General features: G+C 39.4%; 2 protein-coding genes across 2 annotated transcripts; one reads left to right on the forward strand and one right to left on the reverse strand.

Moving 5' to 3' along the window:
* Nucleotides 1-512: 512 nt before the first annotated feature.
* LOC134500532 (uncharacterized) lies at nt 513-6,850 on the forward strand. Its single transcript, XM_063307869.1, has 2 exons — nt 513-1,829; nt 6,364-6,850. The coding sequence occupies exon 1, from the start codon at nt 661-663 to the stop codon at nt 1,792-1,794; it is 1,134 nt and encodes a 377-aa protein (XP_063163939.1). The 5' UTR covers nt 513-660; the 3' UTR covers nt 1,795-1,829; nt 6,364-6,850.
* Nucleotides 6,851-12,691: 5,841 nt separating this feature from the next.
* PIK3CA (phosphatidylinositol-4,5-bisphosphate 3-kinase catalytic subunit alpha) lies at nt 12,692-43,578 on the reverse strand. Its single transcript, XM_063306417.1, has 21 exons — nt 43,308-43,578; nt 37,388-37,802; nt 35,241-35,447; nt 33,960-34,210; nt 32,930-33,175; nt 31,873-31,958; nt 28,566-28,671; nt 28,209-28,361; nt 27,415-27,549; nt 26,492-26,616; nt 24,672-24,753; nt 24,081-24,245; nt 22,368-22,471; nt 21,832-22,003; nt 21,504-21,610; nt 20,253-20,374; nt 19,554-19,632; nt 18,726-18,896; nt 17,742-17,859; nt 17,092-17,243; nt 12,692-15,245 (listed from the first exon to the last, which is right to left on the reverse strand). The coding sequence occupies exons 2-21, from the start codon at nt 37,737-37,739 to the stop codon at nt 14,975-14,977; spliced, it is 3,204 nt and encodes a 1,067-aa protein (XP_063162487.1). The 5' UTR covers nt 37,740-37,802; nt 43,308-43,578; the 3' UTR covers nt 12,692-14,974.
* Nucleotides 43,579-50,525: the final 6,947 nt, after the last annotated feature.

The raw sequence follows: 50,525 nt of genomic DNA on the forward strand, positions 1-50,525 counted from the left end.
GCTAAGTGAATTGGAGCCCCCAGAAGATGATGCCACTATGTTCCCAAGGGGTATCAATGTGCCCCATGGACATCTCATCAGGCACTTGCTGGGGTTTCTGCTTTACTTGGCTTATTTCTAAGAATGCTTCTGAAGCTCCCATAGAGATATAGAAGTTATTTGGAAATACACAGGGCAAGTGGCTGTAGCCCAGTGTTTTTTGGGAAATGTGCATACTTGCCCAGAGCCTACAAAAGTAAGCTGAGGGAGGAGACAGAATCTTGCAGAATGGTGGGATGGCAGGGAACAATCTCATCAATATTATTTGATGGCTGCATTCACATGACATACAAAACCATAAACTAGTCAATCACATTAGTGTAATATTTGTACTTTGTTCTAGTTGTCTTTCCTTTAGAATAATACATTTTAGTAAATGTAGTTTGAAAAGCTCTGTGTACCTATTCCCATCTTGTTATGTAAAAAATAATAATTAGCTTGCTATTTGAAAAGGGTAATACAAGTTTCACAAGATGAACTTGGTCAAAGTCAGTATCCAATGAATGAGTGGGTCAGTGCTTATTGTGACACACGGCAGCCAGTGGGTCTAGGCAACAAGAAGTCAGTCAGACTGGGGAGGACCTGGAGAAATGATCAGGGGGAGGAAGGAGGCTAAGGGTTATGGAGCAGGAGGGAGGAATCCAAGAGGTTATAGACCAAGAGACAAATGCTGAGGTGAAGAGTAGGGAGCTGAATGAGACAGTTCAGGAGCAGATCGCAGAGCTGGAGATAGGCAATCAGGAGAATGCTTTAGAGCAAGAAGAAAGAATACAGGAAGATAGCACAGAGCTAAATGGAGATATCCCAGAGGAGAATGGAAGGGATTGTGAGTTTGTGGCTGGAGCTCGGCCAAAGATCAAAGAGCAAGTTCAAGGAGGACAGGAAGAATTTACAGAACAATCTGCAGAAGCCCTAACGAGGAATGCAGAATCGGTTGGAACAGGCCAAGATTTGTTCAGAGGGTTTTCAGTAGGAACTCACAAGAAGATCCTGAGGCAGGTTGGGAGATCCTGGGAAGAAGTCACAGAGAAAGTGGGAACAGGGCAGGGCCAGATGGCAGAACAAGACAGCCAAGACCAAGAGGCAGGCCTAAAGCTAGTCAGGGACCTGTTGACAGTTGTCACCAGATCTGACCTTCCACATGAAGAAAAGTTGGAGTTGGAATTTGTGACCCTTCAGTTTATGATGGGAGGCAATGTGCATTTGCTTGGGGAGTTGCAAAGCCAAGCGGTGGTGGAGAACTTCCGACAGGAAGTGTTTGCAAAATTCCCTATACCAGCTTTCCATGTGACCAGCTCAGTGATCTGCTGTGATCAAGCTGCCAGCCAGTGGCCTGAGAGGTCTCAGCTTCTGAAAGAAAATGGCTGTTCCAGGCAACAAGAAAGAATCTACTCCCAGCTCATCTTCTTCCTGTGCAGAGCCCCTTTCCTTAAGTCTTGGGATCAACTGGATCGATTGGCCGAAATGCTACACAAGCTGAAGAACTGCATCTATTATAACCCAGTGGCCTTGGTTGGAGTCATCGTGCAGGTGGATCCAGACCCAGGACTGGATGCAGAACAGGAGGCCCGGGCACGGCGCTGGCTGAGGTGCTTGCTAGATGGGTTCTTTTGCTGCGATTTGTTGTTAGACCATGATGGGACAGAGCCAGAAGTTCAAGTCCAGGTAGCTGTCTATCAGTCAGGCCAACCCGAAAGAGCTTTAGAAGTCAAGAGAGCAGCTTGTCAGGCAATTCGAGCAGCCCTGAAGTTCTGAATGGGCACTACTGATGACCACTCTGATCACATGAGGTAAGCTTAGGGACCTGGAATAAAAATGTGACCTTGGGTCTCACACCTTGCTGAGCTAAAGTTTGCTTTAACCATGGTTTGTTGAGTAAGCTGCAGTAATTGGGCATATAGGTGCTGGTTGTCACCTTTAAAACCTCCATGGCTGGGGACTGGGTTACCTAAGGGACTGTCTTCTCCCAGTTGTTTCTACCTGCCCAATTCGGTCTGGTAGGTTGGGCATGCTACGGGTCCTGTCAGCCAAGGAATGTCAGTTGGGGACTAGGAGCACGCCTTCTCTGCCATAGCGCCTGCCCTCTGGCATATTCTTCCTTCAGAGATCAGGATGCCCCCGACCCTGTTGGCTTTTCGTAAGGCTGTGAAGACCTGGTTATGTGCCTGGGCCTGGGGCCCCCAGTATATTAAGGGCCCCATTTCTTGGCTATACTAACATCTATGCATTGCTTACTTGGTAACCATATATATTTATTTCATACTGTTTAATTGTTTTTAATTATTTTAACTGTTTTATGGTTTTTATGATTATAAGCCGCCCAGAATCACTTGCTGAGATGGGCAACTATAGAAATTAAATAAACAAACAAACAACATGCTAAGACAATATCAAACAAACTTGGGACTGATTAGAAGAAGGAATGAATATATAAATCCTATTCATACTAAAACGCCAGAGATGGGGATAGGGATTATCCAGAACATGTATATAGTGAGTGTTCAGTTTTAATAAGAGCTGAACGGGTATCTAGATGAGAAAGAGAAACTGAGAAACAATCCTGTGTGATAGGAGAAACAGAATTAACCTTCAGCACACATGAGCCATGCCTACTTTGAAAGATTCAAGGCAGAAGAGGAAGGCAGCTGGGTTCAGACATCATACTAAGACAGAGCCAGTTAACAAAGTATTCGTTAGATTTATATCCAGAAGTTCAAGGTGGTATACGTAAGATTTGTTTCTCCATTCTCTCCCCCCAAAAACAGCCCTGTGAGATGGTTGGGTTGAGAGGGAGCTGCCTAAAATCCAGTGAGTTTTCACGGCTGAGGGTGAATTGGAATCTAGGTCTTCACGGTCCTAGACTAACACTTTACGGACTACAGTAGATTGATTCTTCTTGCAAATCAGAGTTGTGTGCATGGGCACTTGTGGTGGGGAGAGAATGATAACTTGTGCATGCTGTGACTTGGGTACTTGTATTCAGAAGTAATGGTACAGTATTTGTAGGAAAATGAGCATGTTGTCACCATTGCAATTTGCTATGGGCACTGCTGGTACATAGAATTCAAACATTACACTAAGCTATAAATCATCATTTATATACCACAGTGGCTGAGTTCACAGAATGTTTAAGCCAAAACTAAATCAACCATAATTGTAGCTTAGCCTATAATTCTAATGGTCAATTGACTAATCAATAAAGATACTGTATAATAACTTGGTCCACAGTTCACATCTTTGGAAGACTGTATAAAACATAATTTTCTATGGATTCTAGTTAGGACCTCCACTAGACTCTTGAGACTGAGGATTTCAGTGTCTAGAAGGAAGGAAAGCAGATTATCTGAACTCCTTTCATTCAGATTTCAGGTGTAGATATAGGATGGGGACAGCATTCAATTTTGTGGATGACTTCTGTCAGGACTTGGATGGAGGTAGCACAGCTTCCTTATCCTTTTAAGACTCTTGGCAGCTTTTGATATCTATCTATCTATCTATCTATCTATCTATCTATCTATCTATCTATCTATCTATCTATCTATCTATCATCACATTTTTATCACCACCCATCTCCCCCCTAAGGATGAATGATCGTGGTATCATCCCAGACCACCTGTGAAGGTTGGGAATTGGAGGCACTGGTTTGCTCTGCTTCCACTCCTTCTTAGTGGACAGTTCAAGTGGGTGGCGCTAGAGAGATCAACCAGGAGGTGACTCCCTTGTGGGACACATGACTTGGGGCTATTCCCCTTCCTTTTTAGCATTTATGTGAAGCCACTGGAAGAGGTCATCCATCAATCTGAAGATGTGGTTTCGTCACTGTGCTGATGATTCCCAATTGTACATCACTACCCTGGGTCCCACAGGAGATGCTATCAATGCCTTGTCCCAGTATCTGGAGACTGCCAGGGTCTGTATGAGCCATAACAGTCTGCCTGAATCCCAGCACAATGAAGTTGCCAGTGATTTCTCAAGATGCTCTGGCTGCAAAAATGATCCGTTTTTTGGTAGCTGGCGGTGCATCCCCTCTTTTTCTGCAGTCAGGACTCATAAGGGGTTTGGTGATTATATCATACAAGCAGGTGGGAGCAACTTTTTAAAATTTAGGGATAGTGCAAGATCCCTGCCCAGTGCCCCAGGTTTATTTGCACTAAGCCTATCCAAAGGCTTAATGCACCTTTATTTCTTGTAGGTAATCATGCTGCCAAAGTTCATCAATCTGTTGCCCACTTTCAGTGATGTGATTGGGAGCATTTGCAGCAGGCAGAGGCAAAGCAGAGAAATATGGTTTTTTAAACTACATGCTTCCAGTAGCATCTCAGTCATGAAAGGAAAGGCCCTTTAAGTGTGAATTTTCCTTCTGCACCCCTTGTAAAAGGCTGACAGCCCACTCTGGTAACTGTAAGAAGAGAATCCAGATTTTAAGCAAGATATCACCAAAGCTAGCTTAGCAATTACACTAACCACCATGTCATAGCCTTGAGACAAACATCTTGGTGATCACTACTATCTGTGAGATGAAAGCTGCTTTTTTCAGCAAGTTAAAAAACAGAACAAAATCAAGATATTTCCATAGGATAAACACAAGCAAGGACAAACACTGGCATTTTTTATTTGATGTTATCCTTCCATAAGGCTGAACCAGCACAGAATCTAGAGAACCAGAGAAATGACATTGAACTAGAGAACATAATAATATGTTACATTATTGGACACAGAGAAGAAAGTGTCCTGTTTCCTAAGCAGTGCTGGTTGTTGCTGTTAGAGCTTTGGGGTCCAGGATACTGAAGAACGGCTGACGTTACATTTTAGCCTCTTGTGATTGGAGGAATTGGCTGTTCCCCAAATCAGGGCTTTATTGGGGAGGGTATCTAGACTGCAAAATACTGCTCCCACCCTGAAGCCATAATTGACTCCCTTCCTTTCCTATTTCCCATGGGTAGTGAAAGCCAGCCTTTTCTCATGGGCGTATTCAAATAACAAATGAATGGGACTGGGGTGGTCCTAGATGCTGCCTTTTATTCCCTTTGATGGCTAGTAATAGTTCAAACAATTGCCCTCTTCTGCTTTGCTTACAGGTAGTCCTCGCTTAACAACCCTAATTGGGACCGGAATTTCCATCGCCAAGTGAAGTGGTCATTAGGTGAAACATCATGTGACAGCACCACTTAGTGATGGCAGTTCCCAGTCCCAGTTGTGGTCATTAGGCCAAGACCTCACGCTTCTCCTGCCCTGCTGTGCTCGCCTCCGCTTCAACTCCCCCCACCCACTTCTTTGTCCCCCATCTCTTCCCTTTTGGCCGCCCTGCGCTCCACTGCTACCACCTACCCCTGCCGCCCCCAGCTGACCATCATCATCTTCCTCCCGCTGCTGATGAGGCACACCTGGCTGAGGCAGCTGCTAGCTCCTCGCAAGGCTTCAGGGAGGTGGCGTGAGGGCTGCATGAAGGGCCAACAGCTGCGGAAGAAGACGCGAAGGTCATCTGGGGGTGGCAGGGGTATGTGGTGGCAGAATGAAGGGGGGCCAAAAGGGCACAGATGGGGAGAGATAGGCAGGTGGGGGGAGTTGAAGTGCATGCTGCGATCATAAATGTGGGCGACATGCCAAGAGCCCAAATTTTAATCATATGACCACAGGGGCACTGCAACAGCTGTAACTTTGAAGACTGTAACTACCACTTGTTTGGCGTCATCGTAACTTTGAATGGTCGCTAAACAAATGGTCGTTAAGTGAGCCCTGCCTGTATAATTTTTGACTAGTTTTTATCCGGTATTTATTCTTTCCTGGGACAGTGCTTTGGGGACTGGGTTAAATATAGGATAAAAAATTAAGATGAATCTTTTATACTATTTATTTGCCCTCCATTCTTTTAATTTTTTTTCAGTTAAAAGCATTCTTCCGTTCCTTCTGCTGGTCATTCTATCATGCTGCTCCATGTGCTCTGGGCTGCCTCACCTGTCTCAAGACTCACTGCAACATCCCTGTTGTTTCTGTAACTGTGGTTCTTTTTCACTCCTGATTCATTAACCAACTGCAGACCACAAAGCCTGTTGACCAGGGCCTTGATTCAGCTACATTAAAAAAAACAACTTAGCTTTATGCAGTTCCTTGTGCTCCTTAATGATCTTTATAACAAGGTAATTTATAATTATTATTTTATAGTATTTCTAGATACCAAGGGGCAGTCAGGATTGACATCTCCAGAAGTCTGGAACCTTCAGTTTGCACAGCTGTATTACATACAGAATACTTTTTTCTTTCCTAAACTTTATCAGCATCCAACTACTTTAAAGATTCATGTATTTCTGTTGCTTTTCTTTACAGATCTCCAGTACTGTGCAAGATCTCACCATCCCTGGAACATCATTTAAAATTCAGATTATTCCCTCCAAATTTTCTCTCTGTGTGCTTTAATTTTGGAATAGTTTATGCAAGCATGAACATGTCTTCACAGGTGGCAGCCCGGGGCTGTTCTTGTCTGGACTTGCTAAACAGGGTCAGGCCTGTTTAAAGGTTAATGGGAAGCCCTCAGGGATGCCAAGGCTGGAGTCTAGTTTGGGAAGTGTCTGTCTGTCCGTCAATCCATCCATCCATATAGGAAGAAAACTATTTCTGTATTGCTGCCAAAAAAACTTCATGGAACCTCACTTGGCATCAAGTTTGACTTGAAAAAGCCTTTTCTTTTAGTATGAAAAAGCCTAGCTCTTATCACCCCAATCATAGAAGAAATTTAAGGTCTAGGCAGTAGACCCATTTGATAAATTACTGTCAGTTAAGATTTAAATACAAAACTGAGACAGAAGAAGAAATATGACAAAATACATTTTCATTTTCATTTTATTTCCAAAGTTAAGGTGCAGTGGATGGAGATCAGATCAGGCCAGGCAGAAAGAATGTCCAAGCGTACAGTTTGGAAAAAGCAGCTCTGCACCCATTCTCAACTCAGATTAAGACTGTAGAGTTAGGAAGAAGGCCCCGGTTCTAGCTTCCTGGGGAGAATGGCTTCCCTTGCCTCTTTCCAGAAGCTATTTGCATGTAGTCAAAATGTTTTATATTGATGTTGGATGGCTCAGTACATCCTATGGCATGGAACAAGGAACTCAAACAGGTAAGGTGCTCTCTCTTCCCCGAGTTGGGATAGATAAATAACCAGGTTTCAACTTGAGTAAACAGTTCCCGAGTTGGGATGCATAACCCTTTTGGAGTTGAGGGTTGGGCCTGGCCATTGAACGACATGCTATAGTTACACTCCAGCAAGTGGATTGGAATCACAAATTTAACTCAACTTGTTTAGCATTAAAATTATTCCTTTTCATTGACTATCCTCTTCTGTATATAGCATGTTAAAGAATGACTGTTGGAGGAGCCTCGGGAGGTCAGCCCAAGATACTGAGCAGGCCCGCAACTAGGGTCTGGGTTATCCAGGGCAAACATGGATTCTGTGTCCATTTTGGCGGCACCCGGGGCACATGCCCTGCTTTCCCCCCCACCAGTTGGGGCCCTGGATACTGAGTGGTATATGTGGCTATGGAGCTGCAGAACCTATACCTCTATCAAAAGGCATGGCTATCAGAGTCAGTCTTCACTAGCTGGTTCCTCTTAGAATCAAGAGGCAGAAGCACAGGCAAGAGATGGTTGTGCCACCAATACGTCTCCATGAGAGCAACTGAAGGATTTAGAGAATGGGAAAAATGCCTAGGAAGGGAGAAGCAAAGTGTTTGTACAGGTTTCTCCGTAGTTTCCAAATTTTCAAATAGTTTCTAGCAAACTCGCGTTTTCACAAGCATACATCTTGAATATAAAATGCCATAAAAGATGGCAATACTTTTGCTTGTTTCTATGTTTTACCACCTTACTATAACATGCAACCTGCTGTGGGCATGAGGCATGTGGAGAGGGGTTGGCAGTGCACAGATAACACCATGTATGCCCGTAAAACATTCTGGGTTCAATTCTCCATCTTTCCACCTAAGAGGATTGAGAAAAACTCTACCTAAGTCCTTCAAAAATTGATGCTAGAGCAGTGTTTCTCAACCTTGGCAACCTTAAGATGTCTAGACTTCAACCCCCAGAATTCAGCATGCTGGCTGGGGAATTCTGGGAGTTGAAGTCCAGACATCTTAAAGTTGCCAAGGTTGACAACTTCAGTGCTTTGCTAGAGGCAACAGTACTGAGCAAAAGAAATCAATAACCTGATTTCATTTATGAAATGACCACCCCATTAAAAAAGAAATGAGTTAAGCACTTAAACAATTAAATAGATCTATCACTGAGCCACAGTCCACCACCTGCCCCCATCTTGATTAAGCCTTATGCCTGGAGTATAAGGACAGGATGGAGATGCATATATTCCAAAAATTACTAAAAATAATAAACTTTACTTCTTCACTACATACATCCATTTCCCAAATTGTTCAGAACATGAAATATCACAATACATGAAAATCTAATAAAGACATTTTTTTACAGATTTGATTTAACTCCAGAGCATTATCTTTCCTTAGGACTTTAGCAAAAAAAAAAAAAAAAAAAGGAAAAGATAACTCATTTTAAAGCATCAACCCATAGATAATGGTAATTTTTAACACACGCCTCTTGCCATGTGAGATGTTTTCAACTTGTCAGTACATTTTTTTTTTAAAGAAAGTTGTATAATACAAACATAACTGTTTGCCAGTATCTAGTTTTGTGGATAACAATGATCATTGTTTCCAAATGACAGAGTTAGGTTTAGGTTTAAAAAATGTATACCAATCCAGCTTTTAGATGTACATAAATATAGCAAAGTTGTCTAAAACAAAATGGCCTTGATACGTTGATCTGGAATTCAATCATTTTGGTTACCTTTATTGCAGTATATAAATCTAATTTAGGATTATACTCTGCCATCTCAAACTGCTATAGTGTCACTGTTTCTATGGCTTTGTCTATAGCAAGCAAATCATTGTTCTCTTATTCCTACAAATGGAATTGCTTTCCACATTATTGGGATTACTGCAAATTTTGTGCACATCTTGCTGTATCAGTGAGTGTAATGGCCAACCTACAATGGCCCTCTATTTCTAATTTTTCCCCTAGAAAATACACATTTTAATTAACGGCTAAAACATTTTGAGGTGTAAATGTAGTTTTTAAATGAAAAGGTACAGCATCGTTAAGTATGTCAGCGTTTATTTTCTTCCCAAACTTTACTGCCAAAAACTGCTTTGTCTTTCTACTCTCAAAATACTGGTGTCTGCACTTTTGCATCATTTTTAGAATTAATAGTATTGTAATACTGGCTTATAGCATTAATACGTAGCATATAAACTAGCAGTGTGCTTTTATAGTTCTAGGTCTCCATTTCTAGTTAGAAAATCCTTTTTAGAGATAATTTAAAGATCAATGTACAAAAGAGGGATGAGGACATAGTGTGGCATACACAATATAGATAAAAAGAGTATCTGCTGTGTTCTGATTAGGTTTCATTTATGATGCATCACTGCCCAAGTTGAAACCCCACCTTCAAATGAACATGGAAGAATAGTGCTGAAAGCATCTGTACCCACAGATATTGTGCTCCCCTTCTGCAGGAAGAGTTGTATTTTCTATGCTCTGAGAAAAGACATCTAAAAAAATCCAAGAAGGGCTCTAAGTGTCATACCTTATAAAAATCAGGTAAAGGGATTTCGCACTAAATTCTTAGCAGACCAAGGTCACAAAACTACCTTATCAGTTGATATCCAAATGCAATTTGAGGTATTGATTTTGAACTTTTTTAGGATGAGGGGAGCCCTAAAGGAGGTTTCTTTCCTCATCCATCAGTTTCAAGGTAATTCACAGAACCTTTTCTAGGAATGATGCTACTACCATTACAACTGTGCATGATATAGCTGCAATACCTATGGCTTTGAAAGCTGTGAAATGTAAATCCCATTATGGAATTATTTTTCTAGAAAATCTTAAAAGATCAAATGAACATTCAAAGACACAGTAATACTCCTCTAAAACTCATTTCCCATGTGAGAATAGCGGCTGTTTTAAAATTAAAGTGCAGCCAGGAGAATATTTACTATTGTTTATTATGCCTACAAACATCTATATACTGCCTTTTGGTTCTACAAAGGGCTTCCACGACAGCACTAAACAACTGAAGTATCATTACAATCTAAAAAACCAAAACCAAAGGAGGGCAAAGCAAATCCAAATCTACCATGGGTAAGGTTACAATGAGAGCCAGCTTGGTGTAGTGGTTAAGGCATCAGGCTGGAAACCAGGAGACTGAGTTCTAGTCCTGCCTTAGGGACAAAGCCAGCTGGGTGACCTTGGGCCAGTCCCCCCCTCTTAGCTCTAGGAAGGAGGCAATGACAAACCACTTCTGAAAAAAATGTTGCCAAAAAAACTACAGGGACTAGTCCAGCCAGTTGCCAGGAATCAAGACTGACTTGGAAGGTACTCACTCAGAAAGGTTACAGTGCACTAAATGCTTGATGACTGGGACTTCTACCTTCAGGATGTGGCCACCAAAAAGCTGCCTCACATCCCCTACAGTTCTCTCTCTCAGCATTAGTGTGCACACCTGAACCATTGAAGGCAGCTAGTTGTAAGTACCTTATATTGGGTTATAAGCACCTTAGAGGATGGAGGTTGATGATCTAGCAAGAACAACTCCAGGAAACTTGTCTGAGAGAACAAAAGAGAAGCAAAGACCATAAACAGGAGCAAAGTTTCTTACTTTTCCAAGTATCCAGGCAGAAAAGGTAGTTGCTGGCAAGTAGTTTAAAGACTAAAACTTGTTTGACTTTGTGCTTATCAAACACTGAATTGAATTTTTGAACCAGTATTATAATATTGCAATACCTGAGACACAATAATATGAACATGTCGTCAACATTTAAGCTGCACTTAAAATATAGGGCCCATAAATACTTCTATTCACTGGTACAACAGATAGAACAACTGGAGGTCTGACCAGGCTTACAATGATTTTCAGTAGATATATTTTATCCAATGCAATCTTTTACCAGAAAGGAAGTTGCAGGTTATAATTGCTCTTGAAGTATTGGAGAACTATATTTTCAAAGTACGTATGAAGTATTATTTCTTAAGTAAAGATGCTGGCAATCTCTGTAAAAAAAATAGAACACAACTGCTCCGTTAGGTAAAAATACATGATGATCAGAAGGAGCTCTAGTTCAGCATAATTGGCACATGATCTGCACATAGTTTGTAGGGTTTGTAGGATCCTGCTGTTTCCAGATAGAGGCTGGGAAGAATCCTGGAGAGATCCAGTTTGTCAATACAGAAAATACCTAATTAAGCCTACCACATATCTCATTTGGTATAAGGCGGTTTCCATTATCACTACAAAATATGTAAATAAGTGCCACATTAGATTTATGAGGATTACGTGCCATCAACTCTTTGTTGACTCTTAGCAACAACGTAGAGTTTCTCCACAATATGTCCCTAACCTGGCCCTTCAGCTCTTCCAACAGTGCACACATTGCTACTGCAACTGAGTCTGCTGCTGGTTGTCGTCTTCTTCCTTCCATCTTGCCCAGCGAGTTAGGTCTTCAAGTAACGTTACTTGAAGTAGGATAACTTGAGCCTGATCGTTTGTGCCTCTAGAACTCTGGGTTGATTTGTTCAATGTTCCATTGGTTTGTTTTCTTGGCTGTCCACAGTATTCCCAGCAGTCCTCTCCAACAGCAAAGTTCAAAGGCGTCAATACCCTTCCTATCCTGCTTCTTCCAATTTTAGTTCCTATAGAGCGTCACAGGAATACCATGGCTTGCATGATTCTGATCTTTCTAGGTATAGACACATCATGACATTCGAATTACCAATTCCTAAAGACACTTTGCAAATATCTGTTCCTTATGAACAGTATTAAAGAAACAAACTTAATCACAACTAGGCTGTAATGCAAAACAGGGATCTTTTCAAAGGCAGCCATTGGAGACATTGGCTAAAATCCAAAGTTGTGACTTTAGGTATCTAAAAACAGATTGTTTGATCAATAACCCTCCTATTCCAGAACACCATATTAAAATTTGTTTTTGAAAGTCCATGTGTTTTCACAGTTTACCATGTGGCATGAAAGAATTCTTTTGGAAAAATACAAATCAAAGGCACAGAATTAGTGGTACCTTTTGGGGGGGGGATTCTGATTGAGTATTAATAGATTACACCTCAGACAAAGATCAGAATACTGAAAAACTAATCGAGATAACCCAAGAACTATTTTTACTCCACTTCCAGGTTTCCACAATCCCATATGCAGGTGTGGGGATCCGATGGCCTGTGCAGGTATTGTAGAATTATGATTCCTAAGCAACCCTACCCTAAATGGTCAATGATAAGGGATGTTTTAAGCAAACATGTAAATTGTATGTATGTATGTATAAATAAATAAATAAATGTTGGTACTGTAGTTCATCAACATTAGGAAGGCTGCAGGTTCCCCATTCCTGCCCTACGGTATCATCTGTATGAACATTAGCTTTCAAGATGAGTGGATTTATGATTTTTACAAAGAGCTGTGCAGAATTGTCATGGCTTTAGTTTTTACACAATGGCATTTTCTGTACCCATAAAAATAAATTCAAGATGCAATTACTAACAGCACAATGAATGTTTAGCTTGCTCAAGAAATATAGCCTCTTAACAATTTACATTCTATACAAATTTATTTATAATGTTATATTCTACTAGCTACTGTCAGCACACCATAATCAAATTATATTGCACTCAGAGTAATACCTATTTGAGAAAGTCAAGTGCGCTCAAATATCCAGATTTCCTGAACATTTTCAAATCCTATGAACTCAGTGAGATAACATTAGTGTAAAAGAAATGGCACCTTGTGTTTTTGGGCTCAAGATATATATTATAAAAAATATTTCTGGAACAATTTGTACCAGCCGCTATGCCAGTTGATGCCAATTTTTATCAGTTTCATATTGCAATAAAGACATACAGCACATACAGGCACAAACATCTATAAAATATTGGTTGGTTAGCTCTGCATGCTGGGAATTGTGTGCAGTCTGAAGACTACTTAGTGATCAAATTAATAATATTACTTCTGGTTTGTTGGTTATTCTAATTAAGCAGTTCCTTTCTAGCAGTCTAGGAAAGAAAGCCAAGAGAGAGGTGGAAGACAAGTTAAAAATTATCTAGATACCCCAAATATCCTTTAAACAGCATTGCCTGAGATTATTTTTAGGAAGACCTGAAAGATCTCATTTCATTCTAATGCACCAAACTAGCATAAACAAGAATTAACTTTTACCTCCATAGACAGATCATCTTATGGGAAGTTCAAATAGTTACCAGTGGAAACCTAAGCTTTTCTGAGAACCTTTGCCAATACTACTTTGATCAGGAAGCTGAAGACAGGCTCTCCCTTTTTCATCCAATTGTTTCCCAGTCTAGTCAAGACTCTTTTCTGACTGTGTTAACCAGCAGTACTAAGATGTATTCAAAGAATGCTATAAATATCTGATGTTCCACTTTGGGAAAGCTTAAAATAACTCAGAAAGCCTTTAGGTTTCTAAGTTACACTTAGCTTAATTTTACCATCTGAACTCAGCAAATGTGCTTGATGTTTGATTCAACTTCAACATTTAAAAATGTTTATTACTGGCCATCCTGGCACCCTCCAGATATGTTAGAGTATAACTCCCACCACACAGCAATTAGTTATACTGGACAGGGATGATGGAAGTTGTAGCCCAATAGATTTGGCAGAGGGGAAGGTGGAAAAGGCAGCAATAGACAATGGAAATTGAGCATTCTGATCACAAGTCATATTTATTTGGAAGCAAGTGTTACCAGTTTCAGGAGAATTCCCCGCTCCCCTTTGTGATGACACAGATGAGGACTTGCAGGCCCTAGCCTGATCCTATAGTCCCATGCAAGTAACTCTGTGCAGCCGCTGTACCTAAGCAGCCTTCTGAACATGTGAACTGCAGGCATACATATCCAGCTCTGTTCAACTTACCATGGAAAGCTCCCTAAATCCATCTCAGCAAGTGCTGAACAAACCCCTGGATGTAGTAAAAGTATGCCATGCAGTGCCTATGGAATGGCTGCATCAGAGCTGGCTCTAGAGTCAGGACTCAGTACATTTGAAGAAGCCATGCCTGGACCAGCACAGGGATCTTTAGACCTGACCCTACAAGTCACTGCATCAGTCTAGTGGTTTAGATAAATCTGGCTGTTAGACAACGAAGTGGTCTCTGGAATTAAAATGACAGAAAATCAACACAAAGACATATATATTAAGAAGTTTCTGTTATATAAATAACCTTTATAAAAATAATCTTTAATTCTAATAACTCACCTCTTTTTTAGGCTCTGGAAAGCATGCATGAAAATTGTTTTGAAGTTTAGGTTAGAAAAAGAAATAAAATCCAAACTCCAAAACCTAAGAAAAACCACTACTCTTAAATCCACGAATTGTATCTGACATTATAAAGGCACCATCCCTTCTAATTTTTACTGAGTACAGTTCATTGGAGAAGAAAACTCTTTTAGAAACGAAACTGCTAAACTTTCCTTCTTTTCATTATTCTGTAACCCACCTGAATCCTTTTTTCACCATGTGAAAGACTGGACATGTGAAAGATTGGGCTATTATGCTGGCACAAATTCCCAGTTAAATAACCAAGATGAACAAATCTCTAAGTTTACCTTCTTACATTTAAGGCATAACACGACTACACATATAGGAAAGTTACATATTGAAATGCATGATTTATAGTGTTCAAAACACTACAAATGTTTTATTTATTTAAATAGCTTTGCATTTTTAACCTTGCTGGAAGTTCAAATGCTGTTCTTGGTTTGTGCAACTGTGATGCAACAAGTTTTGTTTTTTTACTGCCAGCAGACAACAGTGCAGTGGAACAGCCAAAAATAGGGCCATCCGTTTTTCATTATCTTTACTTTAGTTCAAGGCATGCTGCTTGATTGTGTGGAAGATCCAGTCCATTTTTGTTGTCCAGCCACCATGATGAGCATCATTCATCTGCTTCATGAAATACTCAAGTGCTTCCTGCTCAGTTTTGTCTAATGCAAGAGTTTTGCGTATATATGCAATGTCATCAAAAGACTGTAGTTCTGGCATCCCTGAACCAAGCATCATGGAAAAGAGGTTTATGAAGAGGTTGGCATGCTGTCGAATTGCTAGGTAAGCCTTGTAACACATTTCTTGGAACCTTGAAAAGAAAAATAAAAAGCACCCCAACAAAATCCTATTAGGTTAACAACACTTGAGATCAATGCAATAAAAACATTAGTATCTTTCTCTCTAAAAAGACTGTGTGGCTGCAAATTTTTGTTTTGAGTATTAAGGAAAACAATTCTACAGAATAGACTCACTCAATCTGGGGCCTTTCAGATGTTTTAGGCCACAACTCCCCAAATTCTCATGTGACTGGACCATGTGAGCTGAAAATTGTAGGAGACATGGCGGCTGCCAAATTGGGAAAAATTATTGAATACTGCTGACCTTCATTGCCAGTCATATATACTGTATATGTTTCTCTTCCAAGACATATCTTTTGACAAATGGAGTTACTTTAAACATAAGAGTCTCTGGAGATGTAACACAAAGGTGCTTTATATTATTCAACTCTGTACACTTCGACAATGCCCACAATCAACAACCTCCTCGTTCAGCATTAGCAAGTATGGTTATCATGAGACTGTGAGTTCTAGTCCTGCCTAGGCATGAAAGCCGGCTGGGTGACCTTGGGCCAGTCACTTTCTCTCAGCTCAACTCACCTCACAAGGTTGTTGTTGTGGGGAAAATAGGAGGAGGAAGGAGTATTAGGTATCTTCACAGCCTTGAGTAATTTACAAAACAGTAATAAAGGTGGGATAGAAAATAAATAAAAGAAAAAAAGAAAATGCATTTGTATGAAGCTTCTGGGAGGGGCCAAATTAATTTGCAATTTGCAGTGGTAGAGACAGTCTAATAATAAGGCCAAGATGTATCTTCTCAAGTTTTTCACCTGGAAATTGTTCTAAGCTTTACAGAGGAAGGCTTACATTACTAGAGGACTCCAAATTGTACATGCAGCGAAATATTCAAATTAAGATCCAAAGAGACCTGAGGGTACACAAGATGGTAGATGACAACCAGCATCCAACTATGATTCACAAAATGCTGATGCTGGATTAGTCCATCTCCACCATCATCATATCTGTAATTTGTATGCTGTCTAGGTGGTTTACAATATTAAAACAACATGTAACAGATATAAAATGAAAATCTCAGTTGCCGTGCCAAAATTAAAAATCTGTGTCTTCAAAAGCAATGTAGGACACAACTGTTTTTACTATTTTCTAAAGGATAGGAAGATAATGGCTAATCTGATTTCACGGGGCAAGCTGTTCTATGTTGAGGGGGTTGCCACTGAGGAAGTCACATTCTGAGCTCCAATCCCCTTGAGGGGTGGGTACCTGCATTGCCAGCACTCCTCTCCCAGCTAGACTATCTAGAGTGGGCAGGTTCTACTTGGAGAAGATGGTCCTAAAAGTATGAAGGACCTAAACCATGAAGGGCTTTATAGGCAATCAACAGCATCTTCAAGTATGTGCATCTCCCACAAAATAGGTGCTATTCTGCCAAATATTCTTGTGCCAGCTACAGCTTTTGAGTCCCCTTCAAGGGCACCCATGTGTAAGGCAAAATACAGTAGTCTAACTGAAAGATAAGAAGGGTGTGAGTAATCATATTCAGTCCTTGGTAACAGATTTTTGTGGAACCTTCCATGTGTTCAAATAGCAGACTCTTGCCCTTTGGATTCTAACACTGTTTTTTTCTATTACAGCAACAACAGTGCCTCACAGGCATATGTAATTATTTGTTTTCTAGAAAGTATAATTGAAAATTGTGGCCCACATTGTTGCTACTATCTAATGCACAAGGTTTTATTCAAGAAAGCTTAAGGCAACCCAAATACCATTTTCTCTAAAATATAAAATTTCATGTTCTTGCACTGCTCCGCAGTTGAAATTTGGTCAGACAAAATAGCATTTCTATTACAGATTGCTCACCTTTCAAATTCTCTTGTTTTGGTACATTCTTGTGCTCCTTTACTAATCACTATCAAGAAATCTTGTGTTAAGACAAATGGCACACGCTCCCGTTTGTAGCCAAACTTCTTCTTTTTGTGATCCAAAAAGTGTCCAAAATCAATGTGAAACAGCTTTGGAGAATATATTTCAGATTATTATTAGTATGAAGAAATGACAAAAGTTAATTTACATATTTGCTCTGGTATTTTAATCCATATGTCAGGGGACAAAACAATTCTATACACATTAGTGATCTTCAAAATGTCCTAGAGGACTCTGGCATTTATTAGAAGCTTGTTAGGAGAACCTTAATGAACAGATGACTGGGGGTGGAGGGGGGAGATTTCCACAGAACAATAAAGTTTCCAATGAAATGGAAAGTATTGGGTGAATTCTAAAGAACATTCTCAGGTCATATTTGTAGTGCTAAGGTCCAAGTTTCTTTGCTTGTGTCCCATGCGAATATTATTCTAGATAATTGCTTCTACAATGAACAGATAACATAGGACAGATGTTCACAGGATCCTCAGTGGATGCAGAAAATATATCTTCAAGATGGAAAACATATGAAAATAACTGCATTCCACAAATAAAGATATAGAAAGAGAACACGTTTTAAATATTTTTACCTGCCCATCATCTTTTACCATGATATTGCTATTGTGACGATCTCCAATTCCCAATATAAAAGTAGCTACACAATAGCCAGCACATGAGCGAGTAAACAAATCAATTGCTGGATCATACCTAGGAAAAAGAAAAAAATTAGTTTGGGTAAAGAATACTTCATTATTTTGGACATGTCAAAAGGTTAATGTGAAGCTATTAATTGTTGTAACCATCTTGTAATAATCTTACAACATTTTCTGGACAGAGGACAAAGTTCTTTATTTTAAATATTTTCAAGATTCACTTTCGATTGAAGTATTATTAGTAAGTGTGATTTTTAAGTTAACAAAATATTGACAATCCAAAATTGTGTGTAGACCTATGAATCCACTTTCAAATGAGGAAGAGAAGACTTGCTTTGCTTATGAAAAACCAGCCAAGAAGATATCACACAAATCCCTTACGAGACTGAGAGAAAATAACATTTTGCAGTTATACTTGTCCAGCAACCACCCAACACTTACAAACTTCAGAGGAGGCCTTGCTGTCCAATAGCTTGCAGGTTATTGACTGGTGATGATATAACAAACCTTATTATATCTATGCTGATCATTCCAATCTATGGTACATTCCAGTGCTAGCTATTTTTAGGTGTTCTTCAAAACTGCAACTTTTATGTTGGCATTTCCCAGCTGCCAACACCCACCATTAATATATTGTCCATCATGTAAATGCAACAAAGCTTCAGTAATGTTTACTGGAGGATTTTGCACAAGTTACGAGGTTCTGCATGCTGTGACATCACCCTAATCACACATCTCAGCCATAATCAAGGAAGTCAGGTGACAAAAGCCAATCACCCACTGGGCTCTATACTTACTCAATGAGCTTAAGGGCCTTGGGGCTGGGACCACAATGTTCCTTAGCAGAGGAAAAGCCAAGATCATTAGCTTCCATCAAAAAGAGATAAAAATTTTAAAAAGGGAAAATGAAATTCAACTCACATTTCCCCTTTGTTCTTGTCTTTGAGCCACTGATGTAATGTGTGGCTGTTGAATTGCAGCGCACCTTTAAGGCCACCTTTGCATTGGATCTGCATGATTGTATGTGAATTTCTCACAACCTCAATAAGCCCCACACAGTCACCAATGGATAAGCAACCATAAGGCAGCATCCTAGAAAAGGAACATGACAGTTTTTGCTTTTGTTTTCTAATACAACTGTCAAAACATTAATATATGAATAAGTCCATTGAACAAAATGCACAGGTATACAACCTTGGACTGCAATAGCTAGGTTTGGCTTTTCTAATGGAAACCTAATTAACCCCCACCCCACCCCCATCATTGCACTATATTTCCATCAAGAAGAGGTTTTAAAGAATTAACAAACTAGTTCCAAGTGCCCACTGGCACACTGGATATATTTCTCCAGTCCTCTGAGCCACCTAAATCATGTTTCAAATAGAGAAGTTTCAAACACGCTTTGGGGTATGGGATGAGATCTGTTTTTTCATGTGAAATATTCCACCATGCATGCCTGAAGGGGCTTTCTGAACCTTGGCAAATATATACAATGAATATACACACAAACATTAAGAGTATAATGCTACTTTCCTGAGTTGCTTGAATGAAAACAATGCAAAGTTACCTTGCACATAGAAAGAGGCTGCAAAAGAATCTAAAACATTTGCAGAATTGATAAAGCCACAATGATGGTGATGATGTAATGTAAAGTTTGCTGCAAATGCTTATCAAAGCATGTTCTTTATTAGGCAGAAGCAGAAAGGGAAAGCACAAATAGAATTACTGGCAGAGTTTAGGAATACTTGCCTGAGATCAAGGCCTTGATTTTGCCAGATGTTCTCCATAATTCGAATTATTTGAAGTGTGAGCATATCCTGGCGTAGATCTGGATAAAAAATACACTATGTAAGGGGGGAATTTTGGAAAACTGAATATGGTTTTTAAAACTTTGCTCGGCTAGAAGTTCCTCTCTCCACCTATTTCTCATCCTGTATTTTATGCTTCTGTAAACAAATTGCCCAAGAGGAGTGGGCTAACTCTGTCCATCTGAATGGTAAATATGTGAGTTCTTATCTGAAGATCTCATAAAGATACAAAGTACCAAATTCCTTCTTTTTTAAAAAAAGATCTTATCCAGGAAAAATCAGATGAACTCTGCTAAGATACTACTTTTCAAAATGAAAAAAGCTCTCTCACACAGGATGCAATACATATGGCTGTTTGATGGAAAAGAATATCCTCCTGCTCTGTGTGAAATCTTTACCTGATACCATTATGCTCAACAAGTATACATCAATTTAAATTTAGGAGGTCATGAAATATCTTCAGAAGATAGTCATTGATACATGTTGGGATGCATAGGGACTACAACTGTGTGGGTGTGCACAGGACAAAAATTCATATTAAATATTTATGCTGGGGTATATACTCTGAATTGGAATGTTTAAGACAGGAGGGATAATGAAAACAACACTGCAGAAATTACAACAAAATATTTTTCTTTACCATCCCCATTTTTAAAGATGATTTCATTGTTCTGAAATAGCAGCTCAGACATAATATCTGGGTTTTCCCAATTAAGCCATAATGGTCTTTTGGCAGAAGACATAATCCTGCATTCTTCAAGCCTACAAAGGAACAGATAACTGTTTAAGCAAGTATGTGTTCCAATGGACATAAATTATTACAGTTCTATAGATCCCTTAGATGTAGACTAACTTTTCACTTCTAATGAACATTCTCTAATTATAATATAAACATGAAGAACATGCCATGAACAGTGATATTATTGCTTTAGACCTGTGGTTATGTTTTGTGGTTAAAACTAGTTCACAGTGATACAGTTTAACTACAGCTGAAATTTGGGTATGATGTCAGAAACACAGTCACCAACCAGATCATGAGATGTCTTTCCTATGTCACTAAGATATCTATGCTGACCCAAAAAGGGGAAACTACTTCCTGAGTGCTAAGGAGCACGCTGATTACTTTTTTCTAACTGTATGCGAAGTTTTATTTTTACCATCTCCCAAGGTATCATTCTATTATTTGAATTTCCCTAGCTGACAGGAAAAAAGTTTGGAGAAAATTTTCTTACTTTCCTATGTCCTCTTGGCACCTTCACCTGAATTTGAAAACCCTCTAAGAATTGTAAGCTTTCTATTGGAGTCATAGACACAATACAGGGTTGTCCCAAAAGTCTTAAAGCAGCATTAAGCTATTAAACTTAAAACTGCACTAAGACTTTTGGGACACCCTGTATTTTTCTTTTCATTTAAAATATAGAATGCTGAATTATGCTTATACTAGAAATGGGGTGAGCTAGGGTTGGAATTTAACATACTATTCCCAATTTGAACTAAGTATGATTTTTCGATTGAATCTGCCTTGGGTAATTTTTTTATGATTTTAGTTCAAGATATTTCAATTGCTTTATTTAACTGACTGTTTTATTACACAATTATTTATTCATCTATTATGCTCTGATTATTACAAAACATAATAATTACTTTGCATCATGTTATCATTATTTTTCTATGGTTTCTCATTGGTTTCTTCATGCCAATAAATTTAAATTCCTTTTGGGCCATCTTAGTTCAACAGTCTCTCTCCAGCAACTCACAGGATCAAATCAGGATGAAGGGGACAAAGTGAATCCATACTTTAAGAGGCTTACTCTGATGCCATTTTCAACATCCATTGTTCATGTTCTAGATATATTCATGGCTCTAATAAATCCTGGGAAAGAAATGATACCTCAGGGTTCCAAGCTGATGAGCAGGATTGAGAGGAGATACGAAGCCTTGCAGAGCATCCATGAAGTCCGGCCGCCTCATTTGCTCCACAAGGAACTTCATCTGTACCTGTTTAATGACAGCTTTCAGTACTTACTGGTAAGTCAAATATACACCAAAAAATCTTTTCTGATTTGTTTCATTTTTAGTATGAATAGCAGCATGGTATTTGGAGCATTTCAATGGGAGGAGCAGAAAAATACAGCAAATTCTACAAATGCTGCTTTCTAAATTCACATATTAAAACATACCAGAATTTTAAACCTTGTTTTGCTCGTGCATAATTTTACCTTTTGTGTTTCATCCTTTTTTTCCTGTTTAAGGATATCTGTGAGGTTAATCAATTTTTCCATAGCTTCCACTTGCCGGCTCAGATGTTTTAGGTACATCCCACAAGCTCGACAGTAGGACTCCAAGAGCAGACCAAACCTCTGGCTCACATTTTTATTGAGCATTTCAGACCTAATATAAAAATATCTTAGCTTGAGTAATGATATAGATTGCTAATGATTTTTGCAAACATATTCAATTTTCAATTATCATAATGCTTTAATACCATGTTTTAAAGAGAAACCAATATTCTGTATCAAGTTCTTTGCATTTATTTTAGAGGCAAAAGAATTATCGAAAGGTCTTGTTTATCAAGTATTTTTCTGGTTAAAAGAAAAAAAAGTGTATTTTCAACCATATAAAACAATTTAAAAATTTTAATTTTAATTAAAAAAAAAATCAAAAGTATTTAAAAGCTTCTTAGACATAAGATAGTTAAGCTTAGATTCCTTTTCTGTATAATACAGTGCAGTTTGAAGTAGAAATCCAAACTTACTTTAGATGCCAAAAGAAGAAGTGTCCTATTCTCTGATTAGTCAGTGCTTTCTTGAGTAAAAATCTCACCAAGAGATTATCCAAGTACTGCTCATACTTCAGAACCTAGGATAAGGGTGGAACAGTGTTCGTGACACCAATAATCAAACAGCATAGCTATTTGCGTACAGGTAGTCTTTGCTTAATGATCGTAATTGGGACCAGCTGCAACACTGAGGAGACAGCTGAAGACCTGGTTTTGTCACCATGCCTAGCGTGGGGAGAGGAAGAGCCTCTCTTGGGGTTGGTAAGTTCCCTAGTCCTGCTGGAACCAGTCTTGTCCCCTTTGGGTGGAATTAGATCTGCCATCACCTGGATTTTATTATACTTTATATGTATATTTATTGATATTATTCTGACTTTATTGAATTTTATACTGTTTTATTGTGAACTGCCCAGGGTCCCCCGAGTGGGGGAGATGGGCGGTAATAAAAATATGACAAATAAATAAATAAAAACCTGCTGCTGCGATAAAGAGAACAAATATGCTTTACCTCTTTTATTCCCATGGAATAAGCCTGAATATAATATCCATGGCAATAAAAGAGGTAAAACACTATTTGTATATAAAATATATATAAAGTCCATGCTTGGTCAGATTCAGTTCTTGCCTTCTCCACCAGGCTCTAGGTGTTGCTTCTACTCTTTCATTTCTCAAAGGCTCTCAATAAACCAAGGAGCTGTTTGGGATCAGTTGACAAAGAACCTCAAAGGCAAGTTCATGAAGAGGCCAGATAACTTCACACTGCCAACAGGAAACCACGTCCTCAACACCTTTACCCACTAGATTGTCAGGAAATTCCCCAAGTGCCAGCTGGAAACCATCTGAATCCATGAGATGCCTGGGGCAGACAATTTGAACAGGCCTAACTCAATGGAGATCTTGGATGGCAGTCAATCACATCTGGACCAGAAAGTGATCTGACCATGCCAAATGATTGATAATATCCTTCATATCCAGATCACACAGCAATAGTGGGCTGCCTTTTAAGATGATCCAGAAACCATACTTGGCACAAAATGTGGTGGCTGGACTAGGAGTGAGTGACATCTACTATGGTAATATAACACTGGGACCTTGCAGTTGCTGCATTAGTTGCCAATAGGTTTCCAGCTTCAAAGTGCTGGTCTTAACCTGCAAAGCTTAACTCCAGGTTATTTGAGGGAGGAAAGACTATGGGTAGGCTCTCTCTCGTGGAATGAAATGCTCCAGATGCTTACTTGGCAGTCTTTCTTTGAGGTTCTGCAAGATTATTTTATATAGCTAGGCATTTGAGTTAATTTTGGATGTTATATTCTTTTTAATGGTGATGCTGACCTGCCACCTTATTTTTGAAGTTTACTGATGTTTTGGTTTGAGAGTTTGGTTTGGTTATTGGGTGGACTGATGATTTAGGATTTTATATGATGTTTTTCATGATGCTTAATTATGAACTGTAGATGCCTGTATCTTGCGCAGTGGTAATTTTTCATAGAGCTGTCAATAGAAGTTCTTCTCAGTTATACCTTTTCCTTGCTCTTCTCTCAGTTGTAGTTTTGAGTCAATTTTGAAATTTCATGCATGATTTGAGAAAAGCTCTATCATACTGCCCTTGGCAAATTTCATTTAAGGATGTACTTTTTGAATGCCTGTACCTATGACAGAGGCACAGTTAATTAAAACAGAAGACAGTACCTGCACCAGCTGAATCAAATACTGAGAGAGTTTGTCATCTGTCAAGTTTTCTTCCCAACACCGAATTGCAAAGGCTCGCACCATTGGATCTGGATAATTGCAGTCCAAAAGCTCCATTGCTTGCTCAGGCTTGATATAAGGCCAGTCTTTAATCAAGCAGTACATCTGTGTGAGATACAATAACAGAGTAATATCATGATTACAGTCATGAAAACAACCTTCTGAGTCAGACCAAATTCTTCCCAGGTCAGTATCCTACTTCCAACAGTGGACAAGCAGAGACCTTGAGAAGGGCAGAAACAGATAATGACTGCCTTTTAGCCGCCAGTGTTTAGTATCTGGTGGTATTCCATCTCTGAACATGGATGCTTCATCTATTAAGTATGCCCAGTAGCCCCAGATAAGCTTATCATATTATCTCATATTACATCAAGTATATTATAATAGTAATAATAGTATTATTATAATAGTAATAGTATTATAATATTATAATATTATTAATATTATAGCATCCTATTATAATGAAACATTAAAGGTCCTGCTTAATAAATAAGATTTTTTTAGATATTTATTCAGCAACAGAGTTGTTACCTGGGCTACTTCATCCCTAGAATTCCATTTAACAGACAAAAGAAGTTTAGGTAAGATTTCTGGCATAGTTACACAGTAGTGCCTGAAAAAAAGACAAAAAGAAGTATATTGTACAAATAATTCTATGTATTACTTCTGAATGAAATGCATATGAAGTACATAATAATATATTAAGCTAAAGGTGAGCTCATCCGTCACCATGGAGTGGGGTATCATCAGTACCCTGATGATACCCAACTATACATCTCTGCCCCTGACGAATGAAGTGACACTGAGGATGTCTTATCCCAGTGCCTGGAGGCTGAGGGTCTGGATAGGGAACAACAGGCTTCAACTGAACCCTGGAGAGACTGAGTGGCTTTGGGTTTTGGGGCCTGCTAGTTCTAGGACTATACCATCTTTGGTGCTGGATGGGGCGGCACTGGCCCAGACAGACCCGGTGTGCAATCTGGGGGTCCTCCTAGACTCACGACTCTTGCTGGGAGGGCCTTTGCACAGCTTGGTGTTGTGAACCAGATTTGCCCCTTCCTGGATCGGGAGGCTCTGCTCACAGTCACTCATGCCCTAGTCACCTCCGGATTGGACTACTGTAATGCTCTCTACATGGGGCTGCCCTTAAAGAGTATCTGGAAGCTTCAGCTGGTACAGAGTGCAGTGGCGTGGGCAGTTATCTGTGCTCCTAGAAGATCAGATATTACACCTCTGTTCGAGTTACACTGGCTGCCAGCCTGCTTCTGGGTCCAATTCAAGGTGCTGGTTTTGACCTTTAAAGCCCTTCACAGCATGGGGCTGGGTTATCTGAGGGACCACCTCTCCCCTATTACATCAGTCCGTCCCATTAGATTTGGCAAAGAAGGCATGCTGTGGGTACCATCCGCCAGGGACTTGCACTTGGTGTGTCCCAGGAGGCGGGCCTTCTCTGCCATGGCTCCTGCCCTGTGGAACATTCTCCTCCCCTGAAGTGAGGTGAGCTCCATCCCTGCTATTGTTTCGGGAGTCCCTCAAGACCTGGTTATGTCACCAGGCCTGGGGCTCCCAGGGGACCAGAGACCTCCTTTGATGGCTCCACTGTGGTTGATCTTTTTACTCTCTCTGTGTGGTTTGTATATTTTAATATTTGAGAGTATTTTTCTTAATAATGATTTTTCCTATTTTTATAATGACTGCTTTTATGTATTTGTATTTGCATGTCTATATTGTTTTTTTGATTGTTGTACACTGCCCAGAGTCGCTTTTTGCGAGATGGGTGGTCATGTAAATTAGATAGATAGATAGATAGATAGATAGATAGATAGATAGATAGATAGATAGATAGATAGATAGATGCAGTATTAAAAAAAAGCTAGGGGTCAAATAATTACAACAAAATTTACAGTTTGTTTGAAGAGAACACTTAAATGTCAGCAGAATGCCAATGAAAAGAATACCCTGTAAGTCTTGAGACAGGAGATGGGCCCATACCCCAGAAAAGATACAATCAGTGTCACCAATGTATCTCAAAAGACCTTGGTGGCCTTAAGTAAGACAGGCTTAGATCACCCAACACATTTAGTGCTTTTAAAATAATCACCAGTGCCTTGAACTGGACCTGGAACTGAACTTTATACTACTATCTAATATATCACAGATAGACTTCACAACTATCTAACATTTTGTAGCTTAAACAAATGCACAGATGGCATAAGCTACTCCCTGGTACATTTTCTATTCCCACCTAAAGTACAGACTGGGGAGTTTGGGGCAGGCTGCATCACGTCTGAGGTTCACAGGCACACCGATGCTCTGCAACGTCACTTATACTGAAACCCCCGTTGTCATACCTGTGGCTCCAAAGGAAGTCCTTTTCTTGTTCAGTTATTTCAGATAAGGGGTCTCTAGTACAGATTGCCCGGAGCTGCTCCTTGTCGTTCTCTCTCAACTCATTATCTCTAGCTATTCTGTTACTCTGTGGAAGAAAGGAATGAGCACCTTGTTCAAACTTTTACTAGTTGCTACAAAAACTGCTGGGAAAGACTTATTTTATCTTCTGAGCCAGCTGATGGAAAAAACTGCATGGGAATATTTCTGTTAGGTATCTTAAAGTTTGGTAATGGAAAAAGTGCTTCTTTGTTCAGCAGTAAAGAGTGCACATGAAGTTCAGGAGATCTTCAAACAGGTTTTGATGCCTCCTCAAATGGTTTAAAAATACAGCATTATAAATCATAGATGATCCAACGATTTTTTTTTTCTACTACTATATCAGTTTACGAACTACACTCTGCTTCTTTTTTTCCCCCATGAATCAATGGTCTTTCATGTACTTATTTTTTAAAAAAATTAATGTTAATTTTTTAAATGAAAGCTATTCAATGACTTAATATGGAATATGTCCAAAGGAAAGCAATTATATTAATGAGCCTGAAGATAGTCTTATGAGGAAAACAGAGTATTTGGAGTTTTCAGTCAGGAGAGGACATAGGTAAACAGTAGTTTACTTGGTTTCTTTAAATATGCAACAGGTGGATACCAGTGGTAGACATTTTTATTGTTAGGTCAGGTCACAGCCCTGAACTCATACTATTACCACTGTATAACACTTTTTGAAGATGTAAAGCAATTGCTTTTTTATTTCAGTACCTGAACAGCAGGTTGACAACTATCCCTCTATACGAAGAAGGCCTGCCAATATTAAAGTTTGATCTGGCTCATAGTTCATGTTCTTAGCCACAAGAAGACCAGGGAAGGAAAAAAAAGCAATTCTCACCAGCCCTGCATGGCTGTAGTTAAATCCTTGTTCTCGAGAAATAGTCCAATTGGCATGTTCTTCTATTACTGACATGTCAGGGAACTTGACAGGACTGCTAAACCAATCAAATTCCAGTTCCAAACATGGAGTTTCCTAAAGAGAATAAATCTGCTTTCACTTATAGGCAGAAATAGCACAAACATGCAAAAACCTAAAAGAACTAAAATATTTAACTGTCCTAGATCACAAGTGTGGGTTCTTGCACATATTGCTGCACAGAGAAAATGAACATATCTGTTGAGAGTTCAAGCATGAATTTCTCCCCAGTACTTTTCATGCCAGTTAGTTGCTTTTTGCATGTGTGTTACATGGGGGAGCATACAGTCATCTGAACCCTAACTACAGCCTGAAATAATATTTTACAACCTATTATTGTAAAAACAGAGTCTTTTCTGGCTCAGAGCCTCATTTGGCCTTTGAGTGATGGACAAGGAGAACTGGTAAAAAAGTGAATGAAGCACAGACAAAAATGAAATTAAACGAATTTTAAAATTAATTAAAATTAAATGCAATTAATATTATTCCTCATCTGGTTAACAATTTCTCCCTTCTGCAACACTACAAACTATGGTTCACTGAACTTTTGAAGAAGAAATGAGGCCAAGACTTTCAAGGGCCTTGCATACTGTATATGATGGGATATTTTACAGACAAGCATTAAGATTTACAATTAAAGCCCCTGATTTAAGACAATGAACATTGTAAATAAGCTAGAAATTGGCTTGAAATACATTATTATTATTATTGTTTACCTTATTTGGGTTGGAACCAGTGACTCCAATGGGATTAAGAAGGTCTTCTAACCCATGAGGTACAGGCCACAGATTCAGAGCCATTTTGCCAGAAACAAGAGTGTCTGTGTAATCAAACATGTTAATATTTCCCCACGCCAATGGACAGTGCTCCTTCAAAAGAGCAAATAATCAATGTTTAGTCTCCCCTATTAGTATAATATTGCAAGCTCAGATTTAAAGGAAATAACTGAGGAAACATAGTTAACTAAGAAAGTTACAGTGTAACTCTTATCAAGACAGTATAAACCTTGAGAATATTTTTAAAACATCAGCTCTCCCTCCTTCATTTGTAATAGTTAATTACAAGAAATTTACCTCCTTTGCACCCTTTCTGCCTTTAACAGAGCAGATAGAAAGGCAAAGCCGAGCAGCACGTGGAAGATCAAGAATGAGCATCTCATACTGCAGCCATTCATTCCATCTGAAAGATACATGTTTACCGCCAAATATTTTTGAATAACATGGTAAATCAAAAATTAGTAACAAAGATTTTCAGTGGTTACCAATTACTTTCTGGAAACAGTTTAAGCAGCTTATTTATTTATTCTGATGGACTTGGGGCAGGTACAGCATAATCAGTGTTCATCTAAAAAGCCCTAAGGAGCTTACAGGCTGACTTCAGGAAGGGCTAACCTTGTTATTAAAGCCCTATGCAAATTTTAAGATTTGCAGGAAGACAATTTTGAACTTTCCATTTTGAATGCAGCTCTGCTAACGCTAGCCAGAATGTTCTGTGTCATTATAAAAACTGAGCATGGTATGCATTGAACAGTTTTTCCTTACTTATGTCTACTAGAGAAAGTACAGGAGACAGATTTCAGTTTTAGAGTATATAAAACTTTGTGCATGTGCACAAAGCACAACATAGTGATTAGATGGTTCCAGGAAGGGACAATCTAACACTTGTCCAAAGAAATTAACTACATTAAAAAAAAACAACTATCTGGGTAATGGCCGTGAGAAGTACTGTAGTATCTAATTTTGAATACTACAGACTTTTGTGATTGCTTAAGGTTTAGTTATGAATGAAAGGCTTAAAATGTATGTCAGAAAGGATGAATTGATTGTTGAGGTTTTCCTACTAACGATTAAGACTGCTATTGTACCTAATCATTTTGGCTGAGTGAAGAGGTTGTATTTGATTGTCTCCTTTCACGTGCTTCATGCAAATCGCCTGGGGGAAGGATCCTGCCCGGACTTGTTTCTCACTTCCTCTTTTTTCTCTCTGCCGGCAATGTAGCCAAGCAAGGCTTGCTCCAAAGGGGAGCTAAGTCCTTTAAATATGTTTTGCTTTTGTTTTGCTTTCTGTAAATAAATTATTTTTATAGAAATGTTTGGTGACTTTTTTGACCTCTCCTGGGCTAAAGGCTTTCCCAGCATCTGCCAACATTGATGTCATCTAGATTGTTGATAGTACATATGAAAATTGGAATCCACAGTTTGGTGATAGGTTCATGTTATGTTCCAGAGAATGGGGATAATGAAAGAACCAGAGATGAGTTTGGGGAGAAACTGCAATATTCTGAATAAATGCAGCTTTGGGTGCATATGTGGATTTTTCTGTTAAGTGACTTGAATGGATAGGTGGGAACAAGATGAGAAAGTAACGGGCCACTCATTGATGCAAGAATCAATGAGAAAGGAGATTATTTGGTGACCATTTGCTTAGAGAAAGGTCTGTTTCAAATATACACAGCAGTTAAGCATAAATCTATGCGTACATATGTATTGAAAAAGACTAAATAAAAAAACCACTGACTTTATTGTTTATGATGAAATACTGAGAGAATTTGTAAAGAGTATGTGGATAATGAGAGGTTCTGAATGTGGGAGAGACTGTTATTTGTGTCCAGAACTGGTCATGAGAAAAATGTACATGGGAAAAAGGAAAGTGAAAAAAAAAAACTGGAATGAAGAGAAAATACAAGTCTTTTTATGAACAAGTATTAGAAGACAGATTAATCTTCCCAAATAATTAATAGACAGTGAATGTAAAGCAAGAAGAAAGTGTGAAAACCGCTTGGAACTAACTGAAAATTATGTTATAGACTACATAGAAATGTGTGGAGTTACACTAATGGGAAATGTGAAACAGGATAAATGGTAGACTGATGAACAGAAAAAGGCCATGGATGAGAAAAATGCACATCAGCGAATGAGGATCAGAGAAAAGTGTTGTGCAATATGTATATATAGAAAAACATAGTTGCAAAAAAATGTAGTCAAGAGGACACAAAATGATTAAGAAGAAAAAATGCAGGTTTTTAAAATGGAAATTAAAAAAAATGTTTTGCAAAGGGTGAACAGGGTTAAACAAAGAGCCACCAGCAGAGCCTAAATGGAGTTAAAACAACAGTGATTAAATTATTTGGGATGAAACTAAACTGAGGGAATGCTAGGAGGAGTATTTTAAAGATATATATTGGAATGACAGTGAAACGTTAAGAGTGGCATTTAAATGAATGATGGAATTGATCAGGAAAAAAATATGATTAAAAAGGAAGAATTCAGTGCAACTTAGTGACAGCCGGGGTGTGCTTAAATCATATTTCATCTCCTTAGCAGGTTTCTGAGAAATGTATGAATGTGAGAAAGAAAAGATGCATTTAATTTAGAGAAAGCAGATAAAAAAGTGAATTTCTGACTATAGAATGAAGTTCAAATTTTGAAACAAACACATGTAGGAAGAGCAAATAGGTTAAGTCGAAGAGAAAGAGCAAAGCAGTTGTCATTGGCTAGACTAAATAAAATTTTCAAAAAGAGTGGTGAAAAACAGAAAGTGAAATGCAACACATGAAGCAGCATGTGCTTGGATGTGGTGCAAGAAAGGATGTTTTCAAGGACTGAGAGAGATGGACAGGTATAGTGGGGTTAGTGTAAGCTAATTTTTAGCTAGGATTCTTTTTCTTATCTCATGCCTTAATTTCTTTGGCTCACTATTCTTTTACTCCAGTTTTGTGCTTTGCATGCACTGCTTAATCTGAAAGAGAACAGCATTCCATGTAGGTAATGAGTATGCTATACAGCCTGATTTTTCCCACTTTCTATTTTGAATACAAAGACAGTTTCACTGGCTACAATAAAATCTATTATCAACAAAATGCTCTATTGTAGAACACGAAGCTTCTCACTATTCTAAATAATCAAGCCAATTCTGGAAGTTGGCAGGTGGCGAGAGTAGCAGAAATAATTCTGCAGTAGGGATGAAGGATCTGTGGCTCACCTGAAGAGCCGTATGGTCTTCATCTTTGACATAAAAACTGCTGGAAAAATAGGGGGATGCTTTTCATCTTTTAAAGTGCAAAATACCCTTGGTGAATAACTATACACCTTGTACAAAGTAATTCTTTCTTATGAACAAGAGAACTAATTACCTAAGCAAACTCTAAAAGAGAAAATTTGAATCTAATCATTTTAATTTGCTCATATAAAAATATCAAACTAGCACAAACGTTAATTGAGGCACCATCTTCATTGAAACGAACAGTAGCACACCGTGGAACGCCATCCGTCCTTCTATAATGGGATACAAGTGAACACACCCTACAATTTCATCTACCTGATTTCCTCTGTTAACACAAAGTGCTAGTTTGCTTTTATTTATTTCAACTGTATCATTTACCTGGGATTGGAGCAAGGTACTCTTTGAGTATTAACATTATCACATAAAGGCTCTCCTCCATGGTAGATACCAGTTCGGACATAAATCTGAAAAAAAGTATAAACATAACCATATAAATACTAAAAATCCAGAGATAGAGGACATAATACACATATTATTTGAATGTCAATTGTATAAGAAAGAGATAGATCAGTATATAGGACCGCACATTAGATGAACAACCTATTGGGATCCTTATATTAAAACAACATATTTCATGTGCAGACAGAATCCAAAAATCACATATAATACATCCCTTTATTTGAATAAAACAGCTCAGTTGAGATCTGCATATGTGAGCCTGACTATGGTAAACTGTAGGGGTGATTCAGAAATATGATTTGCATTTTTATTCCTTTTCTTATCTAATTTGTTTCCTTTATTCTATTTTTATATACCGTCTTATTGATGTTCTATGTTTTATATTGTGTATTTTGATATGACCTAATGGCTAATCAATAATAAACTATACTACTACTAAAAATTGGAATTAGAAGATAAGCATCAATTCAAGAAAAGCAAAATATATATGGAAAATTAATAATTTGGCTGATTAAGGACAGCTATCAAATGAAATAGAATTAGCAAGCACAGGCCAAATGAAGTTATTTTCTATATAACACAAGAACTTACCAAAATTACTTTACATTTATATTGGAAATCCACTTGAGAATAAAAGCAAGTATTAAAACAGTGCAGAGTATAATCAAAGCTCCTGTATAAAGGTTTTACGGAATATCTGATATAGTTCAAACTGCGATGAGTATCCAAAGGGAGAAAAATGTGGAACCAAGGTATAATATTTTAAGATGATCTAAGTGGTGAACTACAACACATAAGTAAACCTCCATAAGAGGTATCCATGCCACCCTGACCAGAACATTTACTGACTGACTTCCATTTCTGATTGGATTCTTTTTGTTAGATTGCCCATACACAGTTCAGAATCAGACATATTTTGATATTGCTAATCAGGAACACAACTATCACACTCACACATTCAGACTTCCTCTCCTACCTTGTCAATGTCCCGTATATTTACATTTACATAAGTAGCACAGAGAATCTTAATTCTCAGATTACTGTTAATAGCCCAGAGAGATTTGGCAGAAGCTTCCCCATTCATGTACGGAGTAGCTGTAGAAATACGCCTAGAATAAGATGGCATTGCAAATGTATCCAATGGCAGTTGGGCATAAAGACTCTCTTTAGTCATCAGCATCAAATTGGGCATTCGGCCAAGCATGATACAGCTCCGGATGTACTGAAATAGGTAAGCAAAACAAAAGAAAACAAAACAAAAGCTCAGTGATTGTCCTGGGCAGAGCTCTCCTGAAGCATCATTAATTAGCCAGAAAGATTACAATGTCAGCACTGTTAAGATTCTGCTATTCAGGGCCAAGGAGGCAACACGGCATCAGCATCTAATGCAAGATGTGGAGTAAGAGGAAAGTTATTCTAGTAACTGATAGCTGTAACCAATTCCTTGCAAAGATGCCGCTCGTATTGGAGTGTAAGCTTATGAAAAACCAGATCTTCAGACCGTTTTCTAAAAGCAACACGTTCACATTTTTTTTGTTTTTCTAATAATAAAAAGGGAAGTATCAAGGAGGGAAGAGATGAATGAACTTTTGGAGTGAAAGCTATTCAGTGAAAAGTGTTTCTTCATAATTAACAGCATCTAAGAGTACAAAAGTCTTTCTGGTAGTTCTGTCTCTTTTTTATTCAGGCAAGACTCAAGTTAAGTTTGAATAAAGTGTTACCATTTTATTTCAAATGGTTGATCTGTCAGGCTGCTGACATCAGTAAGACTGACTTCCACTATATAACAGTAATTATATGGAGTAAGTGGAATATTCAGAATTGAAACATTTCCCAGTAAAACATGCCAAATCATACACACATAAAAAGGGCATCAGAACTTAGGTTTCGCACACCGCTACCAGCTGCGGTGGTATTTTTATATTTACGTATGTCTGTTTCTCCTGTACTTCCCCAACATCCAACTTGGACATTAAATTCTGAAAATATAGATGGTATTCACTCACCTTATACTTACTCAGGGGGTGCTTTTCTAACAAATACTCATCACAGCCACAGACTTTTAAAATATACTTCCCCTGGTACTCTAACACACAGAGTTTCAGCTGTTCCGACGACAGCAACATGCTGCGTGTTTTCTTCCTGATTGCTTCAGCAATTACTTGCTCTGGCACATAATCGTGATTGATCTTTAAGGTGTACTTCTGTTTGTCATTGTTGGGTGAGACTATAACCCAAATCACCACTATTATTTGTCCTGAAATAGAAGGAGGTTTGCTCAGGTTGCACCAGGGATCATGCCGTGCAAGGGAAGACAGAAAGAGACAGCCTTGCCCCCTTTGTTTATGCTACCCTACTTCAACGTATCTTGGTATCAGACCAGAACAAAATAAAAAATGAACAGACCCCAATACTAGTTAAATACTATCCATCTTTATAACTACCAAAAAAGGTAACCAGTAGGAACATGAGCCAGAAGGCTAGAATGGAACAGGGTGATAAAGTGACACACTGCTATAGCAGGGTGAAAGGCAGAAATCAGTGAAGAGGCTCGGGCAGATTCAGGCTGCAGTGGAAGTATCGTATCAGCAGGGGGCAGGTGAGATGGAGGGTCCTAGGACCCAGAGATGCTGCACCTTTTCTGATTCTGGAATGAACTGAAGGCAGCACAGGAAGGAGGGGAGAGAGAAAGAGAGACAATTGCTGCTGCAGGACAGAAACAGAGGCTGTTTGGGACTGGCAACAGTTGGTGGGAAGGGGAACTGATTATGTCATGTCAAGTTTCTCCTTTTGTTTAAAATTAATGGCAAGATGCAAAGAAAACTAAAAGGCAAAACTGGAGGGGCGGGGAGAGGAGCAAAAGGACAAATTACAGCAGAAAGATGGCTTCAAGGGCCACACCCAACACCCCCCCACTTTTTACAATCCAGCTACAACATATGAATTCCACTCAGGAGACAAAAGCTGCACTCATTGGTGGTATCCTATGCAATAAATAATAAAAACTTTCTAAAACTTGATAATTATTATTTTTATAGAAAAGAAATGGTTACACCAAGCAATTTAAGGTATATCTTTAAAATAAACAATTTGTACTAAATAGATTACTCTGATCTGAGAAATGTGCAAATCAAATCAAATCAATTTTTATTATGGTCACAGACCAGCAGTGTACACATCGAAGTTTATTTTAAAATTTACAGTATAACTTGACTGATTTCATTGTTCAAGTATCATCCCATTTCTCCGAATGCTGAAACACTGAATTATTAATGCATTTTTTTTACCTTTATCAAGTTTATTGTATATATGCTTTGGCAGTTCAGATGATTCTATATTTGGGGGACAGACGTACAATGCTCTGCTATGGGGCGCATTTGCGTCTCGCAGTTCTACTGCTTCTTTACAAACATTAAGAATGTTTCTTCTGAAATCCTGAACTTCTGGATCCTTCACCAAGTCAAATTCACAAACAGGCATGCCAATAGCAAAACCTAAAAAAGAAAGACACCCCCTTTTCATACCATGTCAGAGTGCAGGGCTCCACCGCCCCATCTCAAAATCTGCTGGAGATCTGCCAAAGCTCAGCTCTTGGCTTGATAGCAAGCCTGTTGTGACTATCCCCAGAGGGTGACTCCAGGGGCTGTTATAAGGAAGTGGTCTCGTGGAACTGAACTTAACAATATCCTCATTTAGTGACCACAATTGGGACTGGCACCTTGGTCATTATGTGAAGTGGTCATTAAATGAAACATCACAATTTTACCATTGTACTTCAGCTTTCCTTTGCTTTATAGACCTGTAAGGGTCATAAATGCTGGCACTGGTTGCAAAGTTATTTTTTTGAAGGTGGTAGCTAAACAAGGACTACCTGTAATCAGTGGTTCTGCAGTTCAAGCTATATGTGAAATGTGTTCCCTCATCATGCTAAAACCACAGAAGCCTGGCTGAAAGAAAATATTAACCCATAAACATGGTTTAGAATACAACAACAGCTGAATTCACATATCTTATTAAAAACCAAAAGCAAACCACATCACCCTTCAATATGGGAAGCTCCAGGACTGCAGTGACAACAGGTTCATTTAGTTAGAAGTGATATAATTTCTTCTATTTTGGGGATAAAGTAGTAGTATAAAACCTTGATGCCACCACTCCAAAATGATACATTTGAAGTTCTTACAGTGATCTTATCTTCACTCTTATCAGCTCTTTTTTCCTAACATAGGAGCTTAGGACGGGCGGAGAGGGAACTGGCATCTTCTGTCTCCCATTTACTCAGAGAATCTAGTAGTATATGAACCCTGATGTTACGTGGACAGAAAACATGGATGTCAATTGTTTCTGTTTGGAGATACAGGACATTGTGCTTGTTTACAGAATTATAGCCTTCTTTGTCAGAAGAGACACCAATGTTTTTTCTCCTGTTTGTCGTTTTTCCTTTCCAGTTAACCCTTTATTTATCTTAGTAGAATGGAAGAAATTACCATTTCATTGAGTTGTTTTAAAAGTTGGCTTATTCGAGTCATGACGTAGAAAAGGAAGGGTAAAAGCCAGGAGTGGTACATGATGTCTTCAGGCTGTCCGTTACACTATTGCTTCATTACCTCAAGAGTAAAACAATCTTTTTGAGCTACTGTGCATATCATTTCTGGAAGTGTGGGCACTGCCATAAAATTACAGCACCGGAGGGTGGGGGGATTGCATATTCATAAAATGACTATCAGGGCTGGATGGTCACAAAACAACCATTAGTTCCCCAACCTCTACGGTATTTTTTTTATTATTCAAACATGGTTTTTTTCCTTTGCTGGCTAGTGGGCACACTTCTAAACGAACACTGGATTTAAATCACCCATCTTTTTAAATTTTCTTAAATGGTTATTAATTTATTATATTTTTAAACTACTCCAATAACTAGAGTTTCTGGGCAGATTACTAAATTATTTAAAATTTAAAGACAACAGCAAAAACAAACAATAAAAGTGCCCATCTTGTTGGATTGCAAACACTTCAAGTAAATGCCCAGACAGCTCCATATGAAAGGAAATCTTTCTTGATATATTCTTGCCCCAAGCAATTTAAAGATTAGCATCACTACCTTTGACTGTGCTGGAAGACTGGCAGTCAACGCAGTTGATAAAGCATTGGAACACGTTGTACTAAATTATTATTTTGTGTACATGATAATGCAGACAATGTATTGGTCTTCTCGCACAACCAAAAGCAGGTCATTGGAAGGTCATTCAATCACATTTTCATAAATCTAACAGTGCCTATCTTGTGATAGTTGCATGAATCATCTCTCCCTGCGGTTGGAGGGAAGTGAGACACCTTTCTTTACAAGTATTTTAAATTATATGCTACTTTGAGTATCTTCAGATTAGGCAGTAATTCATATATAGTTGTAATAAATTAAAAGAGCAAGCCTCACCAATTTCTCGATTCAGAATTTTTTCTTCTCTGTTGCCCACTGGTTCTATAACTTTTAAAAAAGGCTGGAAGAGCCGCAGGTCACATAATCGCCGTGTTTCATCAAAGAATTCTTCTCTTTCTGCTTCTTGTGTAACACTTACAAAAATGTAAGATGACTCATCCTGAAGGAGCTGATAGAGAGGGTATTTTCTAGCTTCTTTAAAGAGTTCATGTTTAATATTTAACAAGGTGGCCTCACGGAGGCATTCTAAAGTCACTATCATACCATTAGGTAGAAGACATTCTACTAGGATTCTTGGTGGCATCAAGTGCATGCCCCATAATTCACCGGATGAGGGTCGTGGAGGCATTTTGTCAGCCCTCTTCGTTTAAGGTTATCAAAACACTATGATTGTAGATTCCTGTAGGAAAGACTAAGTAAAGATAAAAGTGTATTTAAATAGCTTTTATGTGTTTCACAATCACATTTTATCTGATATCATACTTTCAGAACTATGCATTAAAACAATGAATGCAAGATTTCTTAACAAGTTTCCTTCCAACTTTCATAATTAAGTTAATTGTACCACCTACAGCTCCATTCATGGAATTCTTTAATTCTCTTAAGTTAAAACCTTGATCATGCTAATGCATTTTGGGGAGCAGATCTCAGGGCAACTCTTCCCAGTGATTCTTCTATTGTTCTTTCACTATCACTATAGCAAGAAGTCTATGGCATCTCTCTATTCTGCAGCATTTTCAGAACCTCAAGCAATCGCAACGGATGTTTAGAAAAATGGCCAACTGTTTTACACACGAAGCATTCTTTCTGTACTGCCCTTATTGGCTCTTTGAAATGGTAACTTTTTCAAAAAATGCCTAGTTTGGCACACATTTCCCTAACATAAAAGAATGGCAGCCTAATCATCAAGGTAAATGTAGTGCATCATTGATGCCTGGCAGAACCACATAAATAGTTCTGAATATTTTTTTTTTTACTCTTTCTTTTAAATAAAAACATGGGCAGAAACTGGATTTTCCCAGCTAAGTCTACCACATCTGAGCCAAAAAATGGGAACCATTGCTAGAGAAAGAAAACTCTCCTTGCTTGCAAGTGTGGCTTCCAGGTAGGGGGCTAAATGGCAGACTGCTGTGCCTCCACGAACAGTGTAGACGACACAGTGAAGATCGGTGGCTGACCGTTAAGCCCGGGGTCAATGGCGCCTCTCCAGATAAGTAGAGACCAGAAGATTGCCCACTTGTGCTCCGAAAGGCTGCTCCTCGTGATCTGAAGAGGTTCTGCAGGCTTCTCATGAGTCTAAGCACCAGGGGCCAAAAGGAAGTGGTCTCACAGCCACAGCAGAGGCTGCAAAAGGACATTGGGTTTGCAAAAGCCCCCACTTTCCTAAACGCATTTGGAAGACAGTTATTGCACCGTTAAAGAGAGATCTTCAATGCAGCAGAGCAATCAAGCCACCCAGTGAGTGACCCTTCATCCCAGATTTAAAGATAACAGCAAAGGAACAATTTAAAGGATTTAAAAACAATTAAAGGTAGAAAGCTTGCCAAGAGCTTAAAGTAAAGAAGTTTAAAATAGACTAGGGAACAGTTGAATTTGGATTTACTGATTTTAAAGTATTTTTAAAACAAGTGAACAATTAATATATATATCTGAGGGAAAGAGTTTTACTTGGACTAATTGGGGACATCAGTAACTGCCTATGTGAATGCATCATTTAAAAGAGATCTAAAAGAAGAGATAAAAGAAGAGATGAAAAATAATTTTGAAGAATCTGCAGGACAACTGAATGCTGAAAATGGACAGAAATGAGTTAATGATTTTTGGATTTACCAGTTGAAAACGGTTGGATATGGGAAGAAGTGATCTATGTAATATAATTTCAAAGGGGGAAGAGTGATATTAAGTCAGTTTGTGACTGCTGTAAAGAAAAAGGGAAGTGACTTCCTTTTTCTTCCTTTTCTCTGCACTTCCTGTTTTTTCTATTTTTTTCTTCTATTTTTTTTCTTTTAATCTTATTTTATATTACCTTTTACTATTAACATTTTTAATAAACATATATATTTTAAAAAAACTCTTAATTCCCTGCTTGCTATTTACTGGTCAATGAAATTTTTGCAGCCCAGTTCCAATAGCCCTAAGGTAATTGTCAGGTATGACAATCAAAATCAACCGTTCCACCAGCTGCTTTAATACTTGTGGAAAAAAATCAGAGGAATCCCCCTGCCCTGTTGGAAAGCAAATACATGGTGGAAGTTGACTTCAGAAAAGAGTCTGTATGGTATAAGTGGTTAACGTTGGAGCACAATATCTCATCAAGTTGAGAGCCTGTTTGGTGTAGTGGTTAAGGCATCACGCTAGAAACCAGGAGATGGTGAGTTCTAGTCTTGCCTAGGCACAAAACCATCTGGGTAACCTTTGGCCAGTCACTTTCTCTCAGTCCTAGGAAGGAAGCAATGGCAAACCACTTCTGAAGAAGCTTGCCAAGGAAACTGCAGGGACTAGTCCAGGCAGTCTTCAAGAATCCGACATGATTGAACGGACCAAAAAAAAAAAAGAATATAAATATCCAAGTTCAAATGTTCATGCTGTTTGAATTTTAGGTGCAATTCTAAGCTCCTTATAGAAAAAGCAGGCCATACTTTAACACAAAGGGGGGAAAACTAAGAAAACAAGGGTAATACCAAAACAAGTGCAAGATGTGTTTATCAACTGTCTAAGGTGTTTCCATAAAATCTTTGTCAAAAGATTTCTTCCTCTTTTTGGTTATCTGATATGGGTCTGTTTGTGTCTCTATTTTAGTCTGTTACTGCCCTTCAAAAATGCATTTGTTTCTGGGACAGTAATTACAATCTCTTGACACTGTATACAATTTGGTCTTAAGATACATAGTAGATATGCCTTTTTAAAAAGTTCAGCTGCAAAAACATAAATTTTCTCTACCAATTTAAAATAGCAGTTTAGTTAAATCTATACAGCACTTTAAACTTCCTTGTATTTGAAAGCAAGCATCTCATTTTGGAGCACTTCAATCAAAATAGCACTGGGCATTTATACCCTTCTTCTTCAGGACATGGAAAAGGATGGTCCATACTTAAAATGTAAGTATGTTTATTTTGCTAAGTCATGGAAGCTGGACTCTTGGAAAGAGGGATTATAAAGAACAGAGCTCTTTTAATATACGATAGCCAGAAAGATAGGTGAAACAGAACAGATTGTATTTTTGGTAAACTAATTTTAAAAATTAGACAGTTTTAGAGATATTAAAAGAATAGAGATCCTTCAAACTATTCTACATTTTATCTCAGTATCTCTTATAGTTGATAAACTAGAAGGAATAATATGTAAAGTCCATAAATAACTCATAATTAGCTTTTGCCAGCTATAAACTACTTTCACCATCAAATTCACAGTTTAACATTAGTATGAGAATTCACAGTAAATACAAAGCATCACTAGGTTAAGGCTTATGGGTATAACTAAAACGTAAAGGTTTCCCTTGACATTAAGTCCAGTCATGTCCGACTCTAGGGGGCGTTGCTCATCTCCGTTTCAAAGCCGAAGAGTTGGCGTTTGTCCGTAGACACTTCTGTGGTCATGCGGCTGGCATGACTACACGGAACGCCATTACCTGCCCATCAAAGCAGTACCTATTAATCTACTCACATTTGCATGTTTTCGAACTGCTAGGTTGGCAGGAGCTGGGACTAGCAACGGGAGCTCACCCCATCACGCAGATTCAAACCGCCGACCTTCCGATCGGCCAGCTCAACAGCTCAGCGGTTTAATCAGCAGAGCCACCACGTCCATGGGTATAACTACATCTTATATAAAACACTCAATTAAAAATTAATTGAGCAATTAAAAAACTAGACCTAATGTTTATCTTGCTCCTCTATTCCTTGAAGCACAAATTCAGTTATAAATCTCAGTAATTTGAAAAGTGTACCCTATTCATAACAAAAGGAGTCTTGTAGCATAAGATACTTCTGAAGAAATGAGCTGCAGCTCACAAAAGCTTATGTCTTTTAATATAACTTGTTAGTTGGAAAACATGCTACCAGACTCCTCCTGATTTTTTGCCACAATAGAACTATTCATAACAGTAATTGCCATCTTTCCTAATTATAGGAGTACAACAGTGATTCTGTAAGGACAATATAATTGTATCAAGTGGAGGATCTTGGATAACTTTCCTATATTGGATTTATATTGGATTTACAAAAGAGACTTGTTAAAGCTTTGAAGAATTTTGTGAGAAGGGATAAAGAAAAAATGAAAAGAAATCAAGTTCTAGGACATTATTTGAAGGGACTAAAGATCAAGATTGTTAAAAGTAAAAGGAAGGAATATAAAGTTGGTTTATTTGATTAAGGTTAAAATAGGTATGTTGTTATCTCTGGTAACCCTTAATGGACTTTTGCTGATCAGGACTGAACAATGAGGCTTTAAGGATTTGTTTACAGATAAGAGATGGGATATGGGAAGAAGAGATCATTTGTTGTATTTTAAGAGAAAGTGATGTTACTAAAATTGTTTAAGGGGGAAGTCATTTCTTTTGTATTTTTCTTTTTATTTACTATATTCTTATTTTTTCTTCCTTTTCTATTCTTTTTGTCTTCTATTTTTTCTTTTCTGCACTTTCTATTTTTCTTTTTATTCTTTTTTTTGGTTTGTATTAGTTTCTATCTTTTTAAGTGTAATTTTTAATAAAATTACTATATAAAAAAGAGAATCCTTTGAAAACTACAAAGATAAATCTTTACCAAGATTAAGAAGCAGCAGCAAATGTTATAACCAATTTATGCTTTAGTCTAAGCATAAAATATTTCACTGCAATTTGTCCTCAAATTTCACAATACTGAATTTTCATGAAATATCCCATCCGAGTTGTGAAGCTGCTATTTCAAACATGAAATTGGCTGTTTTAAGCATTCTGGAAGGACACCAAGCTTGAAACAGAAGTGTTTTGAGCTTGAAACACCCCTAGAATGCCAAAAATATCCCACTTCGCATTTGATACAGCAGTTTTGCATACTTCATGAAATTTTATGCTTGAAACATTTTGGAAAAAAAAAGTTTTGCATACTCCTGCACCAGGCTACAAATATATTACTACACGCCATGATGGAAGTCACCATTGCAACTGTGATTAGAGAATGATTTTGGCAGATGGCTGGAGTATAGGTTTAGCTCTCTTTCAAAACTTGCTTTGTGCTTTGCTCCCTGCTTTGCCTGGGCAAGCAGGAATACGTTTTGCCAAAAAACCATTAGTTTTGTTTTTTAAAAAAGTTGTGATCTCCTTCTAAGTTGCTTACAATCCCCAGGTTTGAGAATTCCTGTACTAACCAATACAAATACATAAGGTCAATGGAAACTGAAAGTGAAATTTTCTTTTAAAAAATGCAAAAAAAATTCAAATATTTTGAATTCAACAAAGGCAGAAATCTAATGTATTCTTGGACTGTGCCCAATTAATATATCCCAATTAAAATAATGTTTACTCCAACAGAGCCAAATACAAACTTCAGCCCCACTCTTCTTGTTAGTCCTTGTTAATAGTTAATTATAACAAGCTGTCAGGGCATCAACTCTTCACAGGATTCCCTGGAAACAATTTTTAAAAGCTTGAAGCTTTTTCTAATACCTGAAATTAAGACAAAGCATCATTTGAATGCTCATAACATACCACATTTGTTTTTGCAATATAGAGTATATGATGTGATCTTCTCATTGCCCCTAAACTCAATCATAGTACCTGCAGACTGGTGGACTTGAAAGAGAAATGACAAGACAAATAAACAAGCAAATAAACTTGTAAACTGCCCAGAGGAGATGGGGAGTGATAGAAATTGGAATAATAAATAAAATAAATAAAAATAAAAATAAAACAAAAACAAAAACAAAAACAAAAACATACCTGCAATGTCTTATTTTTTTGGATCAGGGAGATCCCACACAGCTCCCTATTTCACATGATGGTTACATTATTGACAGGTTCTCTGTTATCCACATGTTGTAAAATAGGAATGGATTTTTCATATAATCCAGAAACATTCTACAGTCTTTATATGAACTGTTTCTCAACTCTTGAACATCATACTGTTTGAATTTTTACTGTAAAACACTAAACGTATAACCAAATTCAACATAAGTATTTCCAAATAAGTCAAGTTAGCTGGAGGCAAACATCCAACCATGTGACTACCCTAGAAAAGAGAGAGAGAGAGAGAGAAAAAAAAATTATTTATTTGTCGAATTTTATTACTGCCCATTTCCCCCCCAAAGGAGGGACTCTGGGCAGTTTATAGAAACAAAATTTAAATTATCTCAACAAGTTATATCATGGAAAGCTACACTGATAGAAAGACCTGAATATTATATACTGTAGATAGAGTAAGGAATACACAGAGATTATAGTACTTTTTTCCTTGTAACACTAGATTAAGCCTGTTTTACCATGTCTCACAGGACTGCAGTTGGAATCAACCTAAAGGACTCAGTATATTCCCAATCATCAGTTCTCTTACCTTTCTGTAATAGAACAAAAGACTGGAAATATGACAGAACCCTCAAAAAAGCCATATATGAAATGACAGCCATAAGCTTGAGTTTGCCCAAATATTAACTTATCAACTTATGACTGAATTAAAACTGAATTCATATGTAAGTCTTCATAAAGATGTGTTTCCAAGGATGTGTACTGTAAATAATTGTTTTATGACTTATAAGTAAAAAAAAGTACTTGTAATTGTAAGCAGTCCTATTTCCCCATTATAGATTGCATAAGAATTGACTAAAAAAGCTATCCATATCTGCCCCAGAATCAAAGCATTACCATTTAATATTTGCTCCAATTGATTAGTTATTGATTAAAACTCATACCCTAAATATACAGTCTTCTTGGAGTTGGCCTTAATAAATCCAGTCAATCAATGTCTATATATATTTACAAGGTACTCAGTAACTTTTCTTTCTCTGTTTAAAAAAAAAAACTTCAGATTGAGTTGACTTTCATCTTTCCTTCATATCTTCCTAAAATTTGCAATCCCTTCCTCACTGCCTCTTCTATAATGACACATGACCAACTTGATATTAAGAATTAATTTATACCTATTTTTATATTAAATTACTTAATGAAATATCACCAAGTTACAAAATACGAACTATATGCACTTATAAACCATCATAGTATTACCTGTTTGATTAAGCAACATTATGTGAAACTCAGAAAGGGAGTTAAAGATTGTAAAGAAATTAAACATGTAACAAGAAAACAAAATTTGGCTAAATCTAGGTTCTATCAATTCCATTCACTCATACCTCTTAATACTTGTCCATCATTGCAAACCATCCTTTCTTCCACCTCATCCATATACTACGTTTTTAAAAAGAACTTCTTACCTCTAATAAACCATGACTTTCTTGATCTTCCCTTTCCTCTCAAACTATTCACTCCTCTTGACCCATATATTTGTTTTGCAGCTTGAAGATCATTTATTAACTTTATATGACCAAACAACCTTAATGTACTTTTCTACTGGTTATCCATTCTTACATTCAATCCATATTCATTCAGCACCCATTTCTTCATGACTCTATCTCATCTTAAGTACCTCGTTCTCATGGTGTAATGTTCATCGTTCCAATGGTTTGCATACATCGTAACGTTTCGCATGTCATGTTTCTGATCCGTGTCTATCGCCTGCGGGGTGGGGAATTCCAGCCCTGCCAGGTTGTTATTTTTCCGTTACCCTGAAGGAATGTTTGGGTTATGACATGTTTTCAAGGTTACCTTCCCAGGCCGATGTGTGACGCTTGCCGATGATGGGAGGGGGTGGTTGCGATGTTAGGGTGGGAGCGGGATTGGTTTGGAGGCGAGGGTTTTTAGTTTGTATTTGGCGCGCTTTTGCTTATTCTCAGCTTTCTTCGTATTTGCATACTATCCTTTCAATAAATCAGTTTTATTCACTAAGCTCTGGTGAAACTGACTTCGTTGGGATAAGGCAATCATTACATAAAGCTGAGAATCATCAAAGAAATCTACCCCGCTAGCCCCTAGCCAGGTTACCTGTGACGGGGAGCGCTAGTGATGTCTCTACTACGAGAAGCCGAGTGGATTGAAGAGGAACCGGACACCACGACGGTGCGGGTGGCCTGGAGTGCCCGCGCGGAGAGGGCGGCCCGCCGAGAACAGCTGGGGCTACAACCCGGCGAGCAGGTGGTAACGTCGGAAACGACGGGCATGTCAGGGGCTGAATATAGAACGGGGGACGAGGACGAGGACTCCACTGTAGGGGACGCCCAAGAGGTCCGGAAACCAGGACCTCCGTTGTCACCTACAGTGGTAGTGGTAACCGATGCGGCTGAAGAATCGGTCACCCCCGTGCGAATGAAGGCTTTGGAGGAGAAGTTGGAGTCTTTGGCAGTAATGCTAAGGGAAAACCGTGGGAAGTCGGCTGAGGGAAGACGAAAGGGCGCTAGGGATCAGAGCGCTAACCCGGAGTCACCACCCCCATCTCCGCGGAGAAGAGGTCGGACTCGGTTCCGACAGTCAGCGACAGGGAGGAGGACACTAGATGTGACTGGAACAGCCGAACGGCTGGAGGCGGCGAGACCCCCCCCCCTTTCCTGTGAAGTTTGATGGCGATCCTACGAAGCTGTCTTTCTTCATTACCAATGCTAATAGCTACATGGAGGATTGGGAGCAGAGCTTTCGCTCCGAGAGGGGGAAAATCAATGCCATTGCAAATAGGCTGAAGGGGAGGGCGGCAGATTGGTACATCCAGCTGTGTCAAGCAGAGGCCCCAGAGCTAGAGGACTTCGAGGAGTTCCTGTGGGCGCTAAAACACTTTGAGGACCCTCTGGCACAAGAAAGGGCGAAACGGGCTCTGAAGAATCTGGCCCAAGGGTCGCTTTCAGTGGCAGACTATGCGTTAGAATTCAAAGCACTGGCCGGAAAAGTTGAGGATTGGTCCCAGTCCACACTAGTAGAGCTGTTTAAAGATGGGCTGGAAACTGAGGTCCTTCGGTGGGCTCTGAGGCGTGATGACCCAAAGACTTTGTATGGGTGGATTCAACTAGTGGGCAGCGCTGAAAACGCCCTGGAAACCTTCGCCCATCGTAAGGCGGTGAAGCAAGGCAAAACTATCAAAAGCGCCCGCGCTCCGATCTCTTCGGGTCGACCCAGCCAGCATGCGTGGGAAGAGGAGAGGGAGCGTTGCTTTGCTAAAGGGCAATGTCTGCGCTGCGGGAAGGAAGGCCACCGGGCGGCGGCGTGCCCAAAAAGACGAGCTGAGGATCGCCCAGCTAAACCGGCTGGGAAATCGCCATCCCTACCAAGGAAGATGAAAGCCGCCCTGGCTGAGGTGGAACCTGACGGCAGCCCCTTCTTTGGAGAGGAGAGGGGACAGGAGACCAATGAGCCGGCGGGAAACGCCAGCCACCTGCTTTGAAGGGCGCCGTGGGGCAGGTGGAAGAAGAGGAAGATGGGCGCGACCATGTCTCAGTGAGTGTGGATTTCCCGACCCTGACCATTAGAGTGAAGTTGGGGTCCAGCACTCGAACCATAGAACTGTGGGCCATGATTGATTCGGGGTGTTCACGGTCCTTGATGCACCCCGACGTGGTTACTGCGTTGGGGTTACCCACGTTCTCTTTAAAGTGGCCGATGATCTTTACCCAGTTGGACGGGACAATGGCAGGGGGGAAACCAGTGACCCACTCTACCGGGATGGTTGCTTTGCAAATGGGCAGCCATTGGGAAAAATTACCGTTTATTGTGGCACCGGTAGGGGGACCTTTGGTCATCTTGGGGATGCCCTGGTTTGTACGGCAAAATCCCTCCATTAACTGGGTGCATCGAACGGTGACGTTCGCAGATGGATTTTATAAAGCCCCTGCGAAAGACCAACTAGACGACAACGAGGTGGGACGGGCAGCAACCACTTCTCTGCAAGTCCTCAAGCCGTTGGAAGGGCTGCCGGAGCATTACCAGGACTTTGCAGATGTGTTTGGCGAAAAAGAGGCGGACTGGCTGCTGCCTCATCGCAAAACTGACTGTGCCATAGAATTTGTTCCTAATGTAAAATTGCCTAGTCCAAAAATGTATTCTATGACCCAGAAGGAGCTGGCAACACTACGAGAGTTCATTGACAAAAATCTAGCTAGGGGTTTCATTGAACCGGCCAGCTCTCCAGTGGGCACACCTGTACTGTTTCGACCAAAGAAGGATGGCACTTTGAGACTGTGTACAGATTTCCGGGGGCTCAATGCAGTATCAATATTAAATAAATATCCTTTGCCCCTGATAAAGGACATGCTAACACATCTGGCAAAGGGGAAAATATTCTCTAAACTGGACTTGAGGGAGGCATATTTCCGTATTCGCATACGGGACGGAGATGAATGGAAAACTGCATTTAATTGTCCTTTGGGTGCTTTTCAATATAAAGTACTACCATTTGGGCTGGCGGGGGCGCCAGGGGTTTTTATGCAACTTATCAATGAGGTCTTGCATGACCACCTATTTAAAGGGGTATTGGTATATTTAGATGATGTTTTAATATATACTGAAACGATGGAGGAACATGTATATCTAGTCAGACAAGTTCTGAGCAAACTGAGAAAGGCAGAATTGTATGCTAAACTATCAAAATGTGCATTTCATAAGTCGCAAATTGATTACTTGGGCTATAGGATTTCTGATAAGGGAATTGAAATGGATCCCGCTAAAATTGAAGCCATTTTGGCATGGGAGCCGCCACGCATGCGTAAGCAGCTCCAAAGTCTCCTTGGATTCGCGAATTTTTATCGGCCCTTCATCCAGGGGTTCGCGGAAATTGCGCTACCCCTCACTGAGTTACTCAAAACTAAAGGTTTGGGGGACACACGGAGGGTGAGAAATCCAGGAGCGCTGCTGAAATGGACACCCGCATGCCAGAGGGCGTTTCAGACCCTTAAACAGCTATTTATGTATGAACCCATTCTGCAGCATCCTGATCCTGACAAACCATTTGTGGTACAGGTGGACACTTCTGATTTCTCAATTGGAGCTCTGTTAATGCAAAGGGACAACCTCGAACAGTTAAAGCCATGTGCTTACCTCTCCCGTAAATTTTCAGAGACGGAGAGGAGATGGCACGTTTGGGAGAAAGAGGCTTTTGCTGTCAAAGCTGCTTTGGAAAGCTGGCGTCACTTATTGGAGGGGGCTACCCACCCATTCGAAGTTTGGACTGATCATAAAAACCTGGAGGCACTGACAGCCTCTCGTAAACTGAGCCCAAAACAAATTAGGTGGGCTCAATTCTTTAGTCGTTTTGACTTTAAACTGAAATTTATACCTGGAAAAACCAACTTCCTGGCTGATGCACTTTCGCGCCAGCCTCAGGATGCCAGTACGGTGCCAGATCTTGTAGGAACTCTCTGGACAGAGCCCCAAATGAGTCTGGCAGCTGTGACTCGCAGCCAAACCCGAGCGCAACGTTCAGACGCTTCAGTTTCACCTCGGTTGCCTCTTCCCTCAGACTTGCAACAGCAGTTTCTTTCCGAGCTGAAAACTGACACTTGGTTGCAAGCAAACCTCAACGAAGTTACTTTTAAACAAGCTTTTGCATGGAAGCATGATCGTCTCTATGTACCTGAGACGTTACGCAAAACCATTCTGTCCCGATCCCATGATGACAGAATGGCTGGACATTTTGGATTTGGAAAGACCCTTCATCTGGTTAGACGCCAATTCTGGTGGCCAACGCTCCGGCGCGACATCAAAGAATACGTCAATTCCTGCCCAGTATGTGCTGCTTCTAAACGAAAAGTAGGGAAGCCACAGGGCTTGTTACAACCAGTGGCTAATCCTTCCCGCCCGTGGGAAGAGATCTCTATGGACTTCATTGTTGATTTACCTCCTAGCCAGAAGAAAACTGTCATTTGGGTGGTGAAAGATTTTTTCTCTAAACAAGCCCATTTCATCCCATGTACCTCCATCCCATCTGCACAACAGTTGGCCCGCCTCTTCATTGTACACGTGTACAAGATTCACGGATGCCCCGCCCGCTTGGTGACGGACAGAGGTACACAATTCACGTCCAAGTTTTGGCGGGAATTTATGAAATTACTGGGTACTAACCAAGCATTGTCCACTGCGTCGCATCCGGAGACTGACGGAAATACGGAGGCGGTCAATTCTACCCTTGAACAATATCTGCGTGCTTTTGTCAATTATCAGCAAGTTGATTGGGTCGATCTCCTACCATTTGCAGAAGTTGCCTACAACAATGCTGTTCATCAAAGCACTGGCCAGGTGCCATTCCATACCGTTTTTGGCCGTGACTTTGTCCCGATCCCAGAACTGCCTCAGCCAGCCTCCCCCCCATCTTCACCTGCTGATTGGGCTACACGTCTGGCAGCTGCCTGGCCAACAATACAACGGGTGCTTGCTGATGCTCAAGCCACTTACAAACGACATGCAGATTCCAAGCGATCCACCTCGCCACTCTTCCAAGTGGGGGATAAGGTGTATCTTTCCACCAAATTTATCAAGTCTACGCAACCGTCAAAAAAGTTGGCACCTAAGTTTATTGGTCCTTTTCCTATTATTGCTCAAATTAATCCTGTTACTTTTAAACTCGATTTGTCCGCTAATCTTAAACGTTTACACCCTGTCTTTCATTGCAGCCTGCTTAAGCCTTTCCACGAATCAGCCCGCTGGCATCCACAACCTCCACCCCCTGCACCTATCATGATTGATGGTCAACAACACTTTGAAGTCCGAGAAATCCTGGATTCCTGACGATGTCGTTCTGTCTTGCAATACCTGGTTCGCTGGAAACATTTCCCTCATTCTGAGTGGGTTGCTGCCCATGATGTTCACTACCCCTATTCTAGTTGCCCATTTCCACGCTGCTTATCCCGCTAAGCCTGCTCCGTGAGGTCATTTCTTTGCTTTAAGGGGGGCGGTATGTCATGTTCATCGTTCCAATGGTTTGCATACATCGTAACGTTTCGCATGTCATGTTTCTGATCCGTGTCTATCGCCTGCGGGGTGGGGAATTCCAGCCCTGCCAGGTTGTTATTTTTCCGTTACCCTGAAGGAATGTGTGTTTGGGTTATGACATGTTTTCAAGGTTACTTTCCCAGG

The sequence above is a fragment of the Candoia aspera genome, chromosome 6 (genome assembly GCF_035149785.1).
Source record: "Candoia aspera isolate rCanAsp1 chromosome 6, rCanAsp1.hap2, whole genome shotgun sequence".
NCBI lineage: Eukaryota > Metazoa > Chordata > Lepidosauria > Squamata > Boidae > Candoia > Candoia aspera.

Bases quoted from the DNA above. Each gene is read 5' to 3' on its own strand.
- LOC134500532 (XM_063307869.1), top strand. From the start codon at position 661: ATGGAGCAGGAGGGAGGAATCCAAGAGGTTATAGACCAAGAGACAAAT.
- PIK3CA (XM_063306417.1), bottom strand. From the start codon at position 37,739: ATGCCTCCACGACCCTCATCCGGTGAATTATGGGGCATGCACTTGATG. The intron at 21,611-21,831 runs GTAAAATTATGC...GTCATTAAACAG, and splicing joins AAAAGGATGAAACACAAAAG to GTACAGATGAAGTTCCTTGT. The intron at 20,375-21,503 runs GTATCATTTCTT...GTTCCTTTGTAG, and splicing joins CATCAGCTTGGAACCCTGAG to GCTTGAAGAATGCAGGATTA.